The sequence below is a fragment of the Chiloscyllium plagiosum genome, unplaced genomic scaffold (genome assembly GCF_037043375.1).
Source record: "Chiloscyllium plagiosum isolate Xiang-an unplaced genomic scaffold, Cpla_swu_hap1 HiC_scaffold_47, whole genome shotgun sequence".
NCBI lineage: Eukaryota > Metazoa > Chordata > Chondrichthyes > Orectolobiformes > Hemiscylliidae > Chiloscyllium > Chiloscyllium plagiosum.
In genome coordinates, this window is record NW_028270185.1 from 37,503,280 (window position 1) to 37,575,368 (window position 72,089).

A 72,089-nucleotide genomic window follows, 5' to 3' on the forward strand; every position below is an offset into this window, starting at 1 on the left:
AGTGTTTATTTAATCATAGAGTTGAGAGCCAGTGCCCAAAACTGGGGAAACCCTAAATATCCTGATTATACATATATATATATATATATATTTAAACAGCAGGCACAGAGCCATTGCCCTAAACTGAACAGACACTAAATCTCCTGGTTATAGCTATTTGTTTAACCAGCCAGCCCAGAGTCAGTATCGCAAACTGAGGAGACTCTAACCCTCCTGGCTATATACATTTAACCAGCCAGCACAGAGTCAGTGCCCTAAATTGAACAGAATTTAAATCTCCTGGTTACATGCATATATTTAACCAGCCAGCACAGAGTCAGTGACCTAAAGTGAGGATTCTCTATATCCCCTAGTTATGTATATTGACCCAGCCAGCCCAGAGTCAGTGCTCGAATATGAGGAAACACTAAATATCCTGGATACATGTATTTAAACAGGCAGCAAAGAGGCAGTGCCCGAAACGGAGGAGACTCGAAATCTCCCGGCTCTCTCTCTCTCTCTCTCTCTCTCTCTCTCTCTCTCTCTGTGTGTGTGTGTGTGTGTGTGTGTGTGTGTGTGTATATATCTATATATATATATATATATATTAATCCATCCAGCACATAATCTGAACCCTAAACAGGGGAGACTGTAAATCTCCTAGTTATATGTATTTATTTAAGCCACCAACCCACAGTCAGTGCCCTAAACTGAACAGGTTCTAAATCTCCTGGTTATATGTATTCATTTAACCAGCCAGCCCAGAGTCAGTGCCCCAAACTGTAGAAACTGTAAATATCCTGGTTATAAAAGTTTTAACCAGCCACCACACAGTCAGTGCCTTAAAATGAGGAGTCTCTACATCTCCAGGTTATATTTAATTAACCATCTCGCACAAAGTCAGGACCTGAAAATGAACTCCTGTGAGGAGGTTGAGCAATTCATCAACTTCACCAAAACATTCCACCCTGGCCTTAAATTTACCTGGACCATCTCTGACACCTCCCTCCCCTTCCTGGACCTCTCCATCTCCGTTAATGACGACCGACTTGACACTGACATTTTTTACAAACCCACCGACTCCCATAGCTACCTGGATTACATCTCTTCCCACCCTACCTCTTGCAAAAATGTCATCCCGTATTCCCAATTCCTCCACCTCCGCTGTATCTACTCCCAGAAGGACCAGTTACACCATAGAACACACGAGATGGTCTCCTTCTTTAGAGACCGCAATTTCCCTTCCCTCGTGGTTAAAGATACCCTCCAACGCATCTCGTCCACATCCCACACCTCCTCCCTCAGACCCCACCCCTCCAACCGTAACAAGGACAGAACACCCCTGGTGCTCACCTTTCACCCTACCAACATTCACATAAACCAAATCATCCGCCGACATTTCGGCCAACTCCAAACAGACCCCACCACCAAAGATATATTTCCCTCACCACCCCTTTCCGCCTTCGGCAAAGACCGTTCCCTCCGTGACTACCTGGTCAGGTCCACGCCCTCTCCCAACCTGGCACCTCCCCTGCCCCCGCAAGAACTGTAAAACCTGCGCCCACACCTCCTCCCTCACCTCTATCCAAACCCCTAAAGGAGCCTTCCACATCCACCAAAGTTTTACTTGCACATCCACTAATATCATTTATTGTATCCGTTGCTCCCGATGTGGTCTCCTCTACATTTGAGAGACTGGGCGCCTCCTAGCAGAGCGCTTTATGGAACATCTCCGGGACACCCGTACCAATCAACCAACCGCCCTGTGGCCCAACATTTCAACTCCCCCTCCCTCTCTGCCGCGGACATGGAGGTCCTGGGCCTCCTTCACCGCACCTCCATCACCATCAGACGCCTGGAGGAAGAACGCCTCATCTTCCACCTCGGAACACTTCAACCCCAGGGCATCAATGTGGACTTCAAACAGTTTCCTCATTTCCCCTTCCCCCACCTCTCCCTAGTTCCACACTTCCAGCTCAGCACTGTCCCCATGAGTTGTCCGGACTTGTCCTACCTGCCTATCTCTTTTTCCACCTATCCACTCCACCCTCTCCTCCCTGACCTATCACCTTCATCCCCTCCCGCACTCACTCATTGTACTCTATGCTACTTTCTCCCCACCCCCACCCTCCTCTAGTTTATCTCTCCACTCTTCAGTCTCACTGCCTTTAATCCTGATGAAGGGTTTTTGCCCGAAACGTCGATTTTGCTGCTCCTTGGATGCTGCCTGAACTGCTGTGCTCTTCCAGCACCGCTGATCCAGAATCCACCCCTGTGTTCTCTGTCTATACCATGATGTTTAGATTGATTCTAATCTAAAAAGTGAGATAATGGAGTTTTACATAAATTCATGCGGCAAGACGTGTCTGAGTGTGGACATGGATACCACTATTACGCATTGGATCACCTCCCACCTTTTGCCTGGCAGGTACTCATGTGACTCAGCCAACTTTGTCTATCTTATACGTTGCAGGCAAGAATGCCTGGAGGCATGGTACATTGGGGAAACCGAGCAAAGGCTACGACAACAGATGAATGGGCACCGCACAACAGGAGGGTTCCCTCCCAGTTGGGGAACACTTTAGCGGTCCAGGGCATTCAGCCTCGGACCTTCGGGTGACCATCCTGCAAGGTGAACTTCGGGACAGGCAGAAGAGAAAAGTGGCTGAGCAGAGGCTGATAGCTAAGTTCGGTACACATAGGGAGGGCCTCAACCGGGACCTTGGGTTCATGTCACATTACAGGTGATCACCATTGCACTATACACACACACACACACACATACACACACACACACATATTTCTACACACACACACACACGGACACAGATACATACAGACGCGCATACAGACACCCACGCACATCTTTATAGACACGCACACTCCCACACTCACACATGCACCCCCTCACAGACTTAAGACACTCTGCACTCACTACACACACAGACACACACACACACTTTCTCACACTCATAACCCCCACCCCAGACAGACACACCCACACAGACAGACAAAGACCCACATGCACACAGATATTTTGTGGGTGAGTTTGTACTTGCATGCAGTTTTTGTACTTTGCTCAAAAACTGCATTCATTCATGTAGAAATCTTGAGCTCAAAAACTATGAATTTATGTAAAACTTACTCCCTGACTCTTTTCTCTGACCGTCTGCCTCATGACGTTTTAAAATTCTGTAAGGCCATTCCTCAGCCCTGAAGCCCCAGGGAAAACTGTCGAAGCCTATTCAGCTTCGTGCTATTGTCCAAACAGTGCAAACCTTGCAAACCTTTTCAAATACTTTCTAAATTGCACCACGTTCGTTACTGAATGCACGATCTGTTATTGCTGAAGTGAAGCGACGCTGAAACATTAGTAATGACAATTTTGTGCGCATTTCGCCTGTAGGGTAGCGTGGCCGAGTGGTCTAAGGCGCTGGATTTAAGCTCCAGTCTCTATCGAGTCGTGGGTTCGAATCCCACCGCTACCAAGATCGCGGCTGTTCTTCTTCAGGCAGAGGAACTTAGCAGGCCCTGCACATTTTCGTTGTTGCGTTTGCAGCCGGTCAGGCCTCTAATCCAGACTGACTCTGGGACAGTCAGTGGGACACTTTGCTGTCGGAGCCCCCTCATCTGCACTGCTTTACGATGAATATCGTACCAGTTTCTGTGTCTCAAATAGTCAGCACGTTTGGCTGCAAGTTTGGTGGTTCGAGCCTGCCCTTCGCACCGAGCCTCAACGATTTCAGTTCAAGCATTGAGATCAACCATGTGCTGACACTGCAACAACGAGAACTCAGCAGAGTCCGCAGCTGGATGTGGCCCCAATCTCTCCAAGGCCCCGCTGCCTACAGAAAGCGGCTACTGCAGCTTCAATCACCGGCTTCCTGCTCAGCCCTGGGACACAGCACATGGAAAATCCTTCCCCAGGAACGGCTCTTCCCGTGTGAGAGGGACAACAATTCCACTTTAAGTTGAGAATGGCTTCAGAAGATTGTTGCAGTCCTTGGAGTGTTTCATAAACCAAACTCCTGTGTCGCAAATAAGAAGTGGGGAAAGTTGTTGGCAGGAAGGATAGAGAAAGTGCTGACTGTGAGGACTCTGTCTCGGCAGCAGGTGAGATTGCTTACACCCGAAACAGGAATGATTGCGTTTCCTTAGGGAATGTCCCAATTGATTTAACGTCTGCCAGAGTGATTGGGAATCATTCCGGCCACCTAAAGATGAGGATAAAAATATGAAAATATGTATATTGAATCTTAAATCCAGAGATAAGTGCTAAATAGATAATAATGTTCTGAACGAATACTAGCTGAGAAATGGAAAGTGTGGATGATGACATTTGTGATTGGCAGGAATGAACTGGATCCTTGCAAATTGCAATGCCAGGTGAAATATGCTCAGTATGAAATGACACACTAATTAATCGTGAGCCAGGCCCAGCTACTTTAGTCGGTACAGCATGAGATGCTTAATCTCAGGGCCGTAAGGTTCAAGCCTCACGATGGGCCCTTTCACTCCTTTAAAGAAATCCAGCCCTCTACTCCACTTGCAGGATTGCAACCCAGTGCAGGGGTCGTTTTTGACACGTGGATCCGACTGTGTTTCATCACACGTCGGTTTCTGAGTGAAAGCTGTCTCCACTTTCCTGGAAGTGCCAGAGACAGGTTTATCAGTGCGGCCGAATATACGATGAATTGTGTCTCTTTCAAAACGTCAGGTTCCACTCCAAACGTCCACCAAACAGAGTGCTCAGAGACACAGAACGCGAATGTCTACTTGTTGGGGGGACGGGGTCTGACAGTGACTGCTCAATGTCAAATGGTCCTGAACCAAAATGAAGTGATTCAGACCGTTCTGACGGAAACCTAGGCGAACTCGCCTGAACGTTTCACAATTCACACGGAAAATGATCTTGTGTGCTCATGGGGGTTCACGTAATGGACAGTTTATTGTCAGTAACAGGGGTGGGGGTGGGGCAGGATTGTGAGGTTTCACAGTGGGACAGAAGTGATCTGGGTGAACGGGTACGTCTCACATCCCCAAAGCATGTAAGAGCTGATTGGTCCAGGATCACTACCATCTTCTGTTTCGGAACCAACAAATGAAATTGCTGAAAATCTCAGCAGGTCTGCTTGCATTTTGGAAAGGAAGAGTGTTAAGACTTCGGGACTCGTGAAATTTCTTTTTGCATGCCCATCTCCCTCTGGATTTGTACAGTCTTCCTTTTTATTGACTATCTTCTGACTTCCAACTTTATTCTCTTGTATTTTATTTTCCTCTCCAACCATGTTCCCAGCTTTTAAATTTGTATCAGATCTGTCCCATCTCTCACTTTGCTCATTTATGACCGAAGAACTTGGAAATGAACAATTAACTCTGTTTCTATTTCCTTAGATACCAGATGACCAGAGACCGGAATGTATAGGATGATGGTTAGAGCTTTCAGCCCATAATCTGCTCTGCCATTCTATCATGGCTAATATTGCTCTCAATCCCATTCTCCAGTCTTCTCCCTGTAACACTCATTCCCCTTGAATTTAAGACCCAGTCTTTTTTCCCAGACTGGGTCTTCATCCGCCCCAAACCCCTCCACATCTGCTGGCGGCTGTTACACCGTGTCTCTGGGTGATCGCGCTGAGTTTCAGTCGTGCACGGCAAACCCAATCTGTTCTGAACAACGCAATCACCGCTGGGGGACAGCTCGATCAGGTCTCTGGCCCCACTGTGTTTGTGCGGGGGAGCAGTTATCACCTTCACCTCCCATGGGAAGGATCGGTCCTTCAAATATCCGGGCAGTAAAAACAATTGGCTTGTGTGTTAACATAGATGAAGGTAATTGCTTTCTGATCTGGTCAGTAAACCTTACTCTGTATGTCCCTGCCCATTCCTGCCGTTGTCGTGAAAGGGAATGCACGTCCAATTAATTGCCGTGTATGGTTTTATTCGATACACATTCTTCCTTGTTCAGAATATAGGTGGATGTTTCCAGCACAGATAATTACTATTTTCAAGAATGCAGTCGGCGGGCAATGATACCTTTCTGGAGAGTAGAAGCATCAGTTTCTGCAGAAAGTGGCCTCGTTCAGAGCTGAGCAGAAATATTGTTGTTCCCGCTTTAAGGGCGACAGTTTCCCAGATGGTGATCGATGGGGCTTTATTGCAGCCTCATCATCAAACCTTGTTTTGCATTTACTCGCCCATCACTACTCTAGTGGTAAAAAGAAGTATCATTCCAAATAACTGCTGCGTGAATTTCTTTTCAAATGTCACTGCGCTGTGGCTGTGAATATGTGGCGATGTCTACAGCCCTGCTGGCCATCCTGTTTAAGTGTGCAGTTAGGAACATTCCTCTGTCTCGGCGCTACAAGGAAAATTGCCCGCGCCTATTCAGCATCGCCCTACATTCCAAACTCGGCAAACCTGGCAACCTGTTTGTCAGTATTTCCTGAGCATTTTCACGTGATATCCTTTTTTTTCAATCGTGCTAATAACCCTGGCCAACATTGGTCTATTCGGAACGGAAATGTCAGTGATAGATAAAGAGCAGCTGGCTCGGTGGCTCGGTTGTGACCTCGTTGTTCCATTTGGGTCGCACCCGAAACACCTCTAGTTCAAACCAGGCAGGAGCGACTTTGTTCCCTTGGGAAAAGTGGATTGGTGGGAATGGAGCGTTCCTACTTGTTGTTCTCTTCAGCAAACCTGGCTTTGAACTTGCTAGCCCACATCTGCTGCCATGGTGAAAAGGAATACCATTCCGATTAATTGCTGTGTCAAACTTCGTTCAATTTCTCTCCTCGGATAAAGTGAGGGCTGGAGATGATGAAACGCTCCTAAAACAAACGGCAGTTCTCCTGCTGCTCGGATGCTGCCTGCCCGGATGTGCTTTTCCAGCACCACACTCTCAACTAAGTTTCTCTCCTCCTGGGTCGACGATATGAGTCGAATTGTGGATCTTCTCCCGCCGTCCATTTTAAGGGTACAGTTACCAGCACTGATCGTTTCTGCACCAAAACTATCGCATTTGCTTTACATGTGAAGGCATCCTGGTTCAGTGACAAGGTAAGCTCTCATTTGCTCGGGTCACAGCGAACATTGGTTACCTGATGTCATCTCTGTCAAATGTATCCCAAAGTAGGCTCTGAAACGCCTCATTTGGACCCGAGCATTTCTAAACCTGCGTGAACCAAAACCAGAAAACCTCAGTCATGGTTTGGAGCAGTTCGCATATTCGAGTGTCCAAGCAGAAGGCATGGTTACCGCTTATTCAGTCAACAACAGGAATGAGAAGATTTACATCCTCAGATGAACTTCTTGACTCATGCTCTCATACAGTCACTAATTCACTTTTCTGGATAAATGTAAGGGCGTCTTCTGCCTTCCCTTGTAGTCTAGTAGCCAGCCTTTGGCGCTCTCGCCGCCGTGACACGGGTTCTATTCCCGGTCAAGGAATGCGTGCTTTGTTCTGCACACACATCGTGGTAAGAATATTTCTGACCACTTTTCCAAAGTTGGCAGAACATCGGTTTTAAAGTTGAATAGAAAACCAAGAGATGCAGATGTTGGAAATCTGAACCAAAAACAAGAATTGACGTGCAAACTGAATAGTCCTGGCAACATCTGTGGAGAGAAACAGAGACAATGATACACAACGACAGAACCAGATTAGTTCTTCATTTCTAGACCACAATGCCGGGATATTGGTCAGTTTTATCTGAGGATTGTTATCAAAATCTTTTATTTTTTGCCAGTTAGCAGCCATGTCGACCCGAGATCTGATTTGTTCAGTGTCTACCTCCAGATAGGCCTCTAATTTCCTGTCTCTATCTCTGTGTATCTACCTCACCCTTTTTCATATTCTTTGACCCTTTTTTTGCCAATATCCCTCATTTCCCATCCCTACTCTATGAAAAGCCTGACGTTCGGGGATAGTTTGAGAATGGAGCTGTTGAGAGGTTTTCTGGAACCTGGCAGGAGGCTGCACAACATGGCTCACATTTTACGGATAATACGTCTGGCACTTGGATGTGATGCAAGGGGCCATTTCTTCCTCAAATCATTATAACCCTTTCGAAATTAAAGTTGCATTTCTTATCCAAAGAAAAATAAACTAACTATAGGAGAACGTGGAAACATTAATGATGCTGTAAAATGAGTGAATGGCGACAGCAGAGAATGAGGGTGATCCACTCGTGGTTTCTGTGCCATGACCACAACATTCCACGGCCTTTCTGCAGTGTTTCCTGCCTCACCTCGTTATTCCCACCAAACTTGGAATGAAGGAGGGAGAATAAAAGTGGGGGAGAAGAAGGAGTCCTATTAGAACAGCAGTAAGAAACTCTAGGTTGGTGTATTGGTTAGGAAGGACAACCTGCACTGCTGGAACTAAACCAGGAAAAAGGAGCGGATTTGCCAAACCATAACAGGCTCGAACTCAGGCAGGATGCTGCGTCGCTTCATCAGCAACAGGATACTTTATAAAAGGTGAACCTCCGAGCTTTCAATACAACAAGCGGGCGCAACTGCGATTGGACCGTATGGTCAGCTGCTTACCAAGGAGGGGTTTTAAATAACTAAGCAACGTCCATATGTGCAGTTCATTAACCACATGACCACATGAACTCGGAAATACATTTCTGTATCAATATTACTCAGTGTGATTTGCAATCAAACCCCTCTTTTGCAAAACCAGACATTTCACGATTGATCGTTCTTCAATGCAAAGGCACATAAAAGGCTAATCTTCTCTTGCATTGGTTTCAAACAGATATGTGTATCTGTTTAAGCTGACAGGACAAAGGGAACATTTTTCATCCTCTTGGGGCGTATTGACGGCTTTCATACACACAGAGGGAATTTCACACGAAAAGGAACAGTGTCATTGCCATGATTTGACCAGGAATGGTGTGTGAGCCAATGTAAACAGTTTGCTGTAAAGGCTAAACCATTAGCAGTGACACTGAGCCTTGCACCACCAGATGCAGACTCACTTCCTGCCTCATGCCTCCCAGTCATCATTGTCATTCACGTCAATTTCACTTCCCTGCTCCACTTCCAAACTTACTACCGATTGGAACCTACCACATTTAGGAACGCATTCCTGGAATAAAGATATCACTCAATGCAATAGGACTCGCTGTCCATCCCTAAATCCCCCAGAGATGGAGGAGATGAGTTGCTCTTGTGAACCATTGAACTCCTTCACACGGAGGTACAGCCATTATGGTGCAAGTGCGGGAGTTCCTGGATTTACACCCAGAGACACTGAAGGAACACAACATATTTCCAACTCAGGAAGGTGAGATGATTGGAGGGAGATTTGAAGGGGTCACTATCGTATCTGTCCGCTGTCATTGTCCTTCTACATGGTTCAAGCAATCACTGGGCTGATTCTGGAGGGATCCCGGTATGTCTTCTATGTGAAACGAGGAAAGCGTTTTCAGTCAGACAATTCACATGAAGAGAATTAAACCTTCATTCCCTGAATTGGAACTATATCCATTTCTGGACGATACAAACTTTGACTCCTCAGCACGGGCCCCCGGTAATGCTGATAGTATCCAAAGCAACCTGAATTGTACTCACCCTTGTGCCTGTCCATCCCTTCATAACCACCTTCGGCAACAACGTTTCTCTCTTCAATTTTGCAAACGCTTCATATGATCGCCTTGGGTTTCAAAGTAAAGAAAGTGGAGCTGTGGTGATCTGATGTTGGTCAGTAGGTGCAATGCAGGAATGTACAGAACAGGTTTTGATGCGTGAGATTGCACTGAAGGGATTCCACCACTGAAGGGATTCGTACCTCCAGCTGCCGTTGGGCCAGTGACGTAATGGATAATGCCTCTGACTTTTGGTGGTTCGATCCTTCCTGATTTGTGTGCAATTTACTGCAGGGATTGGATCAGTGGGTCTCGAATTTGGTAGTAATGCACCTCAATGTGCGACAGATTTTCAGGAGCTGCAGACTTTGGATCAGTGTGTTTTCAAATTTGAAAGTTGCATGTGAGGCAATTGTCCATTTTAAATTCCAGCTCAACGCAACGTCTCTCATGGTCTGTAAAACTGAATTTAGTTGCGCCTAAAGCTGCCTTTTGTCGGAGAAACTTCTGTGTGTGTGTGTGTGTGTGTGTGTATAGGTGGGGTGTAGGGGGCGGGGTGGGGCTTGGTCTTAAGTCGGTGGAGAGCGGTACTGAAGCACAAGGAGCTGGTATAATCCCGAAAACTCTGCCCTCCTCCCCCCACCTCCGGGCACGTGTGTCTGTGACTCACTTTATGGATGAAAATGTGAATGGGTTGCTCGAGGGGATTTCACTTCAGTATGACGGTATATAACTCACTCCCAGTGTTGTCTCGTTTAAGATCGCAGGGATAATCTTTTTCTGAATTTTGCGGTGAAAACAACAGAACACACAAAGTATCCTGTCAAAGCTGGACACTGGATCGAAAACAGACGGCTATCTGATGAGCCATACTGCACGATAGGCCGAATGGTATTTTCCTTTCGTGTTAACAACACCTCGAAGACAACGAGAAACTAATGTGCAGCGAAAATGAACCAAAATGAAATGCATAAGTGGTTTCATTGAGAATAAATGCGACAGCTTCTGTTGCCTTCCCTTTTAATCTCACGGTTAGGAGTTGGTGCATTTTCTGAGGGGGAAAGGGTGATTCCTGGTCAGGGAATGGGCGATGCGTTCTGCAAAGATATCTTGCTAACAGTATTTCTGACCGATTTGCTGAAGCCGTCAGGTCATTGGTTTTGTCTCAAATGTTGTTAAGAATAATATGAAACAAAGGATTGCAGATGTTTGAAATCGGAACCAAAACCAAGGTTTGATAGAAAAACTTAGTACGACAGTGAGAGAAACAGAGTTAATGCTTCATATCGGCGGAGCGAGGTTATTTAGACATTTCTGTATTATACTTTTGGTAAAATGATCAGTTTTCCCTGTCAGGATATTTACCAAAATCTTTCATTAGCTTACAACCATCAATGTTGAAAATTCAAAATGACTTTGTTGGCTGTAAGAATCCTTCCGTTGCTCGGAGATGGTGAAAGGCTGTGCTTAATAGTTACCTTTTTTATTATTTGTTTCTGTAAGTCAGCAGCCATGTCGATTGGAGAATTGGTTCTTTCAGTATCTCCGTCAATATGCGTCTCCATATTTCTTTCTTTCTCTGTGCATGCACCTGACCCTCTTTCCCATTCTCGGACTCTCGGTCTGCCCATATTCCTCATTTCCCATTTCTGCTCTTTGAAAAGTCTGACATTCGGAGACAAATTGAGAGTGGACCAGCTAACAGGCTTTCTGCCCTCTCGGTAGCATGTGTGGGATTAGGCTCACATTCTCCGAATAAAGTTCCCTAAACTTATGCCTGAGGTGAGGAGTCATTCCTTCCTCCAAATATTATGATCCTTTCGAGTTCTAAATAGAATTCATAATCCACAAGAAAAGAAACCGCACTCACAGTGCGAACCACAACGACAGGAGTGCAATGAAGTATTTCCTGTTGCTGTGGAATGAATGAATGTTGACAGCAGAGAATTAGGATGAACAGCTATTGGTGTCTGCGCCATCACTGCAACATTCCCCGGCAAGCCTGCCATGTCTCCTGGCCCACCTCGTTATTCCCAACAAACTGGAAATGAACGAGGCGTAATAAAGGAGGAGTACAAGCAGAAGTTCTTGTCAAACGCAGGAAGGAAACTCCAGATTGAATTAATAGCTCGGAAGAAACAATATCCACTGGAGGAATTAAACCAGGGAATAGACGAGGGTCGAAACTGAAAATGTGTTGCTGGAAAAGCGCAGCAGGTCAGGCAGCGTCCAAGGAGCAAGTGAAACGACGTTTCGGGCATGAGCCTTTCTTCAGGCCCTTCTTATTCCTGAAGAAGGGCTCATGCCCGAAACGTCGATTCTCCTGCTCCTTGCATGCTGCCTGACCTGTTGCGCTTTTCCAGCAACACATTTTCAGCTCTGATCTCCAGCATCTTCAGTACTCACTTTCTCCTATCAGACGAGGGTCACCAAAACAGGCTGAGGCTCAAACAGGACGCATGGTTGACTGACGGGCAACACTGACTTGGGAGATTTTGAAACAACCATGCATTTGGTAAAATACACAGGCACCACTACAATGTGAAATCTTTGTGGGCTGTTTATGATGTCGGCAAGTGAACAAACTGAGTCACGACACCACACCACATGTGGTTTTTTTCATCCCAGTTCCTTAACCAATTGATAACAGTAACTCGGAATTGTGTTTGCTGTATTAATGTTGCTCAGTGAGAATTGCATTCAACCCCCACTTTTGCGAAGACAGTTTATGGCTGAACTTTCTGCACTGAAATTGTACAGAAAAATACAATCTCCTCTTCCACTGGTTTCAAACTGATATGTTCAACTGTTTAAACTGAGAGGATAAGGAGAATGTACTCATCATCTCGGGGCCCATTAACTCTGTTAATATACACAGGGAACCTCACAAAAAGAGGAACAGGGTCATTGTGCTAAACTGACCTGAACTGCGTGTGAGTTAGTGTAAACAATATGTAATAAAGATTTGGAGTTGCCAGTGTTAGACTGGGGTGGACAAAGTTAAATAATCACACAACATCAGGTTATAGTCCAACAGGCTTATTTGATAGTACTAGCTTTTGGAGCGCTGTACCTTCATCAGGTGGTTGTGGAGCCTAACATCATAAGACAGAGAAGTTATAGCAAAATATTACAGGGTGATGCCACTGAAATGACATATTTAAAAATAAAAGTGCATTGTCTGTTCAGTCTGTATACTTTTAGAAATACCATGTTAGATTTTATTCTTTCATATGTAAACAGTATGTACAAATAGCTAAATTCTCAGGTAAATCTTTAACAATAGATGCCACCACAGCTCAGATTCAGCCTTGAAGGTGTGAGGTTGAAATCTGCCTGTGCCCCAATGTTCTGTCGTGGCAGAAGCTGGGGGTACCCTGCCTCATGGCTTTCAAGATGCATTTGACATCGGCAGTGAGGTTCCCACATCGGATCCCATTGCCTAATATGATGGGACATCCTGGTGTGTTGGCTTTGTGTATTTTCGGAAGGCAGTAGAAGTGCCTTCAAGTGCATGGTATGAGGTTGATGGAACTCTGAAAGAGTGCATTTCAGAGCTTAGATCAGAGTGTTGCTGGAAAAGCACAGCAGGTCAGGTAGCATCCGAGGAGCAGGAAAATCGACGTTTCGGGCAAAAGTACTTCATCAGGATTTCGGAGGGGCTGAGCACAGAAACAGACCCTCCATTCCAGCTCGTCTCTGCTGACCAGATAACTGAAATTAATCTAGTTATATTTGCCAACATTTGACCCTTACCCCTTCAAACCCTCCCTGTCTGCATCCCATCCAGATGCCTTTTAAATAGAGTCATAGAGATTTACAGCATGGAAACAGACCCTGACATTACAAAGGATATTGACAGACTGGGTAAATGGGCAAAGTTGTTCAGGTTAGATCAGTGAGCGATACAAACCTCCATGCCGAACAGATGTCCCAACCCAATCTTCCCCCACCTGCCAGTATCCGGCCCATATCCCACCAAACCCTTCCTATTCATATACCATCCAAATGCCTCTTAAATGTTGCAATTCTATCAGCCTCCACCATTTCCTCTGGCAGCTCATTCGGTACCAACCCCGGGTGAAATTGTTGCCCCTTAGGTCTCTTTTATATCTTTCCTCTCTCACCCTAAACCCATGCCCGCTAGTTCTGGACACTCTGACCCCATGGAAAAGACTTTATCTATTTATCCGCCTCATAATTTTGTCAACCTCTTTAATGTCACCCCTCAGCCTCCGACGCTCCAGGGAAAACAGCCCCAGCCTGTTCAGCCTCTCCCCTTAGCTTAAACTCTCCAACCCTGGCAACAATGTTGTGACTATACCAGACTTTGGCACATCATTCCGCACACTCAAAACCTTCTGTGTATAAAAATTGTGTCTCAGATTCCTTTGTGTGTACCTGTACCTGCCTCCAGCTGAAACTCTCATTCCCCTCTATCTTGTCTGCTGTCACTGAGCCATTGGTGTCTTCATTCTGTTACTGACCCTTCAGTCCCAAGGGCATGAATTTTTCTCACAAATACAATTGGAGACCTTCTCTCATCCACGTGAAGGAATTGAACCCTGACAATTCCACTTACGCTGTCTCCCATCAGTCTTCACAGGATCCATATCGCAGAGGTTAAACAGTGTTCCCAGCAAACTGTCCCGGGCAGCGGGAGTACAGGGTTCAGACAAAGTAAAACATTATTTAAACTGTACCCATTTAAATCTCCAGGTCAGGTAGAGAATACAGTTAGATGAGAGTAAACCTCCCTGTACACTGCAGCTTTTCACATTCCCAGGCCATGTTCAGTGTGGCGGTAGATACTGATCAAATCTCTCACTTCCTCCATCCTGTTCACATCAAACACACTCAAGGCAGTTCCATCACTGGGTTAGATATAGACTATGTGTTCAGCGGCAATTTCTCCACCTGAATCTCCCAGAGTCTGGGGAGAATGGGGTTCGATACAGAGTCAAGATCTTCCATATTGTCCACATCGGACACTCCCAGGACAGGGACAACATGGGGCTATATACAGAGTAAAGATCCATCTGCACTGTACCTCCCAAACACACACAGGATAGGGACAGCACGGGGTGAGGAACAAAGTTAGGCAGCATTGTAGACAGTGCAGATAGTACCTTAACATTACAAAGGGATATTGATAGACTGGGTAAATGGGCAAAGCTGCATCACTTGTTCAGGTTAAATCAGTGAGAGATACATTTTTGTTCAGTGAGGGATATGGGCCAAAGGAAGGAATGTGGAGTTCGGCAACACATCAACCATGATGCCATTGACTGATCCAACAGGGTCGAGGGGCTGAATGGCCTCCTCCTGTTCCTATGCCATAAACTGTCCCCATCAAACACTCTCAGGGCAGGGAAAGGATGGGGTTAGATACACAATGAAGCTGCCTTTACTGTATCCCCATCAACCCCTCCAAGGGTAGGGCCAGCACAGGATTAGATACTGAGTCAAGCTCTCTCTCTCTCCACACTGTCCCGATCAACCACTCCCGGGATTGTTTAACAGAGCTTTAATATCTGAAAATGCTCATTTTCCTCTGTTATTCCTTGCCCCTCAGTAACTCTGTATGTGTGTGTGTGTTTATGTGTGTGGGAGAGGGAGACAGAGAGAGAGAGAGGGAGAGGGAATGACCGGGGCCCTGCATTCGTGGGTCATGTCCTCTGGTACTCCAGTATTACACATTATTTTCTGGATCCGTGAACAGAAATCACAGAAAGCTAACGTAATGGTGTCATCAAATATTAGGATGATTTGCCAATTATTACCAGGACATGGGACTAGGGAAGTGAGGAAGCCTTGCTGTGTCTGCAGACTCAGTCTGCAGGGGTAGTGAGTGTTCAGGAAGGGAAAGGGATTGTTGTTTTCATTCGTTCATGGGATGTGAGCATCACTGGCTGGGCCCAGAATTTATCCCCCCATTCCCATCTGCCCTTGAGAAGTTGGGAGGGAGTTGACTTATTGAACCGCTGCACTCCATCAAATTAATGTTTCTTGAGAAACAGAATGTAGTGGAAATTAAACTCCAGCTTCCTCTGTTCCTGCTCCCAATTAATATTCACCTGTTCAGTTTATACTGAGTTAGAGACTGGAATTTCATCGATGGTCTCAGTGAATCTATGTATTTCAGAACACAACAGGGAGTGAATTTCAGTCTGAAATCGATCTAAGGGATTTGGGCTACTTTCTCGACAGAGGAGCAGGTGCCAGTGAGTGAGTTACAGATCGGGGTATAGTCGAATGTGTGGCTCACATATTGACTAACCAATACTGGGAACGAATCTAATTGAGGAGTTTGAGCTTTTTATATATCGAATCACAGATACTTGAGAGTGAGACTCAGGCTGGAATACGTGGAAGGATTCGAGGAGTTTTATACATAGAATAACAAATACCCAGGAGTGAGTTACTGACTGGAAATTATAGAGATGATCGCGGTGATTCATATGTAGAATAACAGATGATTGAAAATTAGTTGCACATTGGTATTTTATCGTGGGTTTTGGGGTGTTCATTTATAGAGGAACAGATACTCATGAATGGTGTACAGACTGGAATGTAATCAAGGGGATTGGGGTGCTTTACATGTGGACTAACTGAGAACCCAATACTCGCTCTCTCATGCACAATCTCACTATTTTTTTTTCTCATGCAGAATCTCATCATCTGTCTCATACATTATACCAGTTTCTCACCCTCTCTCATACACAGTCTCACCATGTTTCCCTCTCATACAGAAACTATTTCTGTCTCACATGCACAGTCTCACTGTCTCTCTCTGTCACAATGTCACTCTTCCTCATCCTCAATCTTGCCAACTCTCTCATAGACAATCCCACTCTCTCCCATACTCAGTCTCACTATCACGCTCTCCCATACACAATCTAAACCAGTATGTTCCCGGCAGACAATTCATGTAAGCACAGCACTAGCATGGAGGTTACAAAGAGGGAAAAGCAAGTGAGACGAGCAACATCAGTACAGTTTGTGATTATTGAACATTGGTCCCCCACTAACATGTAAGATTCTCTGACACCCGCCCCCCAGCCCGACACAGAGGACTGGGCAGATCGTGGGTTTATTAGCTGAGGCTCTGTCTCAGAATATTCTTGCTGCTAGTGTGACTCCCAGATATAACTCTCCATGTCCATCTTCTATTTCTATATTTCCATCAAATGTGCCTATTTCTGTGTGTGTGTGTGTGTCCATCTGAGTGAAAGGTTTGAGTGTCAATGATTTTATACTGGAACTCCTAACTTCTCACACATACAGACACAATCTCACACATGAGCTGACACCTATACATGCACTAACACATACGTAAACATACAGTAACACATAAACACTCACACATACATGCTCATACACTCACATGCTACCATACTCAAACGTTTTCACACACCCACACACATGCACACTTACGTTCTCTCACTCGATCTCACTCACTCTTCCACTCAGTGTCGGTTCAGGAGGTCTATGTATCAAATAACATATACCCAGGTATGAATTACAGCATGGAACCTAATTGAGGGTTCCGTGTGGACTTACACAGAGAGTAACAGGTACCGGGGATTGAGTGCAGACAGGAATCTAATTGAGTTCGGGACGATTTATATATGGAATAACATAGAGTTCAGAAGAGAGTTACAGACAAGAATCTAATCGGTGTTGGGGTGGGGAGTGGGGATAGGGTGATGTGGGGTTCGGGAGTAGACATTGTATACATAATGACAGATACCGGGGAGTGAGTTACAGATTTGAATCTAATCGAGCTTTGGGGGTTGATTCATCCATCCAGTAACTGATGCCTGGGAATGAGTTGTAAGTGTATCGGGATGCTTTATACACAGTGTGTCAGGTACCCAGGACTGTGTTACAGGCTGGAAATGAACTGAATAGTTCAATGTGGTTTTTATACAGAGTAACAGTTATTCAGGAGTGAGTTATCGAGATGATAGAAATTATAGAGTCATACAGCACGGAAACAGGTCCTTCGATTCAACTGGTCCATGCTGACCCGTTTTCCTGCACTGTGCTTACCCCCATTTGCACCATTTGGTGTGTTTCTGAAAAGGAAGCACAGACTTATGGAAGTGAGTTACACATTGGAATCGAATCGATTGGGTTCATGGTAGTTTTTCTACAGAATAAAACGTACCGAGCCATGAATTGCAGATCAAAGTCTGACTGAGGTTTTGAAGTGGTTTATGTAGAGAGCCATGGACAAATTGAAATCAGTTACAGATTGGAATTTTATCAAGGGATGCAGGGTGGTTTATATGTAGAATAACAGATCCCCAGGAGTGTGTTACAGACTGGAATCTAATCAAAGGTTTTGGGGTGGTTTATATTTAGAATAACCGATAAACAAGTGTGAGTTACAGAATGGAATCGAATTGATGGATCAGGAGGTTTATTTATAAAAAGAACAGATACTCAACTGTGAGTTGCAAACTGGAATCTACTTGTGGGCTTTGAGGAGGGTTATATGTAGAATAACTGATACCCAGGAGTGATTTACAGGCTGGAATCTATTCAAGGGGTTTGAGATGGTCTACATAAATTGCCACAATACATGGGAGTGAGTTATATACTGGAATCCTATTGAGGAATTCAGGATGGTTTGTATATCGAACAATGGAAGGCCATGATTGAGTCACAGTTTGGAATCTAACTGAGGGTTTTGTGCTGATTTGTGCATTAAAAAAAACAGACACCTGAGAGTGAGTTACAGACTGGAAGTAGTCAAAGTGGTCGGGCTGGTTTATACACAGAATACTAGAAACACGAGAGTGTGTTATAGACTGGAATAGAATTGAAGGGAGTGGATTATTTATATACAGAACAACCGGATTTGAGAGGAGAGAAATCAAGGGAGAAAATACCCACCATAGACCAACTCAACAATGAGCTGAGCCAGACAGGATTCAACTCCTGTATGTGGAGGTTTCCATGTGTTCTGAAAGATGGGAGAGAAACAGGCAGACCCTCACACAGTGAGCACCTGGCAGGAAGGGACAGAAGGAGATTCGAATTTCTAAATGGCATCAGATCAGGACAGTGTTAGATTTAAACATTGACTCGGCAGAGATAACTTGGAAAGGGAATTGGAGAGGGGTTAAATCACATGAAGTTAACCTGCTCGTTCCACCAACAAATGATGTGTTCCCTATTATACCAGGAATCCGTGTGGGACAGTGAGGAAAAGGTATCAGATTATTGTTAGTCTGCACTGAGACATTTTAATTGATCTGTGATCGTTTCATTTTACAGTCATAGAGTCATAGAGATGTACAGCATGGAAACAGACCATTCAGTCCAACCCGTCCATGCCGACCATTACGTCTTGAAGTCATAAACTTCACTACTTCAGGTGACTCGCCATTTGCCTGCTTTGAACACCGTTCCCCTCTGTTTTCCCCATTCACTGAAGATATTAATATCCTTTTATAATGGGGCGGAGGTGAGAACTGCAGATGCTGGAGATTGAAGTCGAGGGATTCATGATGAAGGGCTTTTGCCCGAAACGTCGATTTTCCTGCTCCTCGGATACTGCCTGAGCTGCTGTGTTTCTCCAGCACCACATCTCGACTCCTTTTATAATGGCACTATCTCCATGCTGGTTACAGTGCTGTCTATCTCGCACTGTCTTATTTATCTTCAATCCTGTATAACTACAATGACACCAAAAAAACACACAACGTTACATCCTACAGCTTTGTTCATTTGCAGGTGCATTATTTTGTTTTATTTGTAGACAACACACAATTTGAACTCCCAGCACGTCAGAGTGGGATTTGATAAACACTTGATTTAGGGATGGGGTAGACCCACACAGGATTCAGACATGGAAATGGCTTTTGACACCCCCTCTCTCCCTTGCGGACAGAATTCCATAGCCAAATGTGTCAGGCAGACATGTTAGGTGTGTTCCCGGCAGCCAGTTTGTGTTACCACAGCACTGACGTTGACTTTATAAGCCTGGAAAAGCAAGAGAGACTGACAATGTCATTACAGTTTGAAAATATTGAACATTGGTCCCACACTAACATGTCAGATTCTCTAGGTTTTCAAAATTCATTTGTGGGACTTGGCCGTCTCTGGCTTGGCCAGCCTTGATAGCCCATCCATATTTGCTCTTGAGAAGGTGGTGCTGAGCTGCCTTTTTGAATCGCTGCCGCCCGCTTGCTGTGAGTTCACCCACAGTGTCGATAGGGAGGGATTTCCAGGATTTTGACCCAACAACTGTAAAGGAATACCGGTATATTTCCAAGTGAGGGTGGTGAGTGTCTTGGAGGGCAACTTGAAGCTGGTGGTGTTCCTAAGTAGCTGCTGCCCTTGCCATAGAGTCATAGAGATGTACAGCACGAAAATAGACCCTTCGGTCCAACCTGTCCATGCTGACCATATATCCCAAAAATAACATAGAATACTTTGTGAGGAGCTAAAATGACCCGTCTGAGCCTGGTTTGGAACTAGATTATACCAGAACGGGATTGCATCAGCAACTGGGAAAAGTAAATCCATGCCACGGCAGGAGGGTGACAATGAGGGGACCTGAATTTCTCCAACACAGAGATTTGCATCCTGATATAATATTAAGTGTTATACCGACTCCCGAGTTAAAATATCGTGCAGTTAAATTATACATTTTAAAACTTCTGATGTTTCATTTTTTTACATGATTACGCTGAGTCAAATGTTTCGAACTCCTGAATTGCATCTTAGACTGGAGGCTATCTTGAGGAAAGGAATGATGTGAAATGTCAGCAAGTATAGAACTGCAATGGATCGTGGACAGTCAGTGCAGTGGATCTCATAAAACCAGTGTTCTCACATTCCTGCGTGTATCTGTGTTTGTGCAGTTATATTGATAGCAGCGCATTTCCTCCTTCCTACTTTAGGGAGTAAAAGGGCTTTGAGCTGGTTAATCTCCTTTACACCGTGTGGGTTTCAGATTCTGTTAGCTCTGACTGTTGAATGTCCAGAATCCGCTGTTGGCTTGGGTAACTGTTGAGGAGCACGGATTGATTTTTCCAATTACAGGAGTGATGAAGATTTGAGGAATATTTGTCTTCTTATGAAATCACGCAGCACAGAAACGGCACCTTTGTCAACTCCTCAATACTGACCCGGTATATAAAGTTAACCTCGTTCCATTTGCCGGCGTTTGGCCCATATCCATCTAAATCCTTCCTGTTTATATATCCATCCCTTTTAAACGTTTTAATCTTATCCACCATCTCTCAACTCGTTCCATCCATGTCTCGGTTCAAAGCTGTAATCTGCAGTGGGGTCTGCTGTTTTTGGATGGGGGGGGGGAGGTGTCCCTATGAGGACAGACAAGTGCAACGGTCAGGTGTACATTCTCGGATTCCAAAGTATAGGATCAATTTAGAATTAAAAATAAATATCAGTTCCTTCGGACATGGTAAACATTGGATTTGTTATTACATTCTTCATTCCGCTTTCTGTGTCCCACCTGCATGTAGTTTTTGTTTTTTTCTGAATGAGTACAGAGCTACACACTGAGGATGACTTTCCTTTCTGACCGTGGTTATCAACTGGAATGCAAAATATACAACAAACCTGAGCATTCCTTAGACCCACAGGGACCAAGACCCATTCTCACTGAGAGAGCAAATCATTTTCTGTCAAATAACCCTCGACGATTTCCAATAGCTTCCCCCCGAATGTTCAGGTTGGATAATATTTATTAGATTTCAGTTCTCCGCCATTCTGATTGGTATAGCTCCCCCACCCCATAATCCGTCTCTGATCCTGGGTGTTCCTGCTTTTCCTCTGATTCTGGAAAATTTGGCAGCTGTTGTAACCACTTATTCTTCTGTTGTTTTCTGCTGGATAAACTGGAGGGTTTTTAAATCTCTATTTCCTACAGGACAGTTCATAGCTTCACCTGGCTATTCCCAGACTGTTCCTTTACCTTCCCCCACTTTGACAGTGATCCTGGATTTGTTTTTCGGTAATGAAGATGGGCTGACCTCTCAGTGAGGTAGGCAGTAATCATAACTCAAGATTATCATGGAAACAGACAACGATGAGGGGGAAATCAAAGTTCTAAACCGAGGGAATAAGATCAGGTGTGATTGGACAAAGAGCAGAAACTTTTAACTAAATCCATGTCAGAGCAGTGGGATGCATTGAAGGCGGAAACTGGGAAATTGTAGGGTCACAATGTTCAATGAAAGATAAAACTTGATACTTGGAAATGCTGTGAACTCTGCATATCAGGGGATTTCCGGGATAAGTTCACTGGTCATGCAAAACTTGTTGCAAATTGGAATTCAATCCATGAATGAGAGCTGATGCACTTGGAGGGACACAGAACCCAAGGGTTACGTTATGAATGGTAGAACCCTGGGAAACACTGAATCAGGGGGATCCTGGTGCACATGAATACCTTTAGGTAGTAGGACAGGTCGATGAAATGGTTGAGAAGGTATTGGGATTTTTTGGCTTTTAAATGCAAGACATAGAGTTTAGGAGCAGCGACAATATGTATAAAATATTGGCTCGGCTACAGCTAGAATGTTGGAGTACTTTGATTGTCTTAAAGAAGGTGGAGACTTTCCAGGAAGACTCTAAGGTAGTAACGTTTTGGGTATGAAGGGAGGTTGGATGGACTGGGATTGTTTTCCTTGGAGCAGGGGAGATTGATAGGCGGCATCATTTAAAAGTATATTGTTATAAAGAGCATAGACAGCACTGAAGCAATTATGTTTTCCCCTTTGTGATCAGTCAATGACCAGGGGCATAGACACAGAGAGGCAGGGGTTTTAGTATTCAACCAATAGTATTGTGACAATGTGTAACTTACTTCCTGTAAGTGTAGTAGAAGCAGATCCCCGATAGCATAGAACTCTTTAAATGTGCACTTGTAATGCCCGGGTTATGGACTTAATGCTGGAAAACTGGATGAGAATTCTGAGGCAACTGTTTCATGGACTCTATCGGGCAAAGCGCATTTTTCTTTTTTGTGCTAGAAGTCTCTATGTCTCCAAACCTTCTCCAACTCCCAGCTGGACCATTGTATTTTCAACCAGGACTTCCCCCAGAGCCATTGACTCCAACAATGATACTGACTGCCATTATCCCAAATTCTGTTACTGTTCGGGTTATCTTTCATTGTTGCAGCATCTCTGCCAGTTCAGCAACTTTCCCAGTGATGCAGCATTCCATGCTAGTCCCTTTGAAATTAGAGCAACCCCTCCAACATTGAGTAAGCCATCCTCAGGCATTTCACACTGTTCAGCTATAGACACCATGTAATGTGTCTTGCCTCTCAAGGTATTCGACTGGCTCTGCTGACAGACAGGGTTCCTCTTCCATCATCTCTGTCATTTACCATTTTTTAATAAACCCTGATTTGATTTGATTTATTATTATATTGTCACGTTTACCTCTGTATTGTGGGAAAGAAACTTGTTTTGCTTGCAGTGCAGTGAATCTTCAGTGCAAAGTCACAAATGCCACCGGACGATTGAACAGAGTGAGGGATACAGAGGTACAGCTACAAGGAAGGTGCACAAGAAGCAAGATCAACATTAGGTTTAAAATTTGAGGCCCATTCAGAATTCAAATAGCAGTGGGGAAGAAGCTAGTCTTGAACATGTTGTTCTGTCTGTTTATGATTTTGTATCTCCTGACTGATGGAAGAGGTTGGAGGAGAGTTTAACCGGGGTGGGAGGGTCTTTAATAGTGTTGGCTGACTTTCTGTGGCAACTAGAAATGTACATTCAGTCAATGGGTGGAAGGTTGGGCTTGTGTATGATCTGCCCTGTGTTCACAACTCACTGTAGTTTCTTACAGTCCTGGGCACAGCAGTAGCAGAGCACTTGGTACATTTCTGTTTGATCACGAGTTTCATTCCCTCTTATTTCCTTTAATCTACACTTATAGGACTACACAAACATATGTAGGTGAGACTGAAACTAATATTCACTTCTTTCAATGTAGGTACCTGTCCACAAGAAATCTTCTGTAACACTGAAGTTACAGTGTATGCCTGGAAAGTTTATTTTGCTGAAGGTGCACTGGGGATCTGCCCGAGCATCTCCCCAACACCCAGTTTACCTCGACTTTCTGCCTTTGTATATGTCACCTACATCTTTACATTTTAAACGGAATGATGAACAGCATATTATTAATTTTCAAAAACTTGCAGGAATCCAATTGAAAGTAAAGAATCCAGTATCAAATCATGCAAATATCTTCTTTGATTTTATGTTTTGATAATTGAGGAGCATTAATGCAGCTTTGCTGGAGTTGGCGATTTTCTTTTACTGTCACCTCGACGTCCGTGCATCCACAATGTTGATTCAACCGACAGGATATGCCCCTCATTCTCCATCATATTTGCAGATGATTGGGGTGAGCGCTTGACCAGAGTTACAATGATCCCACCTCCCTCATCTTTAATTGTGCTTCGAGAGTAAGCATTTGTCACATTTTTACACCATGTATTATCACTGCCGCGGATCATTATTACTTTGCAGTTGAACTGCATCTGCCCTCAAACTGATCATTAAAACAAACTTTCTCTACCTTTCTGCATCCCCTTTTTCTCTTTCATAAAAATCGATTTATATATGCCCTTTTTTGATATTTAACAGCTGTGATGTCTTTTATTCCCCCTCATAAATTATTACTAGAATTAACTTAGAGATTTACTTCGCTTTTCAGAAGTTAGGGAATGGCCTCAGGCACACACACACACGCACACATACAGAGTCTCAGAGAGAGTGGCACACACACACACACACAGATACACACGCACACAGACACACTCACACACACACATAGAGTCTCAGAGAGAGGGACACACACACACACATAGGGAATACAAAATGAAAAAAAAGAGTGGTTAAACTTTTAGTACTTCCCTATCGTGTGGAGCCATCCAATTCTCTCACCATATTATCCAGCTGTATTGATACTTCTTGGGGGAAGCATGGCAACGTGTGGTGTAAATTCATCCTGCTAAATGTTACATGTTTTGGTGGGTACCTTTATGACTGGTATCCTAGATTCCAACTGCTGTTCGCCGGCTGCCTGTTTCTATTCAAGCTAGAAATTGGCAAGTTACACATTTAAAGTTTACATCACAATTCTTTTAATACTGGGTGATCGCATATCCCTGTCATAGCACGTATACAGATTGACTTTAAATTTATGCAGAAAAGAGTGTTCATTAACATGAAATCATTTTTCCATTATCCTTCTGACAGTGAATTCCGTGGCTATTATGATCCTCTCCCAGGGAATGTGTGGCCTCGCTATCTGCACAACATGCTATCTGGTGGCCATGGCAGCAGCAGATCTACTGGTCATTATCAGTGAGGACATACTGACGCAAATACATTTTTATTATTTCCCGGTATGTTTCCTGGACGTCATCAGTGTGCAGTGTTATCCATGTCCTGACCCGTGCATCCATAGACTGTTCTGTCTGGTTCACTGTCGCATTTACCTTTGATCGGTTCGTCAGCGTTTGTTGCCACAAACTGAAAAATAAATATTGCGCTGTGAAAAACGCATCTGCAATTCTCTCAATAACCGGTATTCTGTTATGTTTAAAAAATGTTCCTCGGTACTTTAGATTTGAGCCCAGAAAGATAATCAGAAACATACCATTTTACTGCAAGAATAAGCGAAGCTACTTCACTGACTCTCGCTGGATTGGATTCCACTCATTTGCTGTGGCTCTAACCTCATTGGTGCCATTCTATTTCATTGTGTTCCTCAATGTCCTGACAATCACACGCATTTTTTTAAATCAAGTCAAGTCCGTAATGGACCGAGGGGTCAGAGTAAGGAAGGGAAGCAGGTTGACCCCGAAATGAAGATTAGAATTAAGGTAGTCATTTTACTCTTCACCATATCTGGAAACTTTATCCTTCTCTGGCTGGTATATGTTTTATATATCCTTGATGTCCCAGATCATTTAAATGATTATGACTATGAAATCTTTGGACTTGTTGGGTACATGCTGCGCAATGTAAATTGCTGCACGAACACCTTATTTATATGGCAGCTCTGCCCACGTTCAGAGCTCAGTTCAATAGAGCGGTGAAATATCCAGTTTCCAGGCTTGTTGAACTAATCACTGCATAAATCTGACAAAAGCTCAAAGTCCCATGGGTAATGGGCAAGAAATGATCATGGAGGACCTAAGGGAACCCTTCTAGAGATGCAAATCTGTCAGAGAGATCAGAGAAGATAGAATATTTAGCAGACATCAAGAGAACCTAAAGCAGATGGAGATAAGGACACAGGTTTCCCATTCAGGGAGCAGAGGTAATATTTCTGTACTGGAAGAGGGTCACTGGACACGAAACATTCACTCTGATTACTCTCCCACAGATGCTGCCAAACCTGCCGAGTCTTTGCAACAATTCCTGTTTTGCTTTGTTTAAAATTTTGCGGACCAGTGAGAATGAGCTAGAGACACTGCATAGACCAAAGGTCAGTGGAGCAAGGGAAAGAGTCATGATTTTTCCAAGATAACCAGGAGGGAAGTAGCAGGAGCTGGGTCTCTGCTTCCTCTTGTATCAGAGGAAGTGATCCAGGGTGTCCATTCCAACTCTGCTGCTTCGGTTTTCAGCTTTTTCCATCCAAGAAAATAAACAACGTTTCTGTTTTAAAAATGAAAATCCTTGTCGATGCTGGACTGTTTTTTATGCTTCAATAAAATCATCCCAATTATTCATGTCATACTGGCTCTCCCACCAGTTGCTGGTACTGGGGGTATTCTGTTCTCCAGCTGCCTAGTGAGAGTGCTCGGGTGATTGGGAGGTGGGGGAGATGAGGGGTGGAGTGGAGATATTCTAGACAGATCATATCCATAAACATGATGATTGCGAACATTAAGTATCTCAGTCCAAGCAACCTGTCTAAAGGATTGGGAGAAAATCTGGAGACAGTTCCAGGAACTGAGTCTACATTCAGCACAGGGGTCAATGTCATCGCCTGACGGCAGATCACACACTCCATACCTTCCCGGGTATTATCTCAGACAGTTCCCAATCTCAGTTTTAAATCCGAGCTTTTGGCTAACTTCGAACCAGGTCTCAGCATCAAGTGTGTTTGTTTGTGTTTAATTATTGCATCAATTCACATGCTGTTTAAATCTTCCTTCACCCTGTTCTTACATCATTACTGGAAATTTCAGACTCAGACTTGACATGTTAACCATGATTTTATTGTCAGTAGGCTTTATGTCGCTGAAGTGCCTGCTATCCATTAGGTAACACCATGTGGTTTCCATCTGAACTGCGCTGTCTCCAGCAACATCAAATTAGTTTCAAATTGGTCTTGCCTTGAAATCTGTATTTTAAAGTTATTTTGCTATCAGATATGCCAATGTTTTCACCCAGCCTGAAGCATCTATGAGTGTGCACGGCTCTATCTCTGTAAGTACCTCCAACCCGGAAACGTTCCCTGTTTCAGGAATCCATCCCAATAAGCAGCATTGGTCTTTACAGTCACCTAGCAACTCACTCAGAGTGGAAGAGAGTCATCCTCAATGTGAGAGACCCCAGTGATGCTGTGTGTAGAATGTGTTACAGGGCGATTTTGTGATTGAGGATCCAAAGAGATATTCATATCTTCAATGAAAGGGAAAATCTGACCGAGAGAGTTTCACAGCAGACTACCTGTGGGCTGCACGGTGGCACAGATGGGCTGGACGGTGGCACAGTGGTTAGCACTGCTGCCTCACAGCGCCAGAGACCCGGGTTCAATTCCCGACTCGGGCGACTGACTGTGTGGAGTTTGCACATTCTCCCCGTGTCTGCGTGGGTTTCCTCCGGGTGCTCCTGTTTCCTCCCACACTCCACAAATATGCACATTAGGTGAATTGGCCACGCTAAAAATGCCTGTAGTGTTACATTCAGGTGTCAATGTAGGGGAATAGGTCTGGGTGGGTGCGCTTCAGCGGATCGGTGTGGACTTGTTGGGCCGAAGGGTCTGTTTCCACACTGTAAAGTAATCTAATCTAATCTACCTCCCTGTCCTTATCCGGTCTGCTGTAAATAGCTGAAAATATATCATGTGTCCTCCTCCTCATTGACTCCACTATCAGTTGCATTTCTGATACCATAAATCCCTCTGGATAATGATATTAAATAACTTCTCACTATTTTCATCCGAGTCATTCTGTTCTTTATATTTCTGTTCCTCCTACAAACGTGAACCACATGGTATCATTGTACCATCCTCCACCACTTCCTCTGACAGCTCATTAGCTTCACTCAGCAAGTCCCGGGGATGACAGGACTGTCCCATGAGAGGTTGGTTTATCTGGGCATATATTCAGGACAATGAGAGGGGGATCTGATGGAAGTGTATCCAATTCTAACGGTTGGACAGACTCGATACAGGGGGTGGGCTGCATCCCCTTGGCAGGTGTTCTCATAACAAGCATCACAGTTTCAGGGCATGGGCTCACCCATTTCTAACAGAGAGGAAGAGAATTATATTCACACAGAGTGATCAACCTGAGGAATTCTCTCCCACAGAAGGCTGTGGAGCGCAGGTTACTGAGTATATTCAGGAAAGATATTGATACTGTATTTTTACTGGTTAATGCTATCATGGGGTTTGGAGAGAAATTGGGAATATGGCAATGAGACAGAGAGTCAGACATGACAACACTGAATGGGAGAGCAGACTACAAGGGCAGAATGGCCTCTTCTAGTTTCTGTGTTTCTGTCAGTTTAATGTCCTTCTGAAAATCTCGCCCTGAAAAGTATCAGTGATTAAACCGGGGAAGCACACCAGTAGCTGTTTTCGTTCAAACATTCCTGCGTCTTGAAAATGTGATTTTCTTTGCAGAGACGATGAACAGTCAGTGTGAGGATCAAAGTGGGCCACAGGGCTGCTGATGTTGTCTCAGTGAAACAGTCACAGGAAGGCTTCCTTACTGTCGATGGCCGATCGCTGCAATAAAGAACGACACTTCATGGAACTTCCGGATTGTTCACGGTCCCTGGATGTGAATGTTCTGTGTGAGTTTCGGGCAATATAAATGTCGCAGAAATACACTGAATATCCTCATTTAAACGGAGGAGTGGGCAGTTATAAAGCACTTTCTGATTTATATCTTAAGGGTATCCCAAAATGTTTTACAAGTAATCGAACTTTTCTGGAATTAATCTGGTATTGTAGGGAATGGAGGGAATTTAAGAAACAGGGCGACTTACAGACAATAATAAAGAGCCAGAGCCACAGGTACAGGATGAGGTTGTCCTGGAGATGTTTCCGAGCTCAATCTGTGACCCACACAAGACCGGGACACCAGTGGATGGAAGACAATCAAGTTTTGGTCATATGGAGAAAGTGTTTTATTATCTCTGTGATTGTTATGCATCTAGACTACCAAAAGGCCTTTGATAAGGTGCCTCATGGGAGGCTGCTGAGTAAGGTGAAGGCCCATGCTGTTCGAGGTGAGCCACTGGGATGGATTCAGGTTTGGCTGAAGGCAGAGAGGTGGGATAAAAGGTTTTTCTTCAGAATGGCAGTGAGCGAGAAGTGGTGTCCCGCAGGATTCAGTGTTGGGGCTGCAGCTGTTCACTTTATATATTAATGATCTGGATGAAGGAACTGGGGGCATTCTGGCGAAGTTTGCCGATAAGACGAAGTTAGGTGGACAGGAGGTAATACTGAGGATGTTTGAGGCTGCAGAAAGATTAAGACAGTTCAGCAGGGTAGTCCAGGAAATGGCTAATGAAATTCAATGTGCAGAAATGCGAGGTCTAAGAATCTAAGGGCAGCAAGGAGGGAACATGAAAGGTCCTTAGTTGGTAGGATTAGGGAAAATCCTAAGGCTTTCGTTAGGTATGTCAGGAATAAAAGAATGACTAGGGTAGGAATAGGTCCAGTCAAGGATAGTAGTGGGAAGTTGCGTGAGGAGGCTGAAGAGATTGGGGAGACATTGAATGATTACTCTTCGTCAGTATTCACTCAGGAACAGGACATTGTTGTCGATGTGAATACTGAGTCACAATTAAGTAGAATGGATGGCTTTGAGGAATGTAGAGAAGAGATGTTGGAAATTCTGGAAAGGGTGAAAAATGATAAGTCCCCTGGGCCTGATGGCATTTATCCTAGGATTATCTGGGACGCAAGGGAGGAGATTGCACAGCCATTAGCCTTGATTTTTATGTCCTCGTTGTCTACAGGAGTAGAGGCAGAAGATCGGAGGCTAGCAAATGTGGTTCCCTTGTTCAAGAAGGGGAGTAGAGATAACCCTAGTAACTATAGGCCGGTGAGTCTCACTTCTGTTGTGGGCAAAATCTTAGACAGAATGGTAAGGGATACGATTTATGAACATCTGGATAGGAATAATGTGATCAAGGATAGTCAGCATGGTTTTGTGAAGGGCAGGTCGTGCCTCACAAACCGTATTGAATTCTTTGAGAAGGTGACTAAGGAGGTGGACGAGGGAAAGCGGTAGATGTGGTGTATATGGATTTTAGTAAGGCATTTGATAAGGTTCCCCATGGTAGGCTACTGCAAAAAAATACGGAGGTATGGCATTGAGGGTGAGTTGGAGGTTTGGATAAGGAGTTGCTGGCTGGAAGAAGACAGAGGGTAGTAGTTGATGGTAAAGGTTCATCTTGGAGTGCCGTCACGAGCGGTGCACCGCAAGGATCTGTTTTGGGACCATTGCTGTTTGTCATTTTTATAAATGACCTGGAGGAGGGGTTAGAAGTTTGGGTGAGCAAGTTTGCGGATGATACGAAAGTCGGAGGAGTTGTAGACAGTGAGGAAGAATATGGCAGGTTACAGCGGGATATAGATAAGCTGCAGAGCTGGGCAGAAAGGTGACAAATGGAGTTCAATGTAACTAAGTGTGAGGTGATTCACTTTGGTAAGAGTAACAAAAAGATGGGGTACTGGGCTAACGGTCGGATACTTGGTAGTGTGGATGAGCAGAGGGATCTTGGTGTCCATGTGCACAGATCTTTGAGAGTTGCCACCCTGGTAAATAGTGTGGTGAAGAAGGCATATGGCGTACTCGATTTTATAGGTGGAGGAATTGAGTTCTGGAGTCCTGAGGTCATGTTAAAGTTGTATAAGACTTTGGTGCGGCCGCATCTGGAGTATTGTGTGCAGTTTTGGTCGCCATACTATATGAAGGATGGGGAGGCACTGGAACGGGTGCTGAGGATGTTTACCAGGATGTTGCCTGGTATGGTAGGAAGATCGTATTAAGAAAGGCTGAGGCACTTGGGGTTGTTTTCATTGGAGAAAAGAATGTGTAGGGGTGACTTGATAGAGGTGTACAAGATGATTAGAGGTTTAGATAAGGTCGACAGTGAGAATCTTTTTCCACGTATGGAGTCAGCTATTACAAGGGGGCATAGCTTTACATTAAGCGGGAGTAGGTATAGGACAGATGTTAGGGGTAGGTTCTTTACTCAGCGAGTCGTGAGTTCATGGAATGCCCTGTTAGTAGCAGTGGTGGACTCTCCCTCATTATGGGCATTTAAGCGGGCAATGGATAGGCATATGGAGGATAGTGGGCTAGTGTAGGTTAGGTGGGCTTGGATCTGCGCAACATCGAGGGCCGAAGGGCCTGTACTGCGCTGTATTCTTCTATGTTCTATGTCTTGCACTTTGGAAAACAAAATACAGGCATAGACTATTTTTAAACCGAGAGAAAAGTCCTGAAACTAAAGTACAAAGGGATCTGGGAGTGCTTTTCCAGGATTCTCTAAAGATTGACTTGTAGGTTGAATCTGTGGTTAAGGAAACAAATGCAATGTTGCCATTTATCTCAAGGGGGTTGGAATGTAAAAGCAGCGATGTGCTTCTGAGACTTTATAAAGCTGGGTTAGGCCCCATTTAGAATATTGTGTCCAATTTTGAGCCCCACACCTCAGGAACGACATACTGACACTGGAATATGTCCAGCGGAGATTCACACGGATGATCCCTGGAATGGTAGGCCTAACATACGAAAGGCTGAGGATCCTGGGATTGTATTCACTAGAATTTAGAAGGTTGAGGGGAGATCTGATAGAAACCTACAAGATAATGCATGGCTTAGAAAGGGTGGATGCTGGGAAGTTGTTTCTGTTAGGCGGAGAGACTGGGACCCGTGGGCACAGCTTTAAAATTAGAGGGAGCCAATTTGGAATGGAAATGAGAAGACATGAAAAGGATCTCGCGGAGAATTAAGGCTTACAGGAAGAGTGTGGGTAAGTGGAATTGAAACGCCCATCAGCCATGATTAAATGGCGGAATGGACTCAATGGCTAAATGGCCTTGCTTCCACTCCGAACTCTTATTTTATGATCTTATGGTCCTTGTCCTAAAAGGGTTTCATGGGCGAGATGTAAAGGCAGTTTTGCTCCTCATCTAACTCCATACTATACCTGTCCTGGAATTGGTTGATGGGGACAGTGTAGAGGAAGCTATACTCTGTACCTTATCCCATGCAGACCCTTTTTTCTGTGTGAGTTTGATGGGGTCAGTATCGGATGATTTAAACAAAACCTAACCTCACGCTGAACACGGCCTGAGTTTCCAAAGGGTTCCAGTCTATTATTAGGTTACTAGACAATGAGCCTCCAGAAGCAAAGAAAATATTTTTCTCCCGATCTAACCCAGCTGTTTTTGTCACTACCTCTCAAACTTATATCATTTTAGATTTTCTAAATTCTAGTGACACCATACTGGGCTTGTGTCATTTCCCTGGACATTGAACCCGTGCTGTCCAGCTATAGTTCTGTGAATCTACGCTGCATTCATTTGCACATGGACTCCCAAGTCCCCACTCGTTCTTCCCTTTCCCTGTTTATAAAGTCACTGTCAGTGCTGTGCTGACATGAAATGGCTGCTTTGAACAAACCTAAAATGGCTAACTGACTGACACTTCTGAAAACATTTGTTCTGCTTTGCAGATTAAAACACACCTTACACTTTGTACATTACCATCTCTCGGCCTCCTGCAGATGAAATAAAGCGAGATGTGAACCGACGTATTTTGGATGTTAGAGGAGGACAATCTAAACTAAATGGTACAATGTTAATCTGGGTGCAGGAACAGAGAAGGCTTCAGTTTGAGTTTGGAATTCAGTCAGCACAGGAAAGGGGCAAATGAATGAAAAGCCTTTTCCATTCATACATTCCGGCATTGTAGACATGTTAATTTAGAAATTAAACTGCAAAAGCAGGATATGGAGAACTATGTTACAAAGTTTCAATTGCTTAAGATGTGGATTCAAGAATCTGTTTAAAGTCAGTGCCCTGAGATAATTAAAAATGTCAGCAGTCTGTCCTACTTTCCAAACTTCAACCATTAAAAACGGTAGGAATACACAAAAGATCACATGACAGGACTGCTACTGAATTGTAGGTACATGGCCTTGTTCAGAATCTGTCAGAGTTTTGGCGTGAAATTATTCGCACCTTATCCAGAAAACAGGCATTTACCAAGTGTCCCACTGACGCACTTTGTTTATTTGAATCTTCATTGACTGCCAGGGCCATTCGTTAACATGTCTCCCTCTGTGCTGTAAGGAACAAACAAACACAAGAAAAAGGAGCTGGAGTCAGGAATTCGGCCCATCGGGTCTGCTCCGATATTTAATACAGTCATGGCTGAACTCATCTATGAAGTGCTTTGAGAGGTTAGGAATTGCACACATTAACTCCAGCCTCCCAGAATGCCTTGGTCCACTATAATGCACCTCCCATTGCAATAGATCCATACAGATGCCATCTTCCTCCCCTTCACTCATCCCTGGAACGTCTGGATAACAAGGACACCGACGTCAGACTCCGAGGTATTGACTTTAGCTCTGCCTTGATCACCATAATGCCATCGACACAGTCTGAGCCCTGGGACTCTTTCCTCACCTCTGCAACTGGATCCTCAACTTTCTGACCTGCAGATCAGAATCAATAAGGATGGTTGAGAACACGTCCTCTATGATAATCCGCAATACTGGTGCACTGCAAGGCTGTGTGCTCATCCCCCTTCTATATTTCTTACCCTCTCATGACTGTATGGCCAAATTAAGCTTCAACTCCATTCACAGATTAGTAATGACACCACCATAGTGGGTAGGATCTCAAGCAACTGTGAGACACAGTACAGGAAAGAGAGCTCAGTGGCATGTTGTAAAGACAACAATCTCCCTCAACGTCAGCAAGACAAAGGAACTGGTCATTGACTTCAGGAAGTGGACTGAAGGACATACCCTGGTCTCTGTCATTGGTGCTGAGGTGGAGGTGATTGAGAGCTTCAAGTTCTGAGGAATTAATGTTACCAGCAATCAGTCTACCCATGTCAACTCGACAGAAACGAAAGCTCATCAATGCCCCTACTTCCTCAGAAGATGAAGGAAATTTAGCATTTCAGCAATGATTCTGACCAATTTTTATATTGCACTGTAGAAAGTATCCTATCCAGATGGTATGGTACCTGCTCTGCCCGTACTGCAAGAAATTACAGAGCGGCATGAACCCAACCCAGTCCATAATCCAAAATCACATTTCCTTTCTTCTGACTCGGTCTCGACTTCCCACTGCTTCAAGAAAGCAGCAATCATAATCAAAGGCCCCTCCCACTCCTGCATAACTCTCTTCCACCCTCTTCCATTGGACAGAAGGTACAAATGTTTGTGAGCATGTACCAATAGGTTCAGGAGCCGTTTCTTCCCTGCTGTTATCAGACGTATGACTGGACCTGTCATATATTAGAGTTCATCATTCTTTACACATGTTTTATGGACACAGCACTATATGAACCCGATGTCCTGATATAAGGCATGATTTGTACTGGATATCACGCACAACAATACTTTTCACTGTGTCTCGGTATATATCATAATCAATTATCAAGTAAAATCAAGGCTCCTCACCAATAGGTTTGAGTCTGGTCTAGTCTCCTGTAGCCTGGGTAAAATACTTCGACTATCCATTATATCCATGCCTGTCAGAAGTTGGTAAGGAGCTATTAGATCACCCTCAGTTTCGACATTCAAGTGAAAACAATGATGTATTAAATTGTCCCCCATCATTCAGGATGGGATGTGGCAGGACTGCAGAGCTTATGCCTGATCCATGGGTGCAGGAGTCACTTAGCCTTGTCTATCTGTTGCTGTTCATGGTTTCTGGCATACAATAATTTCTGCTTTGAGCCTTCACCAACTTACTTTTAGATTTACCCAGTGAATGCACTCCTGCACTCTTCATTTAACAAGGTTTGATAACTGGCTCCATGTCATAACCTTCCCATTCATCTGTTTCCCCAGCCCCTCCATTTCTTCGTTGTCACATCTTTTGAATGTACTTCTTTTAGAGCTTTGCTAAATTTATGCACTGCATATTTTGGGCTCTCATTGATTTAAAAGAGGCAGAAGAACTGGGTAATACTTACAGACAGTCCCTAACACACTTATTAAAAGGCAGAGCGCATAGGAACAGCTGAAACAAAAATAAACTAGGTTTCTTCAGGATTAAACTGCCTTTTTACTGCAGAGAACAGAAAGCGCTCTTGAGCAGCTGAAGACTTCTCTGTATCTTGTTCAGGGTCCCAAGCTGTTTAGCTGCCTGAGAACCAATCACATCACTGTTAGCAGGCAGGCAGCCTTTGTCATTGGTGAACTAGTGGCCAATTATCAATTTGCATTTTGTTTCAAACCAAAGTTCCATCTGTGAATAACTCCGTTCACCTCCAACCAGACTTCAATCAATGGGTCACTCTCAGGTGAATTGCTGTCAAACCGTGCAGCAATCTTCCAATAATCGGCTGTTTGTAAGGTCACTGTTTTCACATTTTTGTCCAAATTAAACAGAAGACTTTTGAAAAAAAATTCTTTGATTTGCAGTCGCCCTGAGAAAACTAAAAAGCCATTTCAAAAACGCATTTACTTGCAAAATACATAATGCACAAAATTTGCAAAAACTATTCTTTCTCCTTTCTTGCAATGTTATGCAATCATAGCATTCCTTAAATCTTTCACATATTCCAACATCTCCTCTTGGGACAATCCATCTGAATTCCCATTAAGTTATCCAGTAATGTGTATGACGTTATCATAAAATGGTGACAACAAAAGATTCGATCGGAATAGTCTTGCATTGTTTATTTGAACATTTTTAAAGAAGGCCAGTAGATTACAATCTGTGTAATTTAGTATTTCATTGTTCTTTGTTGGATAGACTTCAAAGTACTAAAGAGCCAACAGTCATCCCAAAGCCCCCTTTCCTATGGGAGAGAACTTTTCCAATGCGTGGTATTGTTTCTAATAGCAGCATCCTCCAGTCTTCACAATTCCTAACTCATCATCCTGGAACAAGACAGCACTTCGCCCCAATTCACCAGCATCAGCTGCCATTTTGATTAGACTGGAAAACTCAGGGATGGCCAAAAGTGGTTCATTGATTCAAATTGCTTTCACCTTTCAAAGGTAACCTCGCACTCTGGTAACTTCGCCACTTTTTCTTATTTCCATCACAAATTTGTTAAAGGCACAGCCTTCCTGCTAAAATCATGGACAACTTTCGAGTAAAATCAAATATTCCTTAAAAATCTATTAATTTCTCATTTAGTTTTAGGAACAAGGAATCTCTTAGTGTATTCACTTTTGCTGTCTCCATCAATATCTGTCTGTGTGTTTGTGTGTGTATGCCTGTGAGATTGTATTTATATGTGTGTCTCTCTATGTGCTGCTGTATGTTTTTCTGCACATCTCTGTGTATGTGTCTCTGAGTATCTATATATATTGACAACTGTCACACACACACAGACACACACACACACAAACACGCATCAACATGACCACAAGCATTGTGTCACTTTAAACATAAGAGAAATAGACAGAGATACAGATAGAGGCGGGTTGAAGCCACATTTCAATACATAACGTTCCCAAAACAACAGGGAGCCCGCTGCACAGAGATACGGACACAGAGATACATAAAAATGGAGACACTCACGAATACACACATTGAGACACACACGTAATCAAAAAGACACAGATAGTCAAACAGAGATAGATGGGTAGACACAGAATGAAACGCAGAGACAGAAACACACACGATAATGCGCACACACATTCAGAGAGACACGTGCAAAAAGACAGACAGAATCTGTGTGCAGTGAGTGAGAGTGCCCTGAGCTTTACCATCTGTAACACAGTCTGTGCCCCATCAGCTCATTCCTAGCTTTTACAGATGGAATGTCCATGAGAAAGTGCAACAGTCGCGGGATGTCCCTTAGCCCATTGTCAGGGAAGAGGGGAATCTCTTTACAATCTCATGGTCATTTGTACAATAAACAGACTGGTAAAACAGATCCGTGTAATCACTGGTTGGCTGTCTGTGAAATGGATTAATGATGATGGAGAGTAGTTGTGTTCTCCATAATTAGATGGAATAAATTTTCAGTGCAGCTTGCTCAGCACCACAGCCACAAACAACCCCTGTCTCCACCACCGACACTCAGTGGCAGCAGTGTGTACCATAGACAAGATGTACTGGAGAAATTCCCCAAGGTTCCTTCCAGAGCAGCTTCCAGACCCACGTCACAATCATGTGGAATGCTGAACACAGCAGATACACGGGAACATCACCAGTTGACAATTCCACATCAAGCCACTCCCCACCCTGGCAGGGAAATACATCTCAGTCCCACAAGTGCCATTGGTTGGAAATCCTGGAACTCCCTCCCTTACATCATTGTGGGTTTATCTGCAGCAAATGAATGGCAGCCCTTCAAGGCAATACCTCACCGTCACCTTCACCAGAGCAATTATATCTGAGCAATCCGTGGTGACCCAGCGGCAATGAACCAGACACATTAATGAATCACAAAATAAAGTTCAGTATTTGGGACTCGTGTGCTCCAGTGCTGAGCATCTGAATAAATTGGGTCTATATTCTAGATAATTGAAAGGCGATTACATTTGAATGTATCAGATTGTGATGAGGCTTGAGAGGGCAGATGCTGAGAAATTAATCCTGTGGGTCTGGGAATCTAAAATGCAAGAACACAGTCTCAGGAGTTGCTGGAAAAGCTCAGCAGGTCAGGTAGCATCTGTGCAGAGAAATCAGCGTTAATGTTACAGCATCCGCAGTTCATTCGGGTTTGATTGACCCCCTCTCAGGGTAAGGAGCAGGTTATTTGGAACTGAGCTGATGAGACAGCGCTTCACTCTAAGGCCTCTGAGTCTATAATATTCTCTCTCGCTGAGGACTGTGGATGCCCCCTCACTGAGTGGGGATCAGATTGGAATAGACAGATTGCCGGTGTCTCAGGGAGTCACAGGATTTGGGATGTGGATAGGAAACCAGATTTGAAATCGCAAACCAGCTCTGATTGGATTGACTGCCAGAACAGACTGAACAGTTTAAAGAGTCTGTATAGTCTCCTCCTGCTATATTTTCCTGAGCTGTTAGTTGTTTACTGAACCAACTCCCAATCCCATTAGATTTGGTTCCATGAAACCGTTTATCATTAAACCTCTGCAGCATCCACCCTATTACAAACTATCTCATTCTTTCTTCAGCGTTACCCCCATTGCAATTGCTCAGAAATCATTACTTTTCTAACTTCCTTCCGCTCTGCTGAATCCCCTCACCCTCACCCTCTCCCTATAGGGAGAACTTTCCCTTCTCCCTATAGATGTTGCCTGACCTTATCAGATTTCTCAGCATGGCCTGTGTTTATATCAGAGAGAATGACATCTCCCTGTTCCTGTTTCTGTGAGAGGATACATTCCCATCCGACTCCTTGATGTTCCGTTTGTTTACAGAGAAAAGAGGGATCGCTCTGTCCAAATTCATAACATGCACAGAAGGGCATCAATATATTGTGATTGTATTAACAATAAAACATCTTAAACCAAATGAAATCCATGAAGAAATGGAATGTTGCAATGGGGTCTGTAAGGGACAGGAATTCAATCCGCCCTCCCCCTGTTGTTATTGGGCATGATGCTCCTGATCCACTAATACACAGTTTCTGATTGAATGCACAAACAACCTCACTCCATCCATTTCATTCAGAATAAGATCAATAACAGGACGGATTAAAACAAAATACAAACTGTGGTGAATGCTGCATGTAGGGAGTCATGTTACTGTAGAGTTTTTACCTGCACTGAGATCAGGCTGATCGGCTCATCATTCACATACCAGTCTAACCGTCTGGATTCCCTCTCGAAACCTCTCCAATTATCCAGATCCCTATCTGATTGAAGACTGTCAGTGTGGGGTTTGCAAATTCTCCCCGTGTCTGTGTGGGTTTCACCGGGTGCTCCGGTTTCCTCCCACAATCCAATGATGTGCAGGTTAGGGTGGGTTGGCCATGCTAAATAGTCCATAGTGTCCATGGTTGTGTAGATTAGGTGGATTCGCCATGGGAAATGCGGGGTTACAGGGAGAGAGTAGCGGGGGTGAGTCCTGGTGGGATGCATGATGGGCCGAATGGCCGGTTTCCACACTGTGGGGATTCTATGATTCCATGCTCCTTCCCATCTGCCTCTATGGATGAGGGAGACTATCACCTGACCCAATATCCCCTTTGGTGACTCAACGTTTGCTTTGTTTCCAACAAAGAACTGCAGATGCTGCAGATCTGAGAGACAGCACAGAAATTGCTGGTGAAAGTCAGCAGGTCTGGCAGCATCTGTGGGGAGGGAACCTTTCGGATCCAGTGATTGTTCTGCAGAACTGAAGGCTTCTGATTCAGGTGCTGTCAGACCTGCTGGGCTTCCCCAGTAATTTCTTGTTTGGATTTCAACCCCAATCCAGTTGGTGATGATCACGGCCTTGTTAAGTGTGTTTGGGAATGGGGAGGGAACTGCTAGCAGGGTGATGGTGGGGATAGTGGTGAGCATAGCTGCCTTCCAAGCAGTTGACCCGGATTCGATTCTGCTTCTGGTGATAGTCTGCATTCAGTGAGAAGGAGGGCCGTGGGTCGGAAAGAGCTTGTCATTGTGCTGCGGGTTGGCTGTTCAGTCAAATATACAATCGGGAACTCAATCCACACAGAGTAATATAAGCTCAGAAACAAATCATTCAGTCCAACACATCCATGCCAAACTGATATCCGATGTCAATCTCATCCTATTTGTCAGAATTTGGCCCATGTTCCTCTGAACCCTTTTTAATTCATACACCCACCCAGATGCCTTTTAAATGTTCTAATTGTACCAGCCTCCACTACGTCCTCTGGCGGCTCATGCACACAGTGCCCTCTGCGTGAAAAATGTTCCTCTTCGGTCCCTTTTAGTTTCCCCTGTCAACTTTAACATATGCCATCTGCTTCTGGACTCCCGCACCACATGGAAATCACCTTGCCTTTTCACCCTATTGAGTTCCTTCATGATTTTGTGAACCTCTGTGAGGTTAACACTCAGCCACTGATGCTCCAGGGATAATAGCCTCAACCTAGACAGTCTTACCCTTCAGCACAAACGGTCCAACCTTGGCAACATCCTTGTAAATGTTTTCTGAACCCTCTCAAGATTCACGACACCCTTCTTATAGGAGGGAGTTCAGAATTACACACTATATACCAAAAGTGGTCAACCAATACCTCAACATGACCTCCCAACACCTTTCCACAATTAACTGAGCAATAAAGGCAAAAATGAAAAACGCCTTCTTCAGTATCCTAACGAAATATTAGTCCACCTTCAACGATCTATAAAGCTGCACTCCAGGTCTATGTGTTTAGCAACATCCCTAGTACCTTGTCATTCAATGTATATATCCTGCTCTCTTTTGCCTTTCCAAAATGCAGCACCTCCCATTTATCGAAATTAATCTCCATCTGCCACTCCTCAGCCCATTGGCCCATCTGATCAAGATCCCGTTGTCCTCTGCAGTAACCATCTTCACTGTCCTCCACACCTCCAATTTTACTGTCATCTGCAAACTTACTATCCATTCGTCCTATGGTCACATTCAAATCATTGATATAAATGACAAAACAACAATGGACCCAGCACCGATCCTTGTGGCACATCGCTGGTCACAGGCCGCCAGTCTGAAAAGCAACCCTCCCCCACCACCCTCTGTCTTCTACCTTCGAGCCAGTTCTCTACCCAAATGGTAATTCTACTGCCGCAACGTACAAATTTGAAATTATGACACCACTCTCAAAAGTACAACAAGAATCTATTCCTGATTACAAAAGTTTGGCACTGGTGCTGTTTACACTTGGAATATACCTGGAGCAGAACAAGAATAGATAATTCTGTCAGCGGACGACTAAATGGGAGAATTGTTGCAGGGAAATACTGAATGGAAGAACTAGTGCACATTGCTTGGGGGAAATGGTGCTATGTGACGATGAATTGGAGAATTGGTGCGGGCCATCAGTAAATGAGAGACTTGGAGTACTGTGGAGCTAAATTAAACAATTGGTGCATGGCAACAGTAAATGGGGGAATTAGAGTAGCGCACCCTTAATTGGTAGAATCGGGCTCGGGCATCAGTAAATGGAAGAATTAGTACAGGGATATGAGTAAATGGGTGATTTGATGTAAACAATAAATGGGAGATCTGGTGCACAGTGCAGTTAATTAGAAAATTGCTGGGAGTGCCAATATATTGGCAAATTGGAGCAGAGCGTGTCTAAATTGGGAAATAGGGGCCAAGGAATCAATAAAAAGAAGAAATGTTGCAAGCATTGATAAATTGGAGATTCAGTTCAGTGCATCACTAAATGAAAACAATTCAGCAGAGCACCCGTACGTGGAAGATGTGTGTCAGGGAACAATTAAATGGAAGGAATTGATGCAGGGAAACAATAATTGGAGAATTCATGTCGGTGCCATTAAATTCTAAGTGGGAGGACTGGGGCAGGATAACCTCAATGGGAGAGTTAGTGAAATTCCCGAATTAGTGCAGGATTGGTAAATGGGAGAATTGGTGCAGGGAAGTGGAGCACTAATTACAGACTTAGAGATGTACAGGACGGAAACAGACCCTTTCGTCCAACTTGTCCACGCCTAAATTTAAGAATTCTGGCAGTTCTCCACTAAACTGGAAAATCATTGCAAGAAACTACGAAATGCAAAAATTGTAAAAGGGCTTATCAAAATGTGAGAATTTTAGGGCAGCAGGGCATCAGATAATGGGTGCATTAGTGCCGTTCAGCACTAATGGGAGAATTGGGGCAGGACATTACCTTTTGGGAGATTTAGAGTAGGGCTCTCTTAAATTGGGCGAGGGCATCAGTCAATCTGAGAACTGGTATAAGGCACAACTGAGTGGAGAACTCATTCAGGACATCAGTAATTGGGGGGCAATGGTGTTAAGCAACACTAATTTGGAGAACTGGTGTGGGGTATCAGTAAATGAGAGATCTGGTGCACAGTGGAGCTATATTGGTGCATGACAACAGAGAATTGGTGCATGACAACAGTGAATGGGAGAATTAGAGTAGCGCACCCTTAAATGGTAGAATCAGTAAATAGAAGAATTAGTACAGGGATATAAATAAATGGGAGATTTGGTGAAATTTGGGCGAAGGCATCAGTCAATATGAGAATTGGTGAAAGGCAAAACTGAGTGGAGAACTTGTTCAGGACGTCAGTGATTGGGGGAAATGGTGCTAAGCAACACTGAATTGGAGAATTCGTGCGGACCATCAGTAAATGAGAACCTGGTCCACAGTGGAGCTAAATTAGAGAATTAGTGCGTGACAACAGTAAATGGGAGAATTAGAGTTGCGCACCCTTAAATGTTAGAATCGGGCTCAGGCATCAGTAAATGGAAGAATTAGTACAGGGTATGAGTAAATGGGAGGTTTGGTGGGAATCAATAAATGGGAGATTCGGTGCACAGTGCCATTAATTAAAAAATTGGTGGGAGTGCCAATATATTGGAAAATTGGAGCAGAACATGTTTAAATTGGGGAATACGGGCCAGGGATTCAATAAAAAGTATTAGTAAATTGGAGACTCAATTCAGTGCATTACTGAATGAAAAACAAATCTGCAGGGCAACCGTACGCTGAAGATGTGTGTCAGGGAACAACTAAATGGAAGGAATTGGTGCAGGGCAACAATAATTGGAGAACTCATTAAATTCTAAGTGGGAGGACTGGGGCAGGATAACCTCAATGGGTGAGTTGGTGCAGTTCCCGGATTTGTACGGGATTGGTAAATGGGAGAATTGGTACAGGGAAGCAGAGCCCTAAATAGAACCGCAGAGATGTACAGTGCTTTAGCTCCCACAACAGTGACTGCACCGCACAAGGACTTCAGTTGCTATGAAGCATATTCAGAAATCCTGAATGTGTGAAAATACATTTATAAATACAAATCAAGCCTTTGCAATGAATATAAGATCCCAATACAGGGCAGGAAATTGATATCTATCGATCTCATCTCACCGGAGAGAAATCAGGGGGAAAAACTGTGTTTTTGATGTGATTGATACCTGAACAATTAAACACCAGTTAAGTTAAAGAGATAATTCACATCCAATGAAGTAAACTATTACTGACCAAATAAACATAGTCCAGTTCTGGATGCAATAACAGCAGAATACGATCACGTTACCCCACTGGAATGTGTGTGTCACCATAGTCTTACCAGACCACAGGGGCTGCTCTCTTCATTACAGAGAGAAGCAACTCATGATGATTTGACCAGAGGGCCCAGACCTCAGGCAAACGAAGAATTTGAGAAGAAGAGTCCTTCATGGTAACCTCAAACTGGTAATGGGAATTGAAACCACGCTGTTTGCATCACACCCCTCTGTAAACCAACAATGCAGCCAACTTAGCTAAACTGATCCCCCCTAACTGGAGTGTCACATGTGGGGATGAATAATTGAATCCCTTGCTACATACAGTGCAGGTTAACAGCCTCTTCCCACAATGTGTTCGTTGATGTTTCGTCAAATCATTGCTACTCATAAAGCTCTTCTCACAGTCTGAGCATTTACATGTTCTCTCATTGATGTGAACAAAGCCATAGCTGCTGAGATTGGAGAACCGAGTGAACCGCTTCCCACACAAGGAGCAGGTAAAAGGTGTGAATGTGCTGGTGCTCACTGAGTACAGATGACTAAATGAATCCCTTCCTACATCCGTGCAGGCGTACAGTCTCTCTCTCTCTCTCTCTCTCTCTCTCTCTCTCTCTCTCTCTCTCTCTCTCTCTCTCTCTCTCTCTCTCTCTCTCCAGTATGGCCACGCTCATGTATTTGAAGCTTTGCTGATTTAATAAATCCCTTCTCACACACAGAGCAGATGATTGGTCTCTCTCCAGTGTCAACTCAACGGTTGACATTAGGCTGAACTGGGAAGTTTATTCCTTGCCAAACAGAGCAGACAACACTTCTCTCCCGATGATGAAGGCGTTTGTCTGACATTAGGCTGGATCCCCAAGTTAATACCTTCCCACACATGGAACAGCTGAATACCTTCTCCCCCATGGGAACAGGTTGATGTTAAATTCTGGCTGAAACATTTGTTGCTGGAAAAGCGCAGCAGGTCAGGCAGCATCAAAGGAACAGGAGAATCGACGTTTCGGTCATAAGCCCTTCTTCAGGAAGGAGATTAGTGTGCCAAGCAGGCTAAGATAAAAGGTAGGGAGGAGGGACTTGGGGGAGTGGCGTTGGGAATGCGATAGGTGGAAGGAGGTTAAGGTGAGGGTGTTAGGCCGGAGAGGGGGTGGGGCGGAGAGGTTGGGAAGAAGATTGCAGGTCAAGAAGGCGGTGCTGAGTCTGAGGGTTGGGACTGAAATAAGGCCGGGGGAGGGAAAATGAAAAAGCTTGAGAAATCTGCATTCATCCCTTGTGGTTGGAGGGTTCCTAGGCGGAAGATGAGGCGTTCTTACTCCAGGCGTGGTGTTGCTGATTGAGGACCTGGCTGAAGAGCTTCAGGGCAGAGGAGATGATCTGGGGGGGTGCAGTTAGAGAGGGACTTGCTGAGATCCTTGTAGAGGGAGGAGGAGAGCTTCTCCAAGGAAGGCATCCTTGCAAGAGGATTCGCAGTAGGTTAAAATCAACGAGCAGAAAGTGAGGACTGCAGATGCCGGAGTTCAGAGCTGAAAAATGTGTTGCTGGAAAAGCGCAGCAGGTCAGGCAGCATCAAAGGAACAGGAGAATCGACGTTCCCGTCATAAGACCTTCTTCAGGAAGGAGATTAGTGTGCCAAGCAGGCTAAGATAAAAGGTAGGGAGGAGGGACTTGGGGGAGTGGCGTTGGGAATGCAATAGGTGGAAGGAGGTTAAGGTGTGAAATTATGACCATTGAATTTAAGACCTTTACACATCTTACAGTTTTTTTCCCCCCACAGTCGGGGAAAGGTCTCTTGTCAGTGTGAACCCACTGGTGTTACATGAAGCTGGATGACTGAGTAAATCCCTTCCCACACATAGAACAGATGAACTATCTCTCCACAGAATGTCTGTTTTGATGAGTCTCCAGCTGGTCTGGGGATTTGCAATCCTTCTCACAATCCAGATATTTCCATGGTGCTGATCTCCTCACATATCTCCAAGTTGGATAATGTGTTGAATCCTTTCCCATAAACACAACATATTTATGGCTTCTCTGTCTGTGGACTTTTAAAGAATGTTAACTGGATAATGATAAATAATTTCTGCAGTCTGTTCAGTGGAACACACACTGTTGTGTGTGTGTGTGTCTGTGTGCATCTCTGTCAGTGTGTGCGTCTGTGTGCGTCTGTGTGTTTGCACTTTACTACTCACAATTTTTTTTGAAATCTTTGCTTCCAGACATACCAGATAAACACCTTCACTTTATGTCCAAATGAATCAAGTGACTCTGTTGGATCTTTATGTCATGTTTGATTTGACTAACTAATCTTCAATTCTTTCAGTCTATTTCTCTGTGAAATGATTTTCAAATATTATCGTGGTGCATACAGAGTAAAAACTCAGAACAAACAAATCCAATTTCAGAAAGACATCCTCCCTCTACTCTATACCTCCTCCCAAACAAATGATCCAATCATATCAAAAGATGCAAAAAGCCCCATCAAAAGACAAAAGGGACCTTCCTGAATAAATCAGGTTGTTGTTCCAACATACATGAGACAATGTGTGTCCTGAGGTGCACATCTGTTGTGGGATGTACCTTGCCAACTGGTGGACAGCACTATCCCATATCCAGAAGGATGTTACACAAGAGATAATCCCCTTTGCTGCTACTGTACAGCAATGGGGAAGAAAGACAATGATGAAGGTTGTTGGCAATTAAGAGTGCTGTTTTGTCCCACATGTTGATAAGGTTCTTGTGTCGCTGAAGCAGCATTCAACCAGGCAAGTGGGGAGGATTCTGTATCACACCTGACTTACGTCTTGTAAGGTGGGCAGTCAGGAGGTGAGTTGAGCGCTGCAAGACGTTTTGCATCTGCCCTGATCTTGTATCAACTGTAGTTATATAGTTAGTCCTGTTCAGCTTCTGGTCAATATTACACCCCCGGAATGCTGCTCATGGAGGATTCAACAATGATATTGTTGTGGATTGTCAACAAGGGATACTCGGATATTCTCTTGTTCCAGCCGTATCACATCCGTGGCTTTGCCAGGCACGGATGTGATACGGCTGGTACTTGCCACTTGTGCAGATTTTAGATCCTGGCCAGGTCTTGCTACATATGGATATGCGGTTTTTTAGCGACGTTGAGGTTCAGGTTGTAAGATTGTTCTCAATTAGAACAAACCTACCATCTCAGCGGGCAACCTTATAACCTGAACATATGGATATGCACTACATCAGTATCTGAGCAGTTGAAAATGATGCTGAATATTGTCCAATTGTCAACCAACAACCTTGCTTCTGAAGGGAAATTTATTGACAAAGCAGCTGAAGTTGGTTGACCCTGAGACTCCACCCTGAGGAACTCCCCTCGAACTAACAAGGCCTGGCTTCTCAAGGCCCACCTATTTCACAAGTGGGACATGGCACGTCTGAACAGGTTGGTTAAAAATGTCACCTGCAAAAATATCCAGGGATTCAAGTAGACTGCTTTTGTTTCAAAGATCACCTGAGGGTGAAGCTGCTATAAAGCTATCGCCCAGGACACTGCACCACCCGGGCAATGGGTTCTGAAGGAGATGCACACAGGACTGGAATGGTTCACTCTGCTTCTCTGTCCTTATCTCCTGCCTGACCTGGTCACTTCCTCCAGCACTTTCTGATTTGATTTGGATGTGATCATAAGAGGTACAGTTAGTAAGTTTGCTGATGACACCAAAATTGGAGGTGTAGTGGACAGAGAAGAAAGTTACCTCAGATTACAACAGGATCTTGACCAGGTGGGCCAATGGGCTGAGAAATAGCAGATGGAGTTTAATTCAGAAAAATGCAAGGTTCTGGATTTTGGGAAAACAAATCTTAGATGGACTTATACACTTAATGATAAGGTCCAAGGGAGTGTTGATGAACAAAGAGACCTTGGAGTGCAGATTCATGGCTCCTTGAAAGTGGAGTCGCAGGTCAATAGGATAGTGAAGAAGGCGTTTGGTATGCTTTCCTTTATCGGTCAGAGTATTGAGTACAGGAGTTGGGAGGTCATGTTGCAGCTAAAGATGATATGAGTTAGGCGACTGTTGGAATATTGTGTGCAATTCTGGTCTCTTCCTATTGGAAAGATGTTGCGAAACTTGAACAGGTTCAGAAACGATTTACAAAGATGTTGCCAGGATTGGAGGATTTGAGCTATATGGAGAAGCTGAACAGGCTAGGGCTGTTTTCCCTGGAGTGACGGAGGTTGAGGGGTGACCTTACAGAGGTTTTCCAAAATCATTAGGGGCATGAAAAGGATAAATAGACAAAGTTTTTTTTCCCTGGGGTGGGGCAGTCCAGAACTAGAGGGAAGAGGTTTAGGGTGAGAGGGCAAATATATAAAAGAGACCCAAGGGGCAATTCTTTCACGCACAGAGTGATACATGTATGGAATGAGCTGCCAGAGGAAATGGTGGAGGCTGGTACAATTGCAACATTTAAAAGACATTTGGATTGGTGTATGAATAGGAAGGGTTTGGTGGGATACAGGCCGGTAGCTGGCAGGTGGGACTAGATTGGGTTGGGATATCTGGTCGGTATGAATGGGCTGGACCGAAGGCTCTGTTTCCATGCCGTACATCTCTATGACTCTCGTCTCAGATTTTCAGCATCTGCATGAATCTCCCTTAGGCCCCGCCCAGTGACGTCACGCATCCCTCTGCGCATACGTCCACATTTCCGGCCAAGATGGCGGCTGGTCACCTCGGAACTGTAAAACACTTAGCCACAAGTTATTTTAAAGGTTTTCGCTTCTCGCTGGAAGGGTTTATTCTCGGTCTGAATCCCTCTCTCCAGCTTCTGCAGCCTTACCGTCTGGAAAAGCGCGTCTCGCCATTTCACACGGAGCCAAACACAGCACTGCGGCTGCACCGCCCTCCCTGTAGTGAGTATAGAGAGTATTCATCCCCGTGGAGAATGCTGGGTAGCTACTCCGCCATTGAGGAGATTCACACAGAAGATTGAATCTGTTCATTAATAATTTTCTCTTTCCTGAATTCCAATCTTCTGCTATCCAAATAATCTTTGGAAGAACAAAATTGGCGGTTAGAAAAACATCTTAAAATTGGATGCATCTCTCAAATAATCTCTACAACATAATCTTGTCATTAAAATAGTAGATCTCTCAAATCAAGTTGGAAATTCCCATCCTGAACTGATGGTGGTCGATTTTGGAAACACCTTTAACAGGTGGATGTTTAATACACAAGCCAAGAGATACATTTGTTTATTCTGAATGTCTCTCAACATGTTTCTTTTGTCATCTCATTTTGCAGAGTAGTGGAAGGAATGAAAACTGAAGCGTTTCTCTGGTGCACGTTCTGTGCTAACTTCTCAGCTCCAAGCTCCAGCTAGAGAGTTTACATTGAAGTACAACGACATTGATTCAGAGGTGAATATTTTTGAACTTTCATCTATAATTTAGTAGTTAACTTGCTTTGCTGTGGTTCATTGGTTAGGCCCTGGTGTGATCTCTTCACTGTGGATCTGAATCCCTGTCCTCCATGACAATCTCTTTGCCAATATCCAACCTGCGCTACCTTTAATAATGAGTATTTTAACTCTCTGTGACAGATTATTGTTATTTCTTCTAGTTATGGTCAAATGAGAGCTTCGTCACTGCAGATCCCTGACGTATTTGCTGTTAATTTATTCCACTCGTATGTGTAGCCTACCTCACAAACATCACTCAGACCCTGCTATGCTCTATTTTTGCTTTCATTCTTCATGCTCCCTCTTACACACACTCTTCCCTTCCCTGCTCGTACACACCCATGCTTCCCCCGCTATCACCTTCCCCCTCCCGTCGCCTTCCCTCCCCGTCACCCTTCTCCCCCCGTCATCCTTCTTTGAATCAAGTGCAGTGCCAAATTTAAGCCAACCGAATGAGAAGCCCTGTGATAGCGATAATGTAACATTTTCTGTAAACAACGCAGAGAACCACGGAAACCCAGTTTTCAATCAAGTCTATTTTGCACAACATTTTTCTCTGTCCAATTAAGTCAGTGAATATTAAAAGGACTCAGTCCCGGTCCTGGTCATTGTGACCAAATGTTCAAGGCAATAAATGGCAATGATAATGATGCTTGACATCGACAGGTGTATTCCTACTCACCAGAGTCACATTGTATTACAGATCACGTGAGCAGAGGATAGGATGATCCTTCTGGCACCCTGAGACAGTGCGACAATTAATCCCACATTGTTTGTCTCACTCCATACCATACACCAGTTCATCAGCGGACTGAGATAACCGGCTTCCATTTCATGCAAAGCTAAAACAAACAGCTCAGCACATTTACAATCTGTAGTAGTTCATGGAGAACCAGCTGCTACACCTTTCAACACCACTAGCTCTTCTTACATTTAACATGTTCAGTTGCAGGTATTATGCTATTTCTTTCTGATAAACGTTAACTAATTCGCGAGTGTGTCACATTTGCCTTCTCATCCAGGCACTCCAGAATCCTTGTCCCTGTTAAATTCGCTCCTGCTGTCAACGTCTTTGTCGCTCCTTGCTGGTTTTGAAGCTCTAACGTCATACACTCACCTGAACGAGGGAAGTTCCCTCCTAGTTACCCTTAGCAACCTCACACCCGCTGGAAAACCTCCATTAGGACACAACTCAGTTATTCCCGATTTGTATTGCGTGATTCCTCATCTATTCCCCCATCCCTTTAAACCCCTTCTTTTATTTTCTCGTGGCTTTATCTCCCAGGAAATCTCATTTCCGTCATCTCGAACGATTTTATATCGAGGGAACTCTGACCATATCCTTCCTAACGATATTCCACCCCCCAAACCACGTGTAATTCATCATGTCTTTATATAGCATTAAATTTCGTCCTGAGGAATGATGCTGGGTCCAATTCAACTCATGAAAACTTACCACTGTGCTATGCAATCTGATTACCTGTACAGTAAAGATGAGGGCGATTTCATTTCCAGCTGAATCGGTTGGCTGCAGCAACATTGGCTCAAATCGCAGTCACATAGGTGATTGTTGTTCTTATTGTTATTTCTTCTGAACATGTGCTGAAGTAACACAGTGAGGAATCAACTAATATTGTCAGACATACATAAGCAGTGTGTTAAATCTGAGATTATGAGAATAGTGCAGTTTTGTTGAACATACCAGAGATTGTTCAAATCTCAGGCACATGAGATTGACAGAGAGCGATGTTGAGCGACATAGATTGTCTTGGCAAATGCCAGTGTAATGACGTTGTGGGTATAATGTTCTTTTAATGGCGCTGAAATGTCTGGCTAGCACAAGGAGTCCAGAACAAGGTATCAACATAACATTTGGTCAAAACAACTAAGAGCTGTGTTACATGGATACAAACAAAATACGAATTTGGCCAATCAGTTTAAATTATGCCCCAATCAAGTTACAATTTGTTATTTTTACAATGTTAAAACCAATGAAACGATCCAACGTTTTGTGGGACAAATATCGGACATTTTTAACAGTTACCCAGGGCGGCAAAGAACAGCAAAGAGAGCAGATAAAAGACCAACAGTTGTAAGGTGTTAGTAAAATCTTCAAGAGGTGCCCATCTGGAAAAATAGATTGCATAGAAGAAATGCATCAACACCGACCTGGAGAAATAAATCTACAGAGGAAGATACAAAGAAAAGATTCGACAACTGACTGGTTTTGAATTGTAATTTTTTTGTAAATGTTAATGAAATCTGGTTTGGGGAAGGTATTGTAGAGGAGAAGGTTAAATACCAGTTTAGAGAAAGGCGTTGAAAGTAAATGTAAGTTGATTATTCTGTTTCAAATATCAAAATATAATGTTATTTTTATCTTTAAATAATGATTTTTTGGAAATTCTTTGCCTATTGAATTTTAACAGAAGACAACACGGACGAATCCTTTCTGTTTTGATGGTTTTCATCAGCAGAGGGGGTTTACCTCGTCACGCAACGCCAGTTTCTGTTGTTGCTTTGTAGTTTCGCTCATTTGTGCATTTTGCCTCATTAAAGATTTTGAAGTTGTCCTCTCTACACAAAAGGTCCGTGCTTTTCGCCATTGCACTAAATGTTCAGTGTGTCAAAGCGACAGGGCTCCGTACAATAACAATCGACGCTGTTTCAATCTATCTATCCTGATATTCACCTATGGAAACAACACTGCGTACTCTCCTCCAGTCTGGAAAAAAATCCCTTCACAGAAAATGTTATATCCCTCTCTCAAGGGGCTTTTCATTCCATGGCATTCAATTCCTCACAGAATCGGTTTCAACAGATTTTGTCACTCAGTCATTCCTTTGTTTGTGCTCAAATCCTCTGAGCAGAGCGTCACAGTTGGAGCATGATGAACTCATAACCCAGAGGGCTGACCATACTCTGTGAACTATAGTCTCCTTTTCATCTTTTGACTAACAGCAGATAGATGTATCTATGCTCTGCAAAATTTTCACGCCTGTTTTAAGAAGCGAGATAAACAGTTCCTGGTTCCTGCTTTTGTTGTCACACAGACTAAGATTGAAAATGTTGCGAACATGCACTGGTCAAGACTGTGCTCTGAGGGGTGTTAAGAGAATGGTCTGAAACGGTATCTTCTGTTCCCTGTCACTCTGTGATGATTTGAGCTTTGAAATTTATTCTCTGAGCTTGTGGTAACGTGATAAAGTTTATACACATCAGGTGCAGTGTGCCTGAGCGACAGGATATGCTGCAGTAACATTCCATGCTGATTCAGACAGCAGAGGCCTTGCTGTAACTTTGAGGAGGACACAGACACAGTTCCCGATGACTGGGAGAGATACTCTCTTTCCCTGTAGTTCTGCTTCAGAATGTTTCATCTATTTCAGATGGCGTTATTTGCACAAGGTTCCCAAAAGAAAATGGGTTCCTGTGCATCGCGAACTCCCTTTTGTACAGCTTTCCACAATTTGCATAACTCCTACTCCTTCATGCCGCCTCCCCGATCCCCAAACCTGTTTTTGATATGGAGCTGAAGAGCACGTTCACAATTCTCTCCCACGACACTGATTGCCATGCCACACCCCAGACGAAAAGCTGAAGACTGTGGGAAACTGCTGTGGTCAGCGCTAACAGAGCGGCCCAGCGGGAGCCTATTGGGCACATTACTCGGAAATTAATGGATTGAAAACATCCTCTGCTCGTTGACAATTCCAGGTGTCAGTGTGTGTACTGACCCGTTCGTGTTCCTCGATAACATAGCTCTATTCTACGTATTGCATGTTGTTCCACTTTCCACTTCCTTTCACTCAATGTATCTGAAATGAACGTTTCGTTATGATACACCCGCCAAATTTACACATGTGAGGAAACACACTTGTGAAGGTCTGGACGCTCTTTTTCTGTTGTCTGTCGGTCCGCTCTGATCTGATTCACAAAATCATTTGCCAGAGCTGGGAATAAACTGGTGAAGGTGAGATATATCAGTTGTAGACTGCTCTATGCGCATGACGCCCTGTAGTCAGTCCTTACGCTGGTTCACACAGCAGTGTCCTTCCCGTGAAATGAAAAGTCGTGAGTGACAATTGGATCAACTTGTTGGAGACAGCATTATGACACTGACACAATACCATATTATTAGGACATAGATCGCCAATTATGAATAACCACAGAGATATACAAGCTACAGAGATTCGCCCAGGACTCATACGTTGACCAGCTTCAGTCAACGTATGAGTGACGTCACACGTTAATGTTGTCCATCTTCCTGTCTCTGGGACAGAGTGGCTGATGGTGAAACAGTGTTTCATCTTAACCTTCTCTTCTGCGTTAGACTGTCTGCAGCCCCGCAGCTCAGGACTGTGGGGATGAAACTGAGGGTTTCATTCGCATTTTCTTCATTTGGGACAGTTGGGGCTCAGGTGTTAACTGCTGCCCGATTGCAGTGTAGAAAATAATGTCACTGTTACAAAAACCTTCCTACAGGATTGTTGTGTGAAGATGGAGTCTGAACAGCAAACAGGCTGCACAAAAATGCCCTCACATGAATTTAACTGATGGCAGAGAATCCGGAGAACATTCTGTCTTTCCCAACAGACAACTCTCAGATAAACGATATTTTCAGGAAGTTTCCAAACAAACTTGCAGATTTCCAGCACTTGATGGAACTGGCTGTGCCGATCAGAGCGAGCTTGAGGGCACATCCACGCTTGCCTCCCCTCACACTGCCTGCCATTGGAGGGAAATAGCTGAAAACTCTGCCGATGGAGTCCAAGCGGAAGGGATAAACAGCACTGTCCCGTCAACAAGGAGACGGAATAAGAAGGCGATATTCTTGAAACTCTTTGGAGCTTAGAAATCCGAGAGCAAAGTGAAATGTAGTTAGTTCTGAGCGACTTTGAGCTGGTTTGGTGTTGGAAACGTAAGAATGTCACGTGTTTAGGGGCATGATCGTCGCTTCGTAGCTTGAGTTAATACTGACATGTGAGAATTTCTTACTTCATGTCGCCATCGAGCCTTGGTTGTTTGATTTCACTTTGCCCGGTCGTCCTATCAACTGTTTGATAAAAATAAGGTGTAAATCATGAAGTTGCACCCCTTGAAATAACGTCGAGTTCTGGGGTAATAAGTGTCATTGTAGTGGGCATGGCAAAGTACCACATGCGGTAAAAGTGAAACAAGTGTTTCAGGATGTTCACCCACACAATCTCACTCTGAATAATTCCACCATCTTGATGTTTGCACAGTTCTGGGTTTGAACATTTCGGAAGTGGGGACGGGAAAGGATTGGAAACAGCGCTGAACAAGTTGATGGGAATGGTCTGGTATCTGAGGAATATCAATAATAAAGGTTATTGGGAAAATTGGGACAGTTTTACATGGAGAGTAGAAGGTCGAAAGCTGGCCTTGTTAAACCTTTCCAAGACATGAGTGGGATAGACAGAGGAAATAAGGAAGGGAGAATGCTCCCCACGCCTGAAAGGGTCGAGAATGATTCGGCAGATATTTAAAGTCATTAGTAAACGTAAAAAAATGTACATGAGGAGAACCGTTCTCACATAGGGAGTGGTTAGGATCTGTAATGCATTGCCTGACATTGACAAAGACGCAGTTTCAATCGAGTTATTTAAAAACAGTTTTATGTTTATGTTGAAAGTAAACGTGCGGAGAGTTACAGGGAGAAGGCAAGAGAATGATACCAAAAGAGAAACACATTTATCTCTGTGGAGAGCCAGCACAGCTCAGATGGTTTGTGACACATTTTTGATTCTGAGTGGAATCACAGTTAGACCAACAGAATGTAGGGAGTTAAACAACGGTGATATTGGCAAAGCCGGGACACATCTGCACAACAGAATCTTAGCCGGCACGTACAGGTCACAGGGAGGAAGTCGCTACCTGATAATCCTGCAGGGTGTCCTGCGGATCAGACACAGCTCCCTTCATTACTCAGAGAAGGTCAGGGCTCTGTAGCGTGGCCAAGCAGCCTCAGCCGCAGGATTCAGGTTCCAATGTGGCAGGTGGTGGAGGTTTGAATCCCACTGCTGCAATTTCCGTCACATCAGCTGCAGCGTGTTCAAGTGCCGTGGTCAAAGGACAACTGCGGGTCTGTCTCTTTTGGAGAGTAAACTGCAGTGTGGGAGAGTACAGAATTTCTCCAAGGGGTCAGTCTCCGTGTTGTCATGACGTCTTCGCCTTCCACACGGTAAATCGCGGGCTCAAGCAGCTCTCTTGCTGCTGTTTCGTTCCAGGCAAGTTGAGTTTTCACTGGAATTGAAGAGAGACTGTTTTTTATTGTTGTTGTGAAACAAAGTCCTGCAGTGACTCTTCTCGCCATTATTTGGTGTTCTGGCGCAAGGGAAAATGTTTCCAATGAATTGCGATGTCATATGTTCTTAAATTCCTCTCTATTCCTTCTTTTCTGTCCTGGGGATGGCGGAAGGGAAAGCTAATCTAATCGAGACTGTGATTGATGAAATTGACTTTCTATGGCCTATTCTTATTGTGTTCATTCTTTCTCTCTTTTCAGCACTTTCTGGGAAGTGGTGGTTCACTAAGGCTCCAGTATGTTTGAAAGAATAAGTTGGAATTGCCCTGTTGTTAGTTGTGAGATTGCTTTATAACTCATGCCCTCGGAATATCTCACATTTAGCATTCATGCATCTCTGTGTCTGAAAATGCATGAGGAATGCCAGTTTTGTTTGTGTTCCGTGTTAACTGCTCTCTGTTTTGCAATTCGCTCAATACATTTCGAGATAACACGGTTTGTGAGATAACTGCCAGCAGCAAAAATCCTCAACTGAGGATCCGGGACTATCTCACGAAGTATGGTCAGTCGTGACAAAAGTAAGGAAGTCTTTCCGTTCTGCAGTGTTTAACAATGCTACCTTTCCGTTGAACAGTCGAATAGACTAAACTATTGCGCCACAGCCAGTGATGGCTAGCCCCGCTAATAGTAATCCTTGAAAGCGGGTGCAAGCAACACGACGTTGCTTGATGGACGAGAACGGAGATTTCCTGTTTGCTTTCCCATCAGCTTTGAGTTTACTCGCGCAAATCGACTCTCAGGGTGAAAAATAATGCAATTCCATTTTAAGTACTGGGCGAAACGTTGTTAAGTGTTTCTCCAACCTGCTTCTGAACATACGCCATTCCGTTTAAGAGTGTAGTTCCCGCGTTCTAATCCTGCCACAAAAAGCAGTGACGCATTTGCATTCCTTGCGCAGATGGTCCTTTCCAAAGCCAAGGAGAAAGCTGATGTGCTAGTGTCACGGTGCACCATGGATTCATAATGTAGCCTATCTGTCAAATATACCCCAAAGTCGTCTCTGAAAGGTCTCATTTTGAAACTGTCTGCCGTTATTCAATGTGCTAGAGTTAGCACCAGAAGTCCTGAATCATGCTTTCGCACGTTAGCGGCTCATTCCGTCAGCAAAGCAATGAATGAATTTACAGTTTCAGAGGAACCTCTGGACTTGTGCTGTCATAGCGTCACTCATATTAAGGTGCGCCCCGAGATCTAAGTCATGTTGGTACTGAGACTGCGGAAATAACAGACAGGTTACCGAATGGCATTGCATCTATTTGGTTTTCTTAAAATCACAGAAAGCAGGAAAGTGTAAACGGGGAGTGAGTGGCAGAGGGGAGGGGGGAAGCCGGATAACAAAGTGAGGCAGTTGCACCTCTGATGAAACTCTTCCATTGTGATTCACTCAACAATTAGAGACATGAAGGTGACTCAGGCGGGAGAGCTTTTTACATCGAGAATAAAGAGCACTCACGTACATTTAGCACCTCTTTGACATCTTCTGGAGTGGGGAGTGGGGTAATCACCTTTTGACTTCTGTTGCTATGTTCAGAAACTGCCTTTTAGATTGACGTGAACAGACACTGCATCTATAATAAGCACCATGGAATTTCGTAAAATTTACTGAGTCGCTTCCCATCGATTCCCACACAGGGTTCCAACTCAGCTGGCAGCCATGTCGCTCATGTCCTGGTGAAGACATCTCTGCAGCAAGTTGCACGGTTAATGTAACAGACAAGGAAAGTGCCAAATCATACTGCCACCGAGGTATGAGCATGCTGACATTGTGATCTATCTTCTCGGATTGGACTGCTACCGCGGCTTTTCAGGTAGAAAACATTCTTTGGGACACTGATTCTGCAAAATAGTCCCGGTGACTGAAACTATGCTGCACGGTATGATGTGGAACTCGGCATACTCACTTATGTGCATTTTTTCTGAAGTCCAGTGTATTTCATGTTCCGTGTTAATGTGAAAGTTGTTCTGTTTCGACCAATGGGTGAAATCATTTCCTAAAGCAAGAATCGACATTCCAGTAATGTCATGGCTATTTTATCAAATCAAAACATGCATTCTCACACTCGCATATACATTTGTAGCTGAAAAGAGACTCAGAAGATAGATTCAGCTTTCCATTGATTTTTGTGTGGATTGATGGGCTACCTTTATCTGTTGCGAAATTGATCTTGTAGTCGGGCATATCCGAGCTGCGATGCGAGAAGGACAGGGATCACGGAATGCTTTCCCTGTGAGTTTACTTCTATTATTTTGCAGGAGCACAATTGAAAATGTATGAATATAGTTGGCACGCTTTCGGGTGTTACCGTGGCCGAGCGGTCGAAGGCGCTGGAACCAGGTTCCAGTCTCTAAGGGGGCGTCGCTTCCAATCCCACCACTGCCATTTCTGTGGGCCAACAACAAAGCTACAGCATGTTTAACTAGCGTGTTCAAAGCAAACAAAGAAAACCCAGAACTGGTGGGTTTGCTACTTGAAGAATTAACTGCGGTGTGGGAGAGTGCAGACTCTCTCAAAGGGATCAGTGTTCATGTTGTCATGATCGTGCTCGCCGCCCACACGATAAATCGTAGGTTCAAGCATCTCTACTGCTGCTGTTTTGTTCCAGACAAGTTGAGTTTTCACTGGAACCGAAGAGAGACCATTATTTCATCGCTGTAGTGAAACAAAGTTCTATAGTGACTCTACTAGCCATTATTTTCTGTTTTGGTGAATGGGAAAATGATTCCAATGAATTTCGATGTCATATGTTCTTACATTTCTACCAATACCTTCATTTCTGTCCTGGAGACGGCGGAAGGGAAAGGTAATCTAATCAAGAATGTGGTTGGTGAAATTCACTTTTCATGGCCCATTCTTTTTGTATTCTTTCTTTCTCTCTTTTCAGCACATTCTGGGAAGTGGCGGTGCACTAAGGCTCCAGGATGTTTGCAAGAGCAGTCTGGAATTCCCCTGCTGTCAGTTGTAAGATTAGTATATGGCTCAAGCGCCTGGTTGTGCCCGCCAGAAACTACACTCGTCTTTCCTGACCGTCTCTGCTCCTGCATATCAACTACCCCTTCATCCTCTACCCATTATCTGGTGGGTGCTGTTGCCAAGCCGTTTTGTATGTCAATTTCACTGCCCAGCTTTCACCTCCCCATCCCCTCCCCCCCCCCCCCCCCCCGGTTTCAGCATCAACATATCATCCACTCATGGACTCACATCTGGAGCTCAACTCCCCACTAACCATCACTGGCAGATACTTTTTCAGACCACGGGGTGTTGCAGCAGACGTGCAACTCAGCGCAGAGCAGGCTGCACTGGCCTGCAAATACCCTTCATAGTTAAGAATACACAGCACCCCAAAGATCTCACAACCATGATAGGGCGTGTAGCACAACCAACAATACATTTCACACCGTCTGGGCAAGACACAGACCCATTCGTAGAGCTTGCACTGATTGGGAATGGAGAGTTGTGTGTGCGCTGTGATCCCGCATTCCTACAAACTACTTTTACAAAACAAGGCAAAGACGCTGCCTCTTCCTCGGAGAGCCAACTCTTATTAGGTGATCTCCCATAATGACTGTAGGCACAGCAATAGAACTATGCAGGCCAGCTATTGTCCTCCCAAACAACATACAATTACTCTCAGACAGGGAACAATCCTGCCATCAATACAACAATACCCGATTCACCGGCAGCAGTATTGGGAATCAAACTAGTTATGGAATCACCTTTTCAACAAGGATTCCTCCTGCCCACAACCAGTCTTTGCAACACTCCCTTCTTACCTATCCCAAAGCTTGGAAGATCACAAAAATGGTGTTTTGTGCAAAATCTTAGGGCTGTCAATGCCATTGTTGTTCCCTGCTTCCCAGTAGTCCCGGACACAAATGCTATCCTGACCAGTATCCCCGCCTCCTCCAGCTGATATTCTTGTAATCGACCTTTGCTCAGCCTCATTCTCCTTTAAGTTGCCCCCTGAACCTTTATGTTTTTACATATGGCGGCTGCGAAAATACATAGACCGGTTTTTCCTAATGGTATTCGGAGAGTCCCACAGTTTATGCTGCTGCTTTATTCCTCACCCTGTCCACCCTTCACCTACCATGCTCAGCACCTTCCTCCAATATGCGGATGGCTTGCTATTGGCTTCCACCTCCGCTACTGCATGCAAGTAGTTTATGGTGGCCTTGCACTGCAGTCTTGCACAGGATGGGCATAGGGTGTTTATCAAGAAAATGCAGTTGTCTCAGCAAAATGTCTAATATCTGGAGTGCGATCTTTGCTATGGCCTCAGAGCACTGTCCATGGAGCAATTGTCTGTCATCGCCCAGATTCCCCGACCTGTCACAGACAGACAGCTGCAAGTATTTCTGGGGCTGTTAAACTAATGCAGGCCCTGGATTCCTGTCCATTGTGCTATTGATGCACTTCTGTGGGAGGCAGTTTCCCCTAAACAGCCAGCCAAAGTGAAGTGGACAACCGAAATGCAACGGGCATTCACTGAACTGAGGCAACAACTGATCCTCACTCCTGCTCTGGGAGTCCCAGATTACTCACAGGGCTTCTATCTTTATGTAACCAAGTCAGAAGTGTTCGCATTTTAACACAGCTTCATGGGGATCTCCGTCGCCCAGTTGCATTTTATAATGCTGAGTTACCATCTGTTATGAGCAGAATGCCGGCATGTTTGTGCACGGTGGAAGCAGCCACAATAACAGCGGATAAGGCCACCTCCATTGTGCCAGATCACCCGTGTACTTTTTTGGTCCCAGTGTCACTCTCCCTGCTGCTTAATTCAGCAACAATCCAACATTTTACTGCAACTCAGAGAACTGGTCATGAAGTTGAATTGTGATCTAGGCATACCTTTCCCTACACCGCGCCCTAACTTTGAACCCCACCACTCTAATTCCGCTCACCTAACATGATTCTGCAGACAACCACAATTTCTTGGACCTGGTTCAGCAGTCCTGACAAAGGGATCTTGCCAGAAACGTTCATTTTCGTGCTTCTCGGAAGCTGTCTTAACTGCTGTGTTTTTCAGCACCTTTCTCATCTTGACTCTAATCTCCAACATCTGCAGTCCTCACTTTCGCCTGGTTCAGCAGGTGTCCTGATCAGTCTGAGAAAACCCGGACCAGATTGTTTTCACCAGCGGCTCTTCCTTCCGGCCATCAGACAAATACACAATAGCAGGCCAAGCCATTTGCACCCCCATCACCACTCTCGAATCAGCTGCATTACCAGATGGGGTGTCCACACAGGCGGCAGAGTTCTTTGCTCTCACCAGAGTCTGCCTCTTGGCACAGGGCAGGACAGCCAATATCTACACAGACTCCAGATGTGCCTTTGGGGTCGTTCATGACTTTGGCACAATATTGAAACAAAGGATGTTCATCAGCTTTGAAGGGAGACCACGCCAACATGCTGCACTCGTTGCCAACATTCACCCGAAGCTGTTGCATTATAAAATGTGACGCCAATAACCATGCCACCGATCCCGTCAACCAAGCAAATGCCTCAGCTGATGCAGCCACACGGGAATCTGCACTACTCATTGCCACTTATGTCCTGCAGACCCCCACGGTGGTGAAACATCCAGAGTCCTCTGACTCTCTCGATGCAGTCCCAACAGCACAGCAAACGCCACGCCAGAAGAGAGGGCCGCATGGACCCGCATTGGTGCCATACAATCACCGTTCTTACAGGTTCTTGCCCACCGCTGCATCATTTAACTGAAAGCCCACCTGCACCTGGTGGTACACGTATTCGAACACACAGGCAAATGCTGTCAGCCATTCCTGGTATGCAGCGGGAGTCGCTGAAGCTGCCTAAGCTCTGCTGTCACAGTGCCTCATCTGTCGACCGAAAAATGCAGGGAAGCCGATGGCCAAACGTGACTACATTCCAGTTCCTGATGGTCCATTCACCCACCTTCAAATTGACCTTGCCCTCACGCCTCAGAAGGAGGAATAAAAATTTGACCTAGTTATTGTCGACATGTTTTCAAAATGGGTAGACTCATTCCCCATCAAAAAAATGACGCCAGAGCAGTGATAAAGTGTATCCTGCAGGACGTTATTTCAAGAGTTTTATATCCCAGGGCGCTTAGAAACATACGGAGGATGGGGCCCATATGACTGCGAAGCTCATTACTGCTGACTATGACACCCTCGGGATACCCAGGAGATACCACATTCTGTACAACCCCCTAGTCATCAGGAATATTGGAGAGAATGAAAAGCACCCTCAAAACCACATTCCCCCAAATCACTCGGAACACAGGACTGGCTTGGCCAGACGGCCGGCCATTGGTGCTTCACACAGTAAGTGGACAGGGAAACCGAGCGCCGGAAGTGACAACATTTGAAGTGCTAATGGAACGACCCATGCCCACAGCCAACGTACCCCCAAAACTAGCAATGACACAGCGCTGCTCTTAACACAGGAAATTATCTGTGATTACGTTCAAGCCATTAGTAGAAGGATCGCTTTAAACCAAGATTTGCAACCTACGATGTATTTGGGTGCTTCTTATCTTCCTGCTGGTGGAAACGGAATAAAGATTCGTGCACCTTCAATCTTTTACTGTGTATCAAACCTGCACACACACAACATGGGTGCTGGGGAAAAAATAAGCACTACCGCAGTTAGACGATAATGTGGGGGTACAACAAAAGAAAAGCAAACAAAAATAATCTGCCATGTCCACTCCACGATAGGAACGACCTCACCAGTTTAAACTGGGCACTGTGTAAGGAGACAGTCCCTGCCGAAAGATTCTCTCTCCCCGAGATGGAAAGGACCACTATTGATCTGTCTGACGACGGTGCCAGCTGTCAAGCTCCAAGGGAGATCAGAATGCGACCCAGTGAAAGAGGGTTCCGCCTCCACAGAAGGACAACCAAGCAGATCAGGATACAGCTCCAGACACCACAGAGGGATCCAGCTGCTCGCTACAACCATCGGGATAATCACTCTTGGTCTGACCTGTACACCACCACTGATCGGTAACAGGGCACACAAAACAGAGCACTTAATCCACCGTGAGCCGTGGATGAGCATTTTCCTTGACATGACCCACATTTGTGCCCAAAGGTCAACCAGACCAGCTACTGGGTCTGTGCCCGTATCCCTGGACATTCCCACAGCGGCAGTCCCCAGGGCGCAGTCCATTTTAAGAGGAATGTGTAACATTGGTCCGAAACCCTAAAATTGCTCCTTTGTCTCACAGAGCAACGTGAGATATAACTTCACTCCGAGCTGGGGATTTGTCCACGTTTAAGACTTTCAAAACCTCCAGTATTGTCTCAGTCCTTAGATGAAACTGATCAAGAACTTCTCAGTGCACCTTCCTGCATTGTATACAGATGTCTTCCCACAGAAGGACTGTTAGCCAGCTGAATGTGTAAAGTGATTCATCCAGTTATTCTATTTACAACTGTACACAACTGTACTGTCACACTGGAGGGAACACATTCACGCATTTTAACTGGAAAGCGCTATTTTCAGCCTTTGCGCCTATAAACTGTTTAGCTTTGATACCCAATGGCAGATTGTTACAGTGAGAAAGCGTTTTCTATCTGGAAAAAAAAACTGTCACTTGATTATACCTCCTGCGTGGACTCCAATACGTTCACATATGACACGAGGGTTGCTTTTCTTTCTGCTGTTCATCACATCCAGGAGAGAACTGTGGCAGAAATGATTGCTGTTTTCATCGACCGAAGAAGTTCATGCCGATTGCTCACCTTGTATTCAGAACTACCCACAAGAGAACTTTTCCACAGGAACAGAGTTTTGTATTCTGTGCAGGGGATCATTGCACAAGCGCGGTATCATTCTTCTATCAGGGCATGCACAGTCATTCTTCCTCGAATATTCACAGTATCCGACTCTAACCAGACCAAAACCAGATGCTGCTGGAAAAACTCAGCATCTAAAAAAAGAAATCCGAGTTAACATTTCGATTCCAGTGGCCATTCCTCTGAACTGACGATAGCTTGGAAAATGTTGGTCTATCTGCAGAAGAAATAGTGGGGGTTGGGGGAGGAAAAGGTGTAAGCGATAGGTAGGGATAGAGTTCAAATAGAGAGAAGAACAGTTGGACAAAGGAATGGATGATGATCTGGCTGGCAAGGTGAATACCTGTTAATGAAGACTGTCAGTGGCGAACCATATGTAGAGGACTGTTACTGTAATAATGTGCCATTGGGTATCAAAGCTAAACAGTTTATAGGGGCAAAGGCTGAAAACAGCGTTTTCCAGTTAAAATGTTATGGAAGGCCATGTGACAACAAGGCATGGCGTTTGGGATAGGGGGATAGGACAAGGGAGAGTTCAGGCTCTAAAAACATAAATTGATATGAGGCCTGGAGGGCTGCAGACTCCCCAAATAGAAACTGAGGTGGTGTGCTTCCAGCGGTGAGGTTTGCTGTAACTCTTCTTGAATACAGAACTTAGATGTTCTGCAGTGTGGTGACCTAGTCCAAACTTCGTTTCCCAAAATAGTGGAAACCACATTGCTAGCAGTGATTGCAGTGGAGTGGATTCCGTAAAGTGCAGTTCATGTGTTGCTTCACCTGGAAGGCGTGTTGGGCCATTGGAAACAGAGGAGAGAAGACGTCAATGGATAGGTGAGGAGAGACAACAAGCAAAACGAGATATTATTACAGAAATCATAAGGACAAGAAACCTAACAAAAAAGCACTTCACCTGAATGCTCGTCGCATTTGTAACATGGTCGAAGAGCTAATGGCACAAATCAACACGAATGAAAATGATTTAATAGACATTAGAGAGATACGTCAAAAGGATGGCCACGACTGCAAATTCATATTCAGGAGTACGAGATTACTTGGAAGGTCAGGCAGCAGTGTAAAGAAGATGGTGTCTCTCTGTTATACAAGGCCGACATCAGGGCAGTGTGGAGAGACGCTATAAGTTTGATGGAGATGAGTTTGAATTAATTTGCTTGGAAAGTAGAAATTCTCTGAAGAAAACGTCACTGATAGGTGCAGTCTCTCGGGCAGTAAAAATAACATCACATTGGTGAAGGCAATAAACAAAGAACTCAGCAATGCCTGTAAACATGGGTCGGCTATTATCATTAGGGATTTTAATCTACATGTAGCTTGGTCGAAGCAGCTCAGTCTCAGTACCTTTGAGGAGGAGTTCTTTGAGTGTACCCGTGATAGTTTCCTTGAACAGAATGCAATGGAACCGACGAGAGATGAAGCAATCCTCGATCTGGTCCTGTGTAATGGAACAGAAATAATTAATCATCGCATAGTTAGGGATCCTCTTGGAACGAGTGACCACAGTATGGCAGAACTTAGAATTCAGATGGGGAGTTTGAAGATAAAATCGAATACCCGGGTCCTGTGCATGTGCAGGGGCACAACAATAGAACGAGAAAGCATCTGGCTAAAGTAGACAAAGGTTATATGGTGGGACAGATATCGAGCAGTGGAGGACTTCCATCCAAGATTTTTTTTTTGTGGAATTGCTCAGTGAAAAGGAAGGACTGTGAGAAAAGGGGTAATCTGCCTGCGTGTGTGAGGAAATAAGGGAGGCTATCAAAGTGAAAGAGAAGGCATACCAAACGGCCAAGAACAGCATGAAACTGGCAGATTGGGAAAACATTAACGACGAGGAAAAATAACTCGTAAAGAATACAAAGACGGATAGCAAAAGTTCCTATATAAATATAAAATGAAAAAAGAGTGGCTAAAATAAAGATTGGTAATTTTGAGGATGAGAAGGGGCACTTAGTTATTTGATGTGATGAAATGGCCGAGGCATTGAACGGGTATTTTGTGTCCGTCTTCACAGTGGAGGATACTAATAACATGCCAGTAAGTGACAAAGAAACAAATGTAGGTGAGGACCTGGAAACAAACATGATGAAAGAAGAGGTAGTGTTCGGCAAGCTAATGGAGCTGAGGATGGACAAGTCTCCTGGCCGTGATGGAATGCATCTTAGGGTATTAAAGGAGATGGCAGGAGAAAAAGCAAGTGCACTAGTGGCAATTTTCAAATTCACTAAGCTGCGTGGCAGTCCCAGCAGGTTGGAAAACAGCTAGTGTGACACCACTGTTTAAAAATGGTGATGGATAAAACATTGGGAATTTTTGATCAGTTAGCTTAAGTTCTGCAGTGGGGAAGATGCTTGAGTGTATTATCAAGGAATAAATAGCAGGGCATCGCGATAGAAATTGGTCAGATATAACGTACGTTCATGAAGGTTCAAACAGAGATGTTATGTTGCAGCTGTACAAGATGCTGGTGACGCCATCCTTGGTGTACTGTGTGCACTTTTGGTCCTCTTACGTGAGAACGAACATACTGGCACTGGTGGAGGAAGGGGTGCACAGGAGTTTCACTGGGTTCATTCTGGAGTTGAGGGGGTTAGCCTATAAAGAGACACTGCATACATTAGGATTATATTCTTTGGAATTTAGAAAAATGAAGGGCAATCTTACTGAAACATAAAACATTGAACAGAATAGATTAGAGAGGATTATAAAGAATGCTTCCACTTGTGGGTGAAATTCGGACAGGACGGCATAGCCACAGGATTAGAGCGAGCAGATTTAGGACTGAGTTCAGAAGGACCTTCATCACACAGACGGATGTTCATATATGGAATACCTTGCCCAGTGAAGAAATTGACGCTCGTGCAACAATTTTGTTTAAGAGCGATACTTCCTTTGAACAATAAATGAATAAGGGATGCAGTGAGAGGGCGCGTAAGTGTATTTGAGTCTTTAAAAAGATCGGCAATGATGTCATTGAACAGCAGAATTGGCTTGAAGGGCCGGACAGCCTATTCCTGCTCGGGTTTTTAGGCTGTATGCATTTATGTGTCACAAAATCAGTGATGCAGAGGGAAGACTCCATGGGGACAGTTGGTTCAGATGTTGGGAGTGAAGGCAGAGTGCAACAGAGTTTCCTGCAGGGAATGATCCCTGTGGATGGTGGACAGGGACTGCAGAGGGATATATGTCTGATGATGGTATCTCGCTCCAGGAGTTCGAATTTTTTTTTTTAAATCGATGATCACTTAAATCACCACTGCGAATACATTTATAGGTGCGCAATTGAGATTATCATGTCTGGATGTATCAGTACCTGGTATGGCACCTGTACCATTCAAGACCGGAGATGTCTACAGCGAGTGGTGAACTCGGACCGGACAACCACAAAGGCCAACCTAGTATATGTTTACATATTATTTATACATCTATTCTACTTAACACTGAGATCTGTTTGTATTGATCGCAAGATAAAGCTTTTCACTGTGCCTCAGTGCACGTGACAATAAATTCAATTGAATTCAATTCAATTGTGGAATGTCGACGCGATGGATATTTGGAGCAGCTTGTGGTGGAGCCAAGTAGGGAACATGCAATACTTGATTTAGAGTTGTGCAATGAGGCAGACGTGACAAGGGAGATTAAGATGAAGGAACCCTTAGGACGCGGTGGTGATAACATGATTGAATTTACTCTGCAATTTGAGAAGGAGAATATACAATCAGAGGTAACGGTAGTAAAGTTGAATAAAGGCAATTGCAGAGGCATGAGGTAGAAGTTGGATGAAATTGGTGAGAAAGGAGCCTAGCAAGAAAGCAGGAAAGTGGAAATGCAATGGCAGGACAGTCTGAGCGTAATTTAGCAGACACATCAGAGACACCTCCTGTGTAAATTGAGGTATGGTGCAGGGTGGTTGAGGCAACTATGACTGACTCAGGAAGTCATCGATTGCACAAACGCAAAAGAGAAAACATATAATTAGTGAAGGGCAGTGGGTTATCAGAGGATTGGGAATCTCACAAAGACGCACAAAGGGCAATAACAAAACCAATGAGGAGGGAGAAGATTAAATGTAAGCTAACTGCTAATATAAAGGAAGACTACAGTTGTTTCTTTATTCATATAAACGCAAAAGAGAGGTAGAAGTGGACAATAGGCCACTGGAAAATGACACTTGACAGACAGTAGTGCGGAACAAGGAAATATTTGAGGAACTGAAAAATTACATTGTGCCGGTCTTCACAATGGAAGACATGAGTTATACCCAAACATACAAGAGAATGGGGGAACAGATGTGAGTCTAGTGGCAATTATTGAGAAAGTGCAAGAAACACTGAATGGTTTCTTGCACTTTCTCAATGATTGCCACTGGAATTTAATGTCTAGATTTGTTTCAGACTTGTGCCATCTGTCAAACTGCCAAGTTCTGACTGGAGGTCATTGAGTCAAACAGTTAAATCTGTTTCTATCTCTCCAAATAGCAGAGGCCACAGACAGTAAGATATCGTCGCATGGTTAGGTCTTTCAGCCCCTGTACCTTGCTCTGCTAATCGATCATGTAGTTCTCAAATCCATTCTCCAGTATTCTCACTGTAACACGTAATCCATCTCTTTCACAGCGACGATCTGAATCCGGCTCCATCCACAATATGTACAACTGTTACACCATTTCTGTGCTTGTCCGAGCTCCATTTCAGTCCCGCATTGACATTCCGATCCCTCTTCAGCAAAACCATCCCTGCTGGTTGACAACTCGATCGAGGCTGTGGCCCCACTGTGTTTGTATGAAGTCGTGATTATCATGTTCAGCTCTCACGGAATGGATCGCTGCTTCAAATAGCCGTTGAGAAAAAAGCGAGTGTTAACGTGGCTGAGCTTATTGCTTTCAGTTCTTGTCAGCAAACCTTGCTCACGATGTTGCCGAACATGTCGACTGTTGGCGCGAGAGGGAATGCAAATTCAATAAATTGCTGTGAACGATTTTGTCAGATTTCCCATTTTCTTCATCCTGCATATGCAAGCATGTTTCCAAAACCTGTATTCATTATTTTAAGAGTGAAGTCGGCAATGCCGCTTTTTTTCTGCAGAGGAGATTTATCAGTTTGCCTTCTATGCAAAAGCGGCCCGTGTCAGATTCAGGCAGAAACATTGGTGTCCCCTTGTTACTTACGACAGATTTAAGGTCTGTCGTGCCTCGGGCTTTCTTGTAGTTCCCATCAGCAAACGTTGTTTTTGGAATTTTGCCCCTCGAAACTGCTGCCGTGTTGAAACGAAATACAGTTCCAATTAATTGCTCTGTGCATACATGTCTGCCGCACCGTTGGCCATCCTATTCCAGACATATCAACATCCTTGTAAATATTTCCTCAGCAATTTTAAGTGATTTTCTTTGTTTTTCATTAATGTCAATAACCCTGGACAACATGATCTACTTTGAACTTGCTCGCCCATATCTGCTGTAGTGCTGAAAGGAATAGAATTTCGGTTAAGTGCTCGAAGCTTCTCTCCACCCTGGTCCTCAACATCCGCCAATGTGTACAGTACTGATGACCATCCTGTTTGAGAGTGCAGTGACCGTGCACCTATCCTTTCTGTAAAAGTAGTACCGCATTTGCATTCTGTGTGAAGGCAGACCTATTCAGTGTCAAGGAGATCCCTCATTTACTGGTATCACAGTGAACATCGAATTGCTTCTCTATGCTCTCTGCGAAATATATCACAAAGTCGCCTCTGACAGGTCTCATCGAATGCTGTATGTCGTTTCTATACCGGAATAAGAATCAAAAATCCTCAAACATGTTTTGGAACAGTTCACATATTCAAGTGTCTAAGCACTGTGAGAATGTCCGGCTCATTCAGTCAACAACCTGAATGAATGGATTTGTACAATCAGATGAACCTCTGGACTCGTGACCTCATATACTCACTGATACTAATTTGTGCTCAGAAATCTCAGCCATGTGGGAAATGAAACTGAGGAAAAGACAGACAGGCTGCCGAATGACATTGCATCCATCATCATTCCTTTATATCACATTACAGCTGTAAAATATAAGCGAGTGGAGGGGCGATAGGCAAGCTAGGTACATCCAGCTCTCGTGAACACTTTCTCTGACAGCTTATTCCATGCACGCATCTCCATCTGTGTGAAAAAAAAAACCTTATGTCCCTTTAAAATCTTTCCCATATCATTGTGCACATATGCCCTGAAGTCTTGGGCTCCCCCAAGTCCGAGAAAAGACCTTTTCTATTTATCCTACACATCCCACATGACTTCAAAAACTTCCACAAGGTCACCTCTCAGCATCCCATTTTTCGGGGAAAGTGCCTGAATCTATTCAGCCCCTACCTCTAGCTCACATCCTCCAGTCGGTGCGCCATCCTTGTAAAGCTTACATGTGAAATTTCAATATTCACAACATCCGATAGGTTGCAGGGTCAACAGAAATGCATGCAGTATTCGAAAACTGGACGCGGCAATGTATTGTACAGCCGCAATGACCGCCGAACTTCGAAGCACAATGGACTGAACAATGCAAGCAAGCATAATGATCACCTTCTCACTGTTCTCGGTACCTGTAACTCCATTTCTACTGTGCTATGAATCTGCACTTGTACGAAGATTTCTTTGTACTACATTGCACCAATTCTCCCACTTAGTACTACACGCCTCCAACTCCCCCATTTTGCATTGCACTGCCCCAATTCTACCAATGTTCTACACTGCTACAGTTCCCCGATTAGTACTACACTATCCCAATTCTCCCATTTCGAGCTTCACCGTCCCAGCTCTCCCTTTCAGATCTATACTCCCCCAAATCTCGCATTTAGTGCAACACTATCCCGTATCTCCAATTTAGTGTGACGCATCTCCAAATCTCCCTTTAAGATATACACCGCCACAAATCTCCCGTTTACTGCTACTCTGTTCCAAAACTCCCAGTTATTGCCACACTGCCCCGATTGTCCCATTTAGTTCTACTCTGCCCTCAGTCTCCCGTTTAATGCTACACTGCGCCAACTCTCCCAATTTGTGAAACACTGTCCAATTCACCTCTTTCGAGCGATACTGCCCAAATTTTCCCATTTAGTTCTGCATGGCGTACTATTCGAGTTTGATGAACCACTGATCATTTGACATTGACATACCTCGTTTGATGGTAAGTCACTGCCTCAGGCTGATCATCTGACAAAGGGTCATTGCTTCAGGACTAACATTGCAGTGTTCGGTCAGGAGTGCGCTAATCATCGAGCTGCAATACCCACAGTGGTGATTCTCTCAATGTGAGGGTCTACTTTAATTATGTAATGCCAGACAAGATCTCCAGGCATGGGGCACTTCCTCGGTTCTGGCTATCTGCTAGGAGGGTGTTAGTCAGTCGGTTCTGGTCTTCAGACAGAGCTTCTGTACTACAGCTGTCCTCAACCTCCAGTCGTGTGGCAGCCCTCAGTTCTGGCCTCATTGCAATGAGGCATTCGGGGAATGCATTAGGACCAAAGGATTAATATTCAGCCAGTGGCTATTTGGAATGTACTCACGGGGAGCAGGACTCACGGGGAGTATTCAGAAAATTTCGGAAGTAGGTACGGAAGAGTGCTTCCGTTTTGCAGGGTCAGAAGTGTGGAAGTGTCTTATTGTCTGAGGTTCACTCCTGAGCCAGCGGGTTGTCACAAGGTCAGTGCTGTGGGATTATCTGAGAAGTGGGAGAGTGCCCTAGCCTCATTCTCCCACTTAGGGGTGCGCTCCTCTAATTCTCTCATCCATTTAATGATACACTGTACAATTTCTCCCAGTTACTGCGATACTTCACCAATTACCACATTATCTGATGCACTGTTGTTACTGAGATAAACACTTACCCGATTCCTCTATTTCATCATTCTTTGCAATGACTCTGTAATTCATTGCTGGTCTGTTGGATTCTTAAATGTAGGCATGGATAAGGTGGAACGAATGGGCTGTTTCTGTGCAACACTATTCTATGATTCTATTGAGGGTTTCACTGCCCTGAATCAACTCTCCCATTTATCAATCCTACACAAATCCTGAAGCCACATCAACTATCCCATTGTGTATTAACACGCCCCAGTTCTCCCATTTACAATTTAGTAGCAACAACCTGAATTCTCCAATTATTGACCTCCTGTATCAGTTCATTCCATTTAATTTTTCTTTTCCACATCGGGGTGCCCTGCTCATTTTTGTTTTCATATCGTGGTGCACTAATCCAAATCTCTAACTTTCTGATGCTTCCAACATTTCCTGTTGTCACTGATTCCCTGGACCGATTCTCCCATGAAGATATGAACTGCTCCAATTCTATAACATGTTGCTACTTCCAATAATTTTCTAATCTCCCCATAAATGATGCAAATCCATTCGCCCATTTCCTGGTAACTCCATGCAGTTTTCCTATTCCCTCATACCCGAATACTAATTCTCCCACTTCCTCATAGGACAATAATAATTCTTCCGATTCCATATACATAGAACATAGAACATAGAAGAATACAGCGCAGTACAGGCCCTTGGGCCCTCGATGTTGCGCCGATCCAAGCCCACCTAAACTACACTAACCCACTATCCTCCATATACCTATCCAATGCCCGCTTTAATGCCCATAAAGAGGGAGAGTCCACCACTGTTACTGGCAGGGCATTCCATGAACTTACGACTCGCTGAGTGAAGAACCTACCCCTAACATCAGTCCTATATCTACCCCCCTTAATTTAAAGCTATGCCCCCTTGTAATACCCGACTCCATACGTGGGAAAAGGTTCATACTGTCTACCCTATCTAACCCCCTAATCATCTTGTACACCTCAATCAAGTCACCCCTAAACCTTCTTTTCTCTAGTGAAAACAGCCCCAAGTGCCTCAGTCTTTCCTCATACGATTTTCCTTCCATACCAGGAAACATCCTGGTAAACCTCCTCTGCACCCGTTCCAATGCCTCCACATCCTTCCTATAGTATGGCGACCAAAACTGCACACAATATTCCAGATGCGGCCGCACCAGAGTCTTATACAACTGCATCATGACCTCAGGACTCCGGAACTCAATTCCTCTACCAATAAAAGCCAGTACGCCATATGTCTTCCTCACCGCACTATTTACCTGGGTGGCAACTTTCAGAGATCTGTGTACATGGACACCAAGATCCCTCTGCTCATCCACACTACCAAGTATCCGACCATTAGCCCAGTACCCCATCTTTTTGTTATTCTTCCCAAAGTGAATCACCTCACACTTAGCTACATTGAATTCCATCTGCCACCTTTCTGCCCAGCTCTGCAGCTTCTCTATATCCTGCCACATCCTTCCTCACTGTCAACAACTCCTCCGACTTTCGTATCATCCGCAAACTTGCTCACCCAACTTTCTAACCCCTCTTCCAGG

The 72,089-nt window shown here is 44.3% G+C and overlaps 1 long non-coding RNA gene and 1 other non-coding gene across 2 annotated transcripts; both read left to right on the forward strand.

Annotated features, from left to right (window-relative positions):
- The first annotated feature begins 3,385 nt into the window (after nt 1–3,385).
- trnal-uaa (transfer RNA leucine (anticodon UAA)) lies at nt 3,386–3,467 on the forward strand. Its single transcript has one exon. It is a non-coding gene; the product is annotated as a tRNA-Leu (tRNA).
- A 44,459-nt stretch (nt 3,468–47,926) lies between these two features.
- Nucleotides 47,927–56,536, forward strand: LOC148136097 (uncharacterized). The gene is made up of 3 exons (XR_015754758.1): nt 47,927–48,009; nt 48,401–48,516; nt 56,518–56,536. It is a non-coding gene; the product is annotated as an uncharacterized LOC148136097 (long non-coding RNA).
- The last annotated feature ends 15,553 nt before the right edge of the window (nt 56,537–72,089 follow it).